The sequence below is a fragment of the Strigops habroptila genome, chromosome 1 (assembly GCF_004027225.2).
Source record: "Strigops habroptila isolate Jane chromosome 1, bStrHab1.2.pri, whole genome shotgun sequence".
Lineage (NCBI taxonomy): Eukaryota > Metazoa > Chordata > Aves > Psittaciformes > Psittacidae > Strigops > Strigops habroptila.
In genome coordinates, this window is record NC_044277.2 from 20490365 (window position 1) to 20557153 (window position 66789).

Genomic DNA, 66789 nt, shown 5'->3' on the forward strand with positions numbered 1-66789 from the left:
GGAAGCCTGCCACAGCCAGCACTGCATAGCCGGCCTGCACCCCGTTTATGTACCCTCATTGGGTCTTGCACCCCATTTCATAAAGCCATCTCCCCTTCCCTTGATTTCACCAGGAGATCCTGGCTTCCACCTTTCTCCTTAGGTGATTTGCTGCTGTATAATTGGGAATTCAAGATGCAATACCGGGTGCTCAACTCCAGAGAAACTTCCATTCTTCCCTCTTGGATATACACTTTGGGAAGCAACTGCAAACATGAGATTCCTGCAGAACAGACTAAAATTTACGCTGATGCAGGTAATCTAAATGACAGATGCAGAGGTTTGACACTGTTTTGAGTCATATTGATGATGGCTGCAGTTTGTATTGCAACAGCTGCTTCTCAAGGTCCCTGCCAGGGTTGACGCAAGCCCCATAAACGCTAGGCACTGTGAGATCATATCACAAGAGGGAGACTTTATCCCAAATAAATGTTTTTCTCCTGTCATCATTTTGTAGTGAAGCAGCAGGTATGACACTCTCCCCTAAGACAGCTTACAGAGCAATACAGAGGTCATGTGTACCACACTTCATGACATCACGCATACAGCTGTTGGCCAGAAAGGATGTCCCCAGTGAAATTGGGAGAAACTCAGGCTGTCCTGTGCTAATAGAGTTGCAAGTAGAAGCACAAACCGCCTGGAGGTAAAAGCTCTTGTTCCTAAAGGCTGGTACAAGATCTTCAGAGGATTCAACAGGCCTTAGCTTTGTATCCCAGCCGGTAGATCCTGCATGCTGGCTCCAAAGTGATTCAGGCCGGGTTGCTGAATCACCCATTATGCTTCCTGAAGCAGATGACTACCCAAAAGGTTTCTAAGCAGCTTTCCAGCCAAATACTGACTCACAACGATCCTACTTTCCTACTGAGACCTGCTGAGTTCCCTTGCAACACGGGAGTGCTGCTGACATTTATTGCCCACGTAACTGTGCTACCAACGTCCCAGGATCAGCAGGACAGCGATCTGAGAGGAAGCAGCTACTTTTTCACAGAATCACAGAGCAGTCATAGAATGGTTTGGGTTGGAAGGGACCTTAAAGGTCACCTGGTTCCAACCCCCCCTTGCTAGAGGCAGGGACACTTTCCACTAGACCAGGTTGCTCCAAGCCCCATCCAACCTGGCCTTGAACACTGCCAGGGATGGAGCAGCCACAACTTTTCTGGGCAACTTGTTCCAGTGTCTTACCATTTTTCATCGTCATAGTAATGTTTTTGTGGATTAAGAAGACTTTTTTTAAAAAAAGAAGAGGGTTCCAACAGAGGTTTTATTTCAGTCAGACTGCCCACCAGCAGATAGTCCCCAGGGCAATGCAATATAGTGGTGTCTGAAGCCAACAAAGAGGTCTAACACACATCCCGCTTCCCAGGAGTTGTGTGTGCTTGAGGTGGGCACACAGCTGGTGTCATTTTTGATTGGTTTATTAAATCAGTTGGAGAACAGTAAGACCTGATCATTTTCATTCTCAAATGCTTAGGTTTTTCAAGGTTCAAATGAACTTTAAAAATACCTCAAAATGAAAATGTTTGCATGACTATTACAAACAAACAAACAATGAATTCTTTTGTATCCCAATGACCATGTTACCTTTTATATTTGCTTTCAGTATTACAAGCAGAAGAAGCAATAGGAGGTTTAGGCAAAAGATGTTCTGCCTCTCTTCATCTTTTTCGGTGGTATCTCAACTTGCTCTGTAAGATGGAGTTTAGCAAGTCCACCAGTTAAATCTGAGTTCAGGCTCCAGCTTTTCTTATAAACCTGTTTGCTTCACATCAGAAAGCAGAGAGGAGGACAGTTTACTCACTTAGGGACCCCTGTGGTTCCAGGGCATCATTAGAGGGAAGACAGGAGTTTGTATTTCAAACTTGCTCTTTCTAGTCAGGTATTTTGTGTATCTGAGGAGAAATAAAATTAATTAACTTGTTAAATCCATTGACATCATCACTCCAACTTGTAGTATGCCTGGAAGCAAGATTGCCTCTGAAGATTTCACACTGTATATTCGAGTCAGCTTTCCTCCTGACAGCAGATATTTAATTCAGTAAATGATAAAGCATTCATCTTTACCATTATGAGTACTTGGAAAATATAATTTTCTTGCCTTGATTGCTCAAATATTTCTTTCAAACCATTTTCAAATGTATACCATATAATTTCCACATTGCTCTGCATTAATTATGCCTTTCTTTCAACAAGGAAACGATAGCATGCATTTATCTCATACAGCCATTGAAACCAAGAAAGTTTTCAATTTAATATTCACAGCTTCCTAAACATGTATAGGTGATACTCAGTATTAGCTATAGCTGAAGTTTTGGTAAGATGTCTCCAAACAGCTCATAAAAATGAAGAAGTTAGTTAACTCACTCTTCTACTGCATCTTTTTCACATTTGAAGAAGACTCTGAAACAGAATCTCGAATCCCAATATCCACATAGCCAGAGAGCAAGGCTTTGAATTCCCCCATCCAAACCTGTCAATTTAGTTTTAAATTGGATTAAAAAACCCAAAAGAAAACTTTCAGATTCCTAATTGTAAATAATCATGCCACATGGAAATTTCCCGCAATGACATACTATCATGAAAATTTCATGGTCATTTAAGCTTTCCAGCTTTCTCAGCCTTTGAACCACAGCTGGACTTTAGTGCTGACTTGTACTTCTCAGTGGTCCAGCCTCCTTCCTCTGTGAATAGCAAATGTTTCCTAGTGAGCCAACTGTAAGTTTTGCATGAGCAGGAGATTTAGGATCAGTACAAGCATATTCACTTGGGCCAGATGTGCATATTTGTGCAGTGTCCATCCTGCTTTTTTGGTGTGCTCTGTGCAAAGATGTCTTCAGTATGGGTATGTGGAAAGACAAAATCTTAGGTTTGCCTCCATCTAACCTCTAAAATGTTGGGAGTTCAAAAGTTTCAAAGTTACACCAGAATATTTGCTTCATTTGTGAAGTGAGAGTCAATAGCTTCTGCTGCACTTGGAGCAGAGCATTATCCTGTTTTCAGTCAAGGATGGAAAATGGATTGCAACTACTCAGAAGAGGCAGAGATGTGGTATTGGGTGATGGTGGATACTGGGTTTTTGGGAAAGTGGGATGCTACAGGGACAGCATACTTGCTAATGGCAAGATGTTTTTGTCCTCAGGGAAAATATCTTCTCAAATACTTCCCTGTGAATTCAGCCAAGCTGAGATCTCCTCCTTCTTAAAGAAGGTAGAAGGTCTCGCCCCACTTCTTCTGGGTGACCCAGACCCATCCAAATAGGCATCTCAGGAAATAGCATTATTTTCTGTGAAAAAACATTGTCAGCTGTGCTGCCCTTTTTTTCAGAGTCTTTAAGTATCTATTTGCTAAGGAGCCTGAGAAGAGCAGATCAAGTATAATATCCAGCAAAGATAGTAAGTGTAAGTGCAGCAAGGATGATATGGAAAGAAGCTTGAAATTGTTTGCACAGGGAATTTGTGGGTGGCACTCCCCAGAGGAAAGAGCTGTTGAGTTTATCACTAAAAGGGTGCAAATCAATGGCTGCCGTGTTGCAGAAGCTGGAAACCTCAGACTGCAAACTCAGTAGTAGCACTGGGTGGTGATGGATTTATTCTCATTTACCCAAGTCTCTGCAGAGCTCCTCCGCATAAAGTCTTTATCTTGTGCTCTGCTCCAAGACTACACTTTGTCCCTGATTAAGAAGGTAAATCATAAAACCCAGTTATGAAATCAGTATTTCATGTAACTAAGTATCATACTGGGTAAACATTTATCACTCAAGATGTTCCTGGAAGAGCGAGTCTGAAATTTTATGGCCCTAATACTTAGATCTTAATTAAAATAGCTTTGACTGTTTCCTTCACATGCATTCTTCTCTCTGAGAGTATTACAAGATTAAGCAGGTACCGATACATTTTAATTGTTTATAGGTAATTCATTTGTTTTGTTATAGGCTAGATACTCTAACAGCCTAAGGCGACAGTGGAGAGAAATCTAAATGCAATTAAAAAGGAAGCAGGCAGACACTCAGTTGGTAGTGTGCTGCATTAGGAAAGCTCTGAAAGTTGAGCAATTGCTAATTCTATGCATAAAGGGTCCATTCAGTCACCTATAAACCTGACAAAATACGGTATTTTGCCCTTTTCTTTTCTTAGGCTTTGTTTCCGTTCCCTACCGTGCCAAGAGACTGGAAAATAAGGAGAGGGAAACTGGCAGGGTTTGATTCCTGTAGTGTTATCAACGTGTTAGGTATGAGTTCAATTAGGAGCAGTCATGCTGAATTTTTAAATTATGTTTAGCCATTTAATAATTAAAATGTTTTAAAATGAGAAATAAAGATGTCCAATAAGCACTTTTGAGTATTTTTAAGCTTCTGCACAACCCTTTGTGTGTTAGTTTTCTTTTGAGCTCCAGTTCTTCAGCTGAGGGGGGTTTTTTAATGAAACTGAAAACTTACCTCACTACCATTGTTCTGAATTCAACCTCATTCTTTATAAATGTTAATTCTGAAAGAGCCTGTCCTCCTGTTTATGTCCTCTTCTATTCTGCCTAAACTCTGCAGAGTCTATAACAACTTCTTCCTAAGACTCCTCCAAAGTTTTGACTCCTCAGTAATGTGATCAGTCCCAGGGGTGACCAAAATAGTGGTACCACACCAGTGCCCACTCCCAATGCCTTTTTACACCAACTGAAATGCAACTGTAAATATTTTGAGGTTTCAGCGCTTTTAGGTTGGTACACAGCATCTGACTCACGAACTGCTGCACAGTGCCTGTGTTTGCTGTTGTGTGTCAGTGCAAGAGGGGAACGCAGATGATATCGTTATTATGCAAAATCATTTCCACCCACCCTAGTGAGTCACCAGCACGTCACTGAGCAGGATTTACATCAGTTTAAAAATATATCTCCGTTATCTATTCCCACCTCAGCAGATTATTTATTTCTTCCTTCCACCCCTTCTCTGAATGACGACAACACGGCTATGCGTTTTCCCCTCAGAAGCAGAGCAGGGCTGGCGGCTGCTCCTGGCCGCTTCAGCTCTGTTTGCCAGAAGCAATAGTTTCTTACTTACAGATGGAGCAGAAATGCTGTGTTGCAAGGGCTGCGTCTTCCCTCTCTGTTGTATAACCAAGTTTTTTTCCTGAGATGGAGGTTTTCTTCTTCAGCTAAGATTTTGTGCCTCTATTAAGAGCAGGTCCATTCACTTGTATCTTAAAGAGTTGACTCATCTGTGAATTAACGTAAGGTAGCACTGATCTCCACTTGCCGTGATATGTGTGTCTGTAAATGATGACAACTCAAAGGCTGCTTAAGACAGACTCCTTTGCCCCACTTTAAATTTGCTACAGCTTTTAACACCTTAGTCAAACAAACTACAGTGGGATGTCAGTCAATCTGGGAGAGGAAAAGGAAGATAATCTCTTTTAGAATAGCTAGTTGTTCTTCGGTGGTGATGTGCTATCTCTGTATTGTGGAAACATTGTAACAGATTTTGACCTGATAATGGTGGTTTTTTTTTTTTTTTTTAGGAATTCTATTAAATTATTAATTTTGTGGTTCTCTGCTTTGCCATACTTTGTGGCTAAATGTGAGTAGATGGTGTTCAGCTGTATTTGAATATTTGGGCTTAATTTAAATTGAGATTGGATGGATTTACAAATCTGAACATTTGGAGGTTTAGCTCTGTGCCTCATTTCTCAAACCTGTGAAAAGGGAATTCCAGTCTTTGGGTTTCTGCCAGAGTAAATATACACATATTGAATGGGATGCCATGCTGATACACAAATTAGGATGTAGTGTATAAAAGCAAAAAGGTCTATCAAGAGGAAGAGCCATCCTCTGAAGGAGCCCAGCGGCTCTCGAGGAGGCAGGGGCACATGGAGCCAAGGGAGCATTGCCCTCCATGGTGGCTGCTGAGCCAGAGCTATCCAGGGACCTTAGGGCTCCCCAGCTGTGTTTAAATTCGCCTTCATCGGTTTTCCCCATCACTGATGGAACTCTCAGGTCTGGCTCAGTCTGAAGGCTCAAATCTAAAAAAAACCCCACCAGAAGCAGCTTCACTCACCTGCCCTAATAATAGCGATAATAACAACAGCAACAACAAAAACAACCACCACCTTTATTGTTCTTATTTCAAGAGCTTCATCACCAGATATTACTATTATGGTTTATGAAAACCCATTTCAATATAACTAACTTTATTTATTAATGAATTGTCCTGAGCTCGAAAACAATGATTTACAACTTTGTTGTCATGGTGTGGTTGAATGATGTGCTGAAGTTTCTGCTTTTCTACACATGGCACCAAAATTGCAACTTAAACAGTTACCAGATTTCACTGTAAGACATTTCTAATAAGCACTCCTTAGAGTACCATGATACTGCTGTTCTCTTTCAAAAGCACAAAGCAGAGGTGCTATACGCTGAATAAAAATCTGTTATTTTTAAACACTGTGGTTTTCCTTTTAGGTTTTCTTCCTATCTATGTTTTGACTTTTTAGTCTGGCAAATCCCATCTGACATATTTTATTTTCGTTCTTAAACAGAGAGGATGGCACTGCAATCACTGAAGTATAACTTGTTACTCTATTTAGATGTTTAAGACTATGTGTTTTACCAGCAAATAAGCTAAAAGTGAGGCATTTCGAGCCAGCTGCAGAAGTTGAAATTCTGTGAGCTTTGCCAAACATGACTGCCCTGTTGGGCTTAAACATATTCTCTCTCCAGTCTTCATTAATAGAAATTCATAGTCATGACTGAATACAACATAAATGTTTTTTAAAATCTTGACAGCTTTGAAAATCACCTTCTCCTAAGAATTATCCTTATCTTCTGTTGCTACTTGCTTTTAAAAGGGAAGCAGCTTGTATTACCTGTGTACAAAATGCTCAGAGAGCTGCCTGGGAACAAATTGTCCCACCACAACATGAGGTTTTCATTAGCTGATTTCCACTTTGGGTCTTCTGCTAGTTGTTTCCCTTGGTTCATGAGATGAACTCGCAGTACTAGAGCTCTTCCCTTGAAAGGGCATGAAGGACTCTAGATTAAAATAACATTATTATGATCTTCTTTTGATTTATTCTATTGTTCTATGACCTCCTTTGTTGCTAGCCTAGTGTGTGAGAGAAATGTAAAAGATTTGGGGAGTCTGGTCAGACCCATACCTCAAGGAGAGGGGAAATTAAGCTCTGGTGATTTCTGTCAGTGAAGACCCTATAGAATCATAGAATGGTTTGGGTTGGGAGGGACCTTAAAAAACATCTAGTTCCAACCCCCCTGCCATTGGCAGGGATACCTTCCACTAGACCAGGTTGCTCAAAACCCTGTCCAACCTGGCCTTGAAACTCCTCATGTGAAAGCATGAAAAGTCCTGCTCAAAAATCAGTACAGCTGCTAGAGGAGGTTAGCAAAGCCAATTCTGTCCCTGCTAACGGAATATTTTTATTTTCTCTTCCTTCAGGAAGAGAAGAGTCAGAGGTTTGTGCAAGAATGTATGCAGATATTGCTGTGTGCAAATAGCGTTCCCTTGTTAGAAATGATCCGGAAAAGGCAGCAGAAATTCACACATGACCACAGTGTTAGTCACAACTGAACAAGCTTCGAGGCCTATTTTTAAATATGATCCTATGAGCACTTTGTGTTGGTCAGCTGTATAGCTTTCTGTAACTGCAGCCTGGCTACAACCCTGTACTCACTAATGCCGTTGCAAATCAGAGAATGGGAGAAGCCTAATTTCAGATAAAATCAGTAGGTTTCTTCATCTTCATGTGGAAGGAGAAAGATGGGGGTAAAGAGAGGACAGAGAACAATAGCTGTCATCCCAGTATACTTACAGAATACATCTCAGCCCGAATTGTGAGGTTACTCAGAGTGCAGCAAGGAGACAGAGATTAAACAGTTATTTTAGTGAAAGATCAGACTTCTCCAGATGTCACTGAACACAAGCAGGGTCCGCTTGTTCATGCTGAGAACGTTCCCTGAATTTTGGATTTACTCAGCTGTAGTTTCCAGAAGGAGCTGTGCTACAGACCACGACACGTCCGTTAAATCTATGTGTGGCCGTTAAATCTATCCACAACATCACTTGAGTGCACAGATAGTTTAATCCCAGATAGTTTATTCCCAGTTTCACTCTGCACCTGAGAGCCCTCACTGTGTGCCACAGTGTTATTATACTACATCTGTGCAAGCAGAGCAGCCCGAGTCAGCTGGCCTCAGGACTGGGGGCCAATAGCAAGTGGGGCATCAGTTGTTGTTTGCTCTTTGTGTTCCTGATGGTTGAGATACAGTCATGAGCCCAAATCTGCTGTTACTGACCACAGCTGTATCACGGACACCATACCAGTGCATTCAACATTTGGTTGAGTTCGCACACAACAGGACAGCAGCACCTTTGTTTCATGCTCTGTGCAATTCATCACAAGGATAGGGAGTAAAAACACAGGTGTAAAATACTTCAAGAACATCTAAAAAGCAACAGCAAAATAGAAAGCTTGAAGCAGCCTGGTATAACACTGTGATTTGCAGAAAGCTCTGTGTAAGGACTGCAGCTCGCAATGAGGGGTTGGAGACATTGTAGTATGGGAATGAAGCCCTTGGTATGCAGTTAGAGATGAAGACATGTAACCCTATCTATGGCCTGTTACAGTTGGTGGGGATCTAAGGAACAGCTTGAAAAACAGTTCAGCTGCCCAGCCAGAGAGGGGTCAAATCAGGTAGATAAGCAAAGCACCTAATGATTCAGGTAGGATCCAGAAGGATATGGGCCTCCCATTGGCCCCATGCCTTACCTGCCAGTCCTGTGGCTGCACTCGATGAACTTAAAGGTCTTTTCCAACCTAAATGATTCTAGGATTCTTCCAGGATATCTCAGCTGCCTTGTGTTGTGTGAAATAGCACTGGACACCTCTGTTTACACAGCTGTAACAAACTGCATCTCAGGCTGTCTATGGTGAGAGCTTAGACATCCAGCTAACATGCAGACAACATGATTTTTGCTGTCTAGAGCTGAATCTCACACCTCATCTTGCTTGCTGCCTTCTGTCTGCTAACTCCGCTCCTTCAGTTCTTTCACAGGAGATTCTCACACATCCTGAATTGTTTGCCATCAAAAAAGGTTGGGTAGTTAAAAATTTATTGCTTTGAGATATTATCATTTGCAAAGATTTACTGAAGATATGGCAATTTGTTGGTAATTACATGAAAAAAAGAATATAGTACTGTAAAATAGCTGACCTGCTTCTAAAGGTTGTTTTGAAATTCACAATTTTCTTCTTCTAAAACTCAAATTTCACAGTTGTGGGGATTTTCTTGTGTGTTTTTGTTTGTTTGTTTTTAATTAGGAAATAGTTCAAGAGGAACAAGGTTCTTGCATAGTTATTTTTAAACATAAATGGATTTCATATTATTGTTCAGGTTTGAGTATTAAATTCCTTGGGGTCAGTTGTGTGAGAGCTGATGAGAGATACGAAAGCCTCAATGAGGAACCTGAACTGTCTTCCAGCAAAGGAGACCAACAAGAAAATTACAGGTTTGATTCAGCATTTTGACTGTAATTGTAATTCTAGCCTGATGGAAACAAGTAGCAAGACCATCATTAACTGAAATGCAGACAGTATTTAACCCCTTCATTTTAGCTTTCTCAGTTTCGAAGCTCTAAGGGTTGAAGTGCTTGTATATTTATGAGAAATGTACTTTTATTATTACAACAGCTTTTTTCACCCAAGCACAAGAGAATCCTTTTCTACCTGTCTTAAGTAATACCTTTTCAGAAGGTCAGCCAAAGTATATAATGAATCTAAAGCTGCTTTTTAAGAGTTTAAATGGGCTTTTTTTTTAAGAATGTAAAGTTATTTTTACCCAATTGTCTTAATATATTTTTCCATTAGAAAAAAATAATGAAATTATTCAAAACCACAACTTTACTAACCATAGTAACCATAGTAATTATTAGAAAAATGCCAATACACATGTTTCCATCAGGCTAAGAAATAGTCCAAGAAATAGTTTTACTAAAGTCTACAAACTTTCACATGGATGAATTTGGCATGTTAGGCTGTTGTTTAGCTATGGGAGATAAAGACGAGGATGCATCTGAATTCAGAGCAAGCAAGTGGGGATTGCAGATAGATACAGAATACTTCTAAGAAAACCAGACTGCTGAGAAGAGAGAAAGAATATTGCTTAGCAACATGACGACATTCAAAACTGCAGCCTCTGGTACAGTCGGCTTGTAAATCCAAGAGGAAAAAAAGAAGGGAGCAGTGGAAGACCATAAAAGAGTGAGAGCCAGGGAAAGACGGGAAAGTCAGAGTAGCAGCAGGACAAAAAACTGAAGGATTCAGTAAGGAGCGTGCAATGACCTGTGACAGTGATGCAACTAAGGGATATGACAGAGCAGAACAAGACAGGGGAACAAGCAGGGCTGAGCAATTGCCCTTGACTGCTCTGGTGTGGGAAGCAGGTCCTTACCAAGTGAGATTGCTCTGTGTATCCCACATTAATGTTTGTTCTTGCTTTGTCCCTCATGTTTACAGGTGCAGTTAAGCTGAACACAGTTTTTCTGTTTTCTGTTAGCCGAAGGAGGTAACTGATACCTGGGAAAACAGGTCCTTTTCAGCTGGACCAGTTGGCAGATGTGCCTTGGACTGACACTGTTACTGAGACAAGATAGAGAGTGAGAACGGCAAAACAGATGTGTGCAAGAATAAAGTAAACATGTAATGATGTCCACAGTGTCTCTGTCCACAGAGACCAGGAATTTCTCCTGAAGAGTCTGGAAAGAAAAGACAAGCTTCTGCCAGGCTCTATTAGAAGTTATGTAAATCCTAAATTTTGAATAGTTAACTTGAAATCTAGGATATTGTAGAAGGAAAACTTGGTAGCTGAGGAACATTTTCACACATCAAAAAATTCAGAAACCCATTTAAAAAATCAGAAGAGGATTAAAAGGCCTGTGACAGTGTTTTACAGCCTTTAGCTGCAGGATCGCTTTATCTTTTCCCTTTGTTGCCATGGGTATGAAAGCAGGGTTATGTACTGCTAAAGGAGATGGCACAGAAGGTTGAAAGTTGAAGACTCGCTTTGATGGAAAAAGCATGTGATCCCCAATAATCCCTTCATCTAATATTTGTTAAAATCAACTGAAATAGTAAACAGTGTAGTCAAATAATCCACTTTTAAAATATTGAAATCTGATAATGTACCTGAAATTAGACATATACTATTTTAAGCAGCAATTCTGAGCCCACCAGAACTCTGTTCCACTGTCAGGACTTGTCAATCTCTTCAGGCTCTTCAGTGAGAGGTTGAATACATACATGGCACCATATAAATCTCGAGGGAGTATGGGGAAGCAAAGCATAATACACATTAAAAACTTCCTTGGTATCATGCCACCGTGAGATAACATTATTAAAAGATGAAACGCTGTAGTTCAAACGCAAATCATTCAGCAAAGGCTGCGTGAGTTACAAACGGCGGCTTTTTGAAAGTAGCTCGAGATCGCTCTCTGGAGGTGAAAAATAAAGATTTCCTTTCTGAAGACAATTCAATCAAAACAACTCCTTAGAGAGCACACCACAGACATAGTGTAAGAGTGGAGAGGTTCTTCATGAGCCCACATAAGGCAAAAGCTAAAATCACCAAATTTTTCAGAAGAGCAATATGGGGCCGATAAACAGGGAACAGTGCCACAACATTGTGCCTCCTCACGCTTCTTTAACATAAAAGTGCAGCCATCTATTCAAAGCTGGCTCTTCAACATCTACTTTTGCTTAACTTGCCTTCCCCTGTAGTTTTCCCCTTGGCTCTGTCCAGTGCAGGGCTCTCCAAAAGTGTCCACACAACTGCAGCTTCTCAGGTCCCACCAGCATCACCATCTAGCCCCAAAGTCTCAGGGAAATATAACATTGCAATAAGCTGCTTATGGACTCAAATGAACCTCAGGAAAATCAAATTCAATTCAATGAAGCTGCAGGAATTCAAATATTACACTTGTATTTCTCCTGACCCTACAAAATGCAAGCTGCGTGGTGATACAGAAACCCCAGACCTTTGCAAGATGAAGTATTCGTGATTTACTCTATCCATGACTCTCACAGTTAATGCCATTGTACAGAAAGTGACAGAGTTAATCTGTTTATACCAAAGCAACACTAAAAGATCCCAGGCAGAGATCCCATCCCCACAAATTGAAGGGTGACGCCATGTGCTTGTGACACATCTCACATATTGTGCTCTTAAAGATATTTACATCAATATTAGATAAACTATACACTATCTGCCTGGAGACAAACACTAAGCTAGTGGCAAATGTTAGAGTCTTTCACTTTAAGAATCCAGTCCCAGCTGAGCAGAAGACAAACACTGCACCTGTTGACAGAAGCAATGGAGCAGAATTGAAACACACCTTTCGCCGTGGAAATTCTGCCAAAAATCCCCAAATTCACGTACAAAGGTATTTGGGAAGAAGTTATCTTCTAGACGCTTCTGCTCAGGAATCGGTCACTGCAGGCAATGTTTTGCTATATCTAATGGTTCATCAGAACATAGACGCATTTCTCTTCCAGAAAGCTTTCAAAATTATCAGTATCTTTATGAAAATTAAACTAATACAAAGGTTTAAAAGCTGAATGTTTGAAAACAATATTATTAAAATAAAAACAAAAAAACCCCAACAAACAAATAAAAAACAAACAAACAAAAAAAAAAAAAAAACCCAAAACCCCCAAGGATCTCACATCTGGTCACTGCAAATTCTCATGTTTAACAGCCATATTCCTTAAAAGAAAAGCAGCCCCAGCAGCAAGTGCTTGAATACTGCAGGAGCACTGACCACCCTCTGCCCAAGAAAATAAGTCCTCTCAGGAACATCTTATCAACGTTTATGAGCAACTGATGGGAAGGTGGTAGAGGGAGCCTAACTCTTCTCAGTGGTGCCCAATGGGCACAAACAGACACAGCATGCTCTGTCTACACATTAAGCGGTTTTACTGCATGGGTGTTCGAACATCAGAGAAGATTGCTCAAGGAGGTGGTAGAGTCTCCAGCACCTTACTGGCCACAGTCCTCAGCAATCTGTTCTAGCTGACCTTGCTTGAGCAGGGCAGGGATGGACTAGATGATCTTCAGTGGTGCCTGCCAGCCTCAACTACGGTCATTCTGTGATGTGGTCTCATCACTGCTGAGCTGAGGGGTCTTGTCACCCTCCTCGACCCACTGGCAATGTTCTTCCTAAGGCATGCTGTTGGCCTTCTCCACTGCGAGGGCACACTGCTGCCTCATACTCAAGTTCCTTTCCAAAGGAACCCCAGGTCCCTTTACTGCAAAACTGCTTCCCAGCCAGCTGGCCTCCAGTCTGTACTAGTCCATGGGGTTATTCTTCCCTAGATGTGGTACATTTCACCCTGTTGAACTTCATGAAGTTCCCATCTGCCCATTTCTCCAGTGTACCAAGGGCCCTCTGAATGGGAGGGACCATGTGGTGTATGAGCTACTCCTCCTAGTTTTATATTACCAGCAAACTTGGTGAGGGTACACTCTGTCCCATAATCCAGTACATTAATAACAATGTTAATCAATATTGGCCCCAGCATTGACTCCTGGGGTACACCACTAGTAAGTGACCTCTGGGTGGACTTTATGTCACCCAGGTATAACAGGTGGCAAGTCCTGTTTTGAGACCTTCAGTTCACCTGGATTTGAGTAGACCTCACTGTCCACTTACTTCATTTGTACTCCATCAGTTTGTCACTGAGGATGCTATAGGAGACAGCGTCAAGCACATTGCTAAGTCAAGATAAACTCCTCTCACGCACTGAGCTAGTCTCACTGTAGAGGGCTATCAGGTTGGAAAGGCACAAATCCACACTGACTACCCCTAATCACCTTCCTGTCCTTAATATAGCTTCCTCCATCATTTTCCAAGGGATCAAGGTAAGGATGACCAGTTCCCCAAGCTCTCTTCTTACCCTTCTTCAAGATACAGTGGTGATTGTTTTCTTCCAACAAGTTTGTGGTTCATTTTAAGCTCACTGAAATTCTCTCCTGCTCTGTCCTCAGCTATGGTGATGCTTCTCCATATCCCTTCCTGCTCATTAATGAGAGTTACTAGCTCTTTTCTGCATCTGCTTAACTGCCCCTTCTACAATCTCCGAGCTACCACATTTCCTCTTCTACCCTCTGTTCTCCACTCCTCACTTAGTTCCTAGTGATCCTGGAACTCACTGCAGGTATTGCTTTGTCATATGATTTCATTACTAAGTTTTGTCAGTTTTCAAATGGTACCCATCAGCATTTCAAGATCTATGCTAAATTTACTAAAATGTTAGTACACTGCTCTTTTAGATACTTCTGCTGTGCAATAGCTGTCTCCTCTTCTCAGATTTTAACTACAGACATGTAAATTGTGACAATCCACTTATGCTTGTTTTTCCTACTAGGACATAAATCATCTGATGTTAATTATTATAATAAAAATAAATTCCCATACTCCTCCCATTCCAGAGTAGACTAAGCTCTTCATTCCTTCCACAAATTACTTCCTATCTGAATCACCTGGCATGCTTCTCAGAAACAGAGTCAAAATTTTCCATTTCTACAGTTCTAACCCTGTTCCATGTGCCAGAAATCTTTTAAGAACTGTAGAAATATAACCAACTGTAAAAAGAGGGTTTGGTTCTACCCTTTCCTTATAAATCAAATCTAACACAGACTAACTCTCACCCCCTGTATCCAAAATATCTCTCCACCCCCTAGGAAAGCCCAGCAGTATCAGACGTCAGCTATTCCAAGACTGGTCACTAGCATTTAATACTCTGTAATCTTCACTTCCTTGTGAACAGCAGTTCTGAGTCTGTTCAGCCACAGATAACTGCAGTCTAGATACATCACCAAAAGGAAATACACAGCAGGTATCTGCCTGTAGCCCATGGAGAGGTCCATGCTGGAGCAGATATCCACCACACTGTAGCCGCTGGAGGGCCCAAATCGGACAAGGTGGACATGCCCTGAAAGAAGTGTGGCCAACAGAGAACCTCCGCTAGATTAGTTCATCCTGAAGGACTGCAGCCTGTGGAAGGAGCCACGCTGGAACAGGGGAAAAGCGTGACGAGGAAGGTGAAGCTAAGAGGAACTGTTGCAAAGTGACCACATCCCCCCATTCACCATCCCCCTCTACTGCTGGGCAGAAGGAAGGAGGTTGGAATAAAGAAGTGAAGTTGAGTCTCAGAAAAAAGAAGGGGCATAAAGTGGTTTGGTTTTTTTGTCTGCTTCTAACCTTCCAAATCCATTTTAATTGGCAATAAACTTCATCTTCCCCAAGTCAAGTCTGTTTTGCTTGTGACAGTAACTGTTAAGCAATCTCCCTGTCTTTATCTCAACCCAGGAGCTTTCTCATGTTTTCGCCCCCATCCCGTTGAATAGGGGTAGTCAGAGAGCAGTTTGGTGGGTATCTGACAGCCAGCCAAGGTCAACCCACCATGGCCTCTAATGAGAATTTCCCCTCTTGTCCTCTGCTTCTCATTGTACTACCATGTACCTCTGAGAAGCACTCAGGCACATTGGAAGCTCCATCTTCTCCGTATCCTCTGCTCAAGCAGTTGGAAATACCCATAACATCTGTCCTTTGCTTTCTCTCTGTCTCCTCCCCAGTATGAAGAGACAATCCTCCTGGTATGTCATGGTGTCACTTACTCCAGCCCCCTGACAAGCTTGGGTAGCCTCCACTGGACTTCCTCCATTGTGGTACTCCATTTCTTGTACTACAGAGCCTACATGTGACCTCAAAAGCACCAAATGTTGGTGAAAGATGGGTACTATACTCTCCTACTAACAACACTCCAGGAGATGGATGGCCTTTGCCACAAGTGCAACTTGTTTTCTACAAGCAGTCCCAGGTTGTTTTCTGAACAGCTGCTTCCTGGCTAGTCAGCCCCCAGCCTGTACTGGTGCATAAGGGTTACTCCTCTCCAGGTGCTGGACTTTGCAATTCTCTTTGCTGAAGTTCACGTAGGGCCTGTCAGCCCATTCCTCCAGCATGTCCGCATCACTTGGAGCAGCAAACCTGTCTTTCAGCATAATGACTGATTCCCTCACCTTGGGTGGTGGTGTCATTCTATTGTCCAGCTGCCTTTTGCTTCCATTCTTTTGGGGAGAATCTAGTGCTGCTTTAGCAGGCACTAGGTACCTTGACCAGGGCAAAGAACATAGCAAAGCAGTTTGTACAGTACTTACCGGAAACCTAAACCTTTATACAGCACTTGTTTGTAGAAAAGCTTTGAAAACAAAATCCAAAGAGAACTAAGATTAAGAACAAAGATGACAGTTTAGCCCATTTCCTTCCGTGATCAAGGAAGCACAACTAAATGTTTCCAGTGACAAAAAAAAAAAAAAAAAAAAAAAAAAAGAGTCCTCTTTACCCCTTAGTAGTTTATCTCAGTCACAGTGGGCTCAGAACCAAGATGACCATCTTTGTAGTAACAACAAAAGCCAGTGGAAGGGGCAGAGCTGAGTGATAAAAGGGAAAACACCTTCCACTTGCTCACACACTTTAACCACCTGGTCAACAGCTGTTATCTTCTGCATGGAAATGAGAGAGAGCGTGGGAGTGTGAGCACGACTGAACACCTGATCTCACTCTTTCCCTTTTCGCCTATGAAAATAGTAAGAAAAGCAAATATAATTTTACAGAGTTAGTATTTTTTTATAGACTTCAAATCCCATTTCATTATCAGTAGCTAGACATAACTCTTGCACTCAAAAACTAGCCGCCTGTGTTAATAGAGATCTCAATGTTGGCTTAATCAAAGATAGCAAATTCCTCAAAAGTGCTTCTAGTTCATGATTAGAGATTCTACTGTGGGAAGCTCTATACAGCTTAGATGCACAGTGCTGGTATTTTCAGTTAGGGACCAAATTAGAAAAACTTCCAGTGGTTACAGTACTTCGAACACTAAAAAAATAATAATCAAACATCTACTATTAGACCATTCAAAGCCATAAAGTAGTCAGTAGTTCCAAGCTTCAACTGACTGACAAAAACAAAGAATTATCAAAAAAATCCCAGGCCAGCCTAGCATCCCAGGTTACTGCCACCTTTCCAATAATCGTTCCATTTTTTTTCTTTAGAGTCACAAAGTTATAAACCTGGAAAATATTCATACATAGGTTTGGTGGCCAAACATACTTGAGCATTTCTGTACAAATAACTGCATTTCTTAAAAGTATTTGACTGAAGCATTGCTTTTAAGACTTAATACACTGCTTCAGTTTAGACACAGGTATCTACACTTATATGTGATATGAGAAAGTGACACATTTGCACAGGTACATTTATTTTCCCCTGTGTTTACAGTGCTTCAGTTGTAATTTTAAACCATTCAGAAAGCACAATTTCATATCAATTTTACATACTTTACATCACAGTTCAACAACATTAACACAACTGTACCAGCTAAATCAAATGAACATAATGGCCATGAACATTTACACTATTCTGTAAACATTTTTTATAAACAATGGTAAAGGGAATTAACACAGACCACCAAATGAAAGAGGAATGAGCTTTTCCTTAAATAAATCATTCTGTTTATAAATACTTCAATTCTCTCAATATACATTTACAGATATAGTCAATTAAAAGCAGATTACCTACTCTGTTCTTTAAAAAGAAAATGTCTATAGAGATGGACCACTGTGTGTTAAATTCACCTAACATAAGAAGCAAGCATATGATTAGCAGAGTGTTAAAAGTATTACTGTACTTCAACCTCACTTCTGTTTGTTTACACCAACACTGAGAAGATTGTCATGTTAGGGAACTTCTACTTGAATTCCAGCAAATTACAATCAATCTTGTAGTACACATACGGGTAGTACTCCTGCTGACTGAGGTTTAAGCCTGGAATATCCATAGATGCCTGCAAATAAAGTTTTGAAACCAGTTATTCTCTTACAATGCAGACTCCTATTCAGAAGTAGGTGAAACATTCATATGTTTTAGAAGCAAATAGGCCAGGCAAGACTTCAAGCTTAAACTTCCATGTTCAAGTGACCGTTTAAGCAATGAAGTTAGAAGTTTGACAAATGACTAACAGTATTTTTCAAAGTGAAATAAAAGTGCTTTTTTCAAAATCTAAGTAGTTTTGTATCAATATTTCATCTCTATTCCTATAATAAACTCACCACCACTAAATGGAAGGAAAAGTACTGCAATTGTTCTAAACTCTTCTAAACTCAGAGACAGTTTATGGAAAGAAAGATACAAGGTGCTGAACGATCCATAAAGTTACATGAAGTTCAGCATCTTTAATTTCCATGTTAATTGTCTCACATCCCCTTTGCCAAAAAGGGCCTGGAAACACTTTGGAAAATCATTAAATATATGTTAATATATGTTAAATATAACATTATGAAAAATTATTTTTAATCTTTTTAAATTCAGCTAAACTCGTTGTGTGGTCTCTTTTTAGTTAATTTTTAACTATGAAAAGCACTGCTTTTCAATATAAAACAAATTAGTAGATTAAGCCTCCCAGCAATGCAGTTTTAAACACAATGAGACCCCTACAGATGGAAAGGATGAGCCCATCTTGAGATCTATTCAGCCTCTTTCAGCAGAGAAGAGTTGTGCTAACTGAAAATCAAAGACAGCAATGCAACCAATACTGAAGCTTTTTTTTTTTCCTAAGGCTGCTGTTCCCATAGACTATGAACAATTCATGTGTTCCTTCTGGGCTCAAAAGGAAAAAAAAGGAAAAAAATTCACATATGAAAAGTGTCCAAGTTCCTTAGTTCCTTAAGCCTAGTTTCAGATCATCAGATCAAAGTTGACTTTGTTTGAATTCTTTGAGGATATGAATATGTATGGAGAGTCTGTAAGATATCTTTCCATCAGCAGCAGGGAAAAATGCAGTAAGAAGAAATTACATGAGACTTCTATGCACCAGACAGCTCGTCAAATGCATTGGTTGCAACATTAAACACCATCTGCTTTGCAAAAATGTAAAACAGAAGTGGCATTTTTATAAGGAGAGAATTTTCTGTACTGAGAGACAATGATGCAAAGTATGGAGAGGTGTAGCCTTTTAATAAAGCAAATAGAACTTTTCTGTTTAAACACATTAAACCTAATACTGAAGGGGAGCAGCAGTTACAAAAATACTTACATCAATGATAGCTGCTGCACCGCTGTCAAGGTGCTTGTATAAGTCATACAAAACCTCCCTCAGTTTCTTCATTGTTTTCTTATTAGGCTGAAGCAGCATTGCCTGGAAGTTAACTGGCAAACCATACCTGAGGAGGTCAAGCAAAAAACTATGAAAATGCTGAAATAAGCCTTCTTTAGTCTTTCAAAGCAGAATTTTATTTTATTTTGAGACAGAAATCTATTGCTGGAGAGGAAATTCTGCTCATTTTCATTTTTGCAAGACCATTCTGCTCCTACAATTCATAAGGTTTCAATAAAATAGAACTTTTTTTAAACTTTAAAACAACAAAAGAGAAGCCTAAATGCTTTTAAAATAATTTTAAATGCACAATTCTCAAAGTTATCTGAAGTCTCGAACTAATATTTGAACATTCCAACTAGGTTATTTGCAAGGCTTTGCTTATGTCACTTGGTGGAGAATCTAGTCTCTACTCAATCCTCCTTTCTAGATGTGTGGAAACATATGTCAACATACAAATCAAGTTCAGCTTTCTTCCTTACTCAAGTTTGTCTTCAGAATTTAGCCCATAGCAGTTATGAAACAGACTAAAATGCAATTTAATGTGATTTCTTTTTTTTTTTTTTTTTGACTTCTCTGGTTGTCTCCTTTATGACAACTTACTAAAAAAGCTAAAAAAACACCCTTTCCATTTTCTGACTAAAGCATATGTCCTTTCAACTCTAATAATCATCCAGGTTCTCCCTTCTACAGAACAAATACTGCTCTTAAGTCAACTTAGTAACTATATTTCTGGATAGGTATGAAAACAAAAAAAAAGAGAGAGAGATATTTTGTAGTTACAGTATTGAATGGTTTTATACTTAAAAGTTTAGACTACAAAACTCTTCAAAAGGCATGTATTAAAGAAAAAGCATACATTTCAAGATGTCAAGCTATATTACTCAAAGCCCAAATGCTTTTATTCTGAACTATTCCCATTTCCCACTTAAATAGAAGATACGGTAAGCTCTCTACACACGCAGGTCATAAAGCAAGCTAAGAATCAGCAGAAATGCTTTGCTGCAACTTACAGAGTACCTGTAATTCTTAAAGCACTGGTGGAAAGAGGCAAGATACACTATTATCTACTAAAATACTCTACAACTGTCAACAAGAGCTATTGCCATCAGCTATTTTTACTGCCCTACTTCTTGTTTCCTCCTTCCTGGAAGAGTGGCATTCATATACAGTTTGGTAAACCCAAGCTAGATGTAAGTTCTTACAAAGTCTAGGAAGAAACATACTATTCAGGTCTGCCTCATTACCTTAAAACAGATTCAACAAAAACTCGTAGTGCTTTCACATGAATCCATGCAATGAAAGCTTCACTGAAATTAACTTTCAGCCACCGAACCAGAGGCCCCTGTCAAAGGGAAGAGAAAAAAACCTATGTTATCCAAACTCCAGAAAAACATTAAACCCATTAATCATATTTGAGCAGATACTCAATATCTGTACCATGTATTGACAACTTAAAGGCAGAGTTGCCTTTAATATCCATTATGACGTAACGGATCAAGGGTGTTTTGATACTACAAGAAATTTAATGAGACTTCCAGTATCTTTTCAGTACACAATCTCAGCTGCCATGGTCTAACTATATTATGGACCATTTCAGTAATATCTGATTATTTCACTCAAATACTTGTCCATTTTCAAACTTCACATATGATCAGCTGCAATATCAGCACTGGGTTCAACGCAGCAAGGAGCATTTGTGTCACAGGAAACTCAATTATCCCTGGGCAGATTAGCTGGGTGGCAGGCTGACTACGTCATGTCATGTTGAGCAATGCTTTCTCAGAATCTCACGTTCATGAAGTTGTTATGTAGCAATAACAAGTCTTAGATGTCTCATGTTTCTACAATGACCACTTTATAGACTTACAAACTGCTTCTTCTTGTCAGTTGACAGTCTATTCATTTCTTCTTTATCTGCTTTCATCTCTTCTTCATTATACTGGAAGTCACGAACCATAAATCTGCATTTGGAAGTGAATAAAATCAAAAGTGGCTATCTAGAGATCTTCCAAAGCATAAGAGACAGAACACACACAAAATAAGCCTTACTTATATTCTCTGGCTTTATGCTTGAAGTCATCCACTGCCTTCTTGAACAAGGTGACGTTACAAAGGTAACTATCTTGATCTTCAAAAAGTACACTACACAGGAGAAAAAGAAAAAAGGTGTCAGAATTAATAAGATTCAGGTCACCACAGATCTAATATACAGTAGCTTAAGTTGTACTTATTGCTACGAGGCAAGAACATAACTGTAGATAATTACACAGGATTAGTTCCCAAATTAAATACTTATACAGAAAGTAACTGAAACTTTAGCAACCGCTCTTAATTACTCCCTTTGTAAAGAACAGCAGTTTCCTTTTCACGTTCAGAGACTTCACCACTCAAACACTTCATACATGCCTGGATATTTGTTCAAGTTAAAATGATTTTACAGAAAAAGGAACTAAAGCTGGTTTAATACTGAAAAGTTTGAACTACAGAATTCACAGAAATGCATGTTTTAAAGAAAAATGAAATTGATTTAAAATAGAAAAGCACACAAATTAAAGGGACATAGGTTGTTTAAGAAAAAAGGTGTTTCTTAGGCTGTAAAGACAATCCTTAGATTTACTATTTTATGGCTCAAGACTATACTGCCTATTTTGAGAAGAGATTTAGGCTTGAACAGATTTAGGCTCTCCCTCAATGCCATACTGTCTTTAATAAAAAGTTTAACAAGTCATCTCTTTTTAAGCTATCCCTAGGTCATGGTTTCCCAGTAATTAAACAAGAATCATTAGCAGATCTCCCACTAGGCTTAACTTGATCTAACTCAAATGCGAAGTTAGCAAGAGCAAGGTCAGATTTTATAACAAGCATAGAACTGGCAACATCCAATCTGATGATCACCCCAGTGCTGGGGGTGATCAAACCCCCACTCTGTCTGTTAAAATTAACAATGTATTTGTCCTACACGTTGACTTTATTTTCAACGTGGTTACAAGCTTGCTGAAGTGGCTTAACAGTCCTACCAAATCTTGGCCTCAGTCTTGCCCATCAGAGCCAGCAAGCACCAGCTTGGTACCAAGGACCTTTGTTAGCTTGAAAGAGACAAGTTACTTTTCTTCGCACACAAGAAAACCATCCACACTTTCAGTTCTTCATTCTTTAGCAGCTTTCAAAGAGTATATGTAACTTGTTTCAAGTCCTCTGAATACAGGCACAAAGCTTATAGGCTAGTGGCTAGTATTTGTTGCTAGACCCCACCATGCACTAGCTTGAAGCTGAATGTACCTGACCTGAACTAGATTAACTTTTCAATTCTTTTACTCTTCCCACATAAGTTAGTTTGGTAATTTTTTTAACTCTATAGAGTCCCTTTGATTTCTAACTCTACTACAACATAAGAAGCTTGATCAGATAAAGCTACAAAGCTAGACATTTTGTCAAGTTTTTGATTAATTTTAAAAATTCAAAGTCACTACAGTTAAAGATCACCTGTAAAATACAGCACATGCAAATATGAGATTTAGCATTTAACTACTTACTTGCTGGAACGTGGTACAACCATCTCTGCTAGTGTTTCGTATTGCTTAACCCAGTCATTATAATTTGACCTACAGAATACACAGGTTATCATTAGGTTTTTAGTACTGTAGTTAAGAAATCTTAGATTAACGGATCAATTAAAAAAAAAAAATTGAAAACATTTAATCATCACATCTTTCAACACAGGTGTAGGTTGTCAGAAATACACAAGACATCAGGGACAGTCTTCCTCATGCTGTTTTTAAGATCACTGCTAAATAAACTGTAATGATAGCAAAAGTAACACATCTTATCTTCAGTCTTCATGTAAGTTCACAAGTGTAAAATTTTTGAAATTAAAGAACTATTAAATTAGTCATCACTAAGTACAGATCTCAGGGGACCAAACGAACTTAACGGTCAAGGTTTATCAGAAACTCCTTATGTGAGTTCCTAATAGGAATACTTTTTCCACAATTACAAATGGGTTCCCCAGGGTCCTGAATTTGCCTGAAGGACTGAGAATTTTGGAAGTCCTGCCTTTCTGTAGTTGTTGGTGAAGACGTTTCACCCTTTGAACACCAAAGCCAAACCAAAGGCAGAAGAGAGAACAGTCAAGATATACTAACCACGTGTTTTCCTCTAAAGCCACTGCAAAACTGGTTTGCCTTCACCAGAGTTTTACTGGTGACAGAGACTACTGCTTCATGTGGTTAACAGCCTACTGGCTATCTTTACAAGTTAGAAGCTCCCTTTGTTCCCAGCTTCAGAATGACAGTCTAGGGCCATTTTCTCATTTTACAAGAGTCTTAAGGATATCTTTATCACCACTTCCTTTGGTCAGGGTAAAAGGTGAGGCTTTTGTTGTTTAAACATTTCAGACAGGAACAACCTGTTCCCCCCGGCAAACCTTTGTCATGACATAAGCAGTGTTCCACTGGTAGGTAAGTTAAAAAGCAGCACTCTGGCAATCCGAAAAAATTGTAGAGCAAAGCGGTAAAGAGTTCACTTTGCTCACTAAGTGGTGAAAGCCCATAATCCTAACCAGGATAATTCAATCCTTAAACCTTCTAATGTAAAACGAGTCATGTTTTCACTCAGTATTTTTATAAGGTTACCTTCTGCAACATAACTAGTCACAGATAATATCAGGTAAGAGCCATAAGTCTAATCTCCACTTTCTTAAAGAAATTCAATAGCATTCAGCATTCCTCATGATGCGTTCTCATGTAGAGTGGAATGCAGGTACGCAGGCTCATTTGCCTCTACTAAGCATCCAGACATTTGTGTTCGTTCATCCAGGAAAACCCCAAACAAATTCAGATATCCTTTCTTATAGCACTATAGGGTTGTGGGATATATTATTTGACTTAAATATCTTATTTTTTTCTGCTCTTCAGACAAACAACAAACTTACTTCGGTACAATCACTAATAATGTGACCAAATATTCTGAATCGAGTACAAAGTCCTCTTTCTTTACAATATCAGCAAGACTTCTGGTTAGCAAGCTTCCTCTGCAGAGAAACAAAAACAGAGTAAATACATGTCTAAGAATTGAATTTGTGTGAAGAAGTTTCCAGTGCTTGACGGCATAACATTTTCAAAAACATATTTTACCTAAGCATTCACTATTAGCAGAGCAAACAAAATGTCTTTATACATATTTTATATCTTACTGTCTAAAGTCACTGAAAGTTTTTACTAGTAGTTCCACTGTTGTGCATAACATCCATATTCCAAACATCTCACACATTCAGGAAGCCAAGTTATCTTTTAAAAATGTGTTTTAAAAACACTAGAACCATTAAAACCATTATTTGTGAAGTGTAGTATATGAAGCCTTAGAGCTACAACTAGCCCAGTACAGACCTATATACAGAACCTGAATAAAAAGGTAAAGCAGTAATTTACCTCATATTCACAAAAGACTAAGAACATACACTGATTTAATGGGGCTTAACTGACAAATTACCATGCCTTAATGCAGAATTTATGACTCTCTCATAAAATGGCTGTCATTAGTACGATCCATGGTTCTGAATCAGGCAGCAGACTTGTACCATTAACTGTAATGGTAGGGTTGGGTCAAATTAATCAACCATATTTACCCAGAAGTACTGCTGTACCTCAACTGTATTCCAGATAATCATCACATGTACATGACAAGAGTGCATGCAGTCCTTGTTTAATTTATTATCTTCATGTACACAACAGCTGTCACTCTGCTGGTTAATTCTGAGGGAAGAAATCCAGTAATACTGATATGCTTAAAGCACAAAATGGAGTGAAGGGGCAGACTTCCTTGTTTAGATAGACACCCAAGTAGAAGTGCTACACATCAGTTTAACAGCAAGCTTCTCTCAAAAGCTCCAGCAATTTACACTATTTGTATATGCTTTTGTGTATTTCAGAATTGCTTATCAATTGCAAGTGAGCTATTACCAGCGAGTCAGCTGGTAATAAATGTGCTTTTATGACAGCTGCTATTTAAGATTGATAAACATCTCAAAAATACATTAAGCTTAGAGCCTGTACTTCTTCACGCATTATAAGGTTTTCATGGTTAGATAACTTTCCTGTGCTACATTAGCAAAAAACCCAATATGACTTACGCATTCTTTCTTTCCAAATTCTGAAGGTTCCCTTTCAGATTATTGTACGCTGAGGCTCTTGCTTTTAGATCATTGTCAATCTGGTTTACTCCCTAAAAGATAAAAAGAAAAGGAACAGTGTCTAAAGAACTAGAATATTTTAAAAATTATTTCTTAATTTCAAACCTTAGACCTGCCAACAAGAACTTAATAAAAAAAAAAAAAAAAACCAAAAAAAAAGGCAAGTTAAAATGTTTATTTCTCAGTGCTTGAGAAAATTCACTCAAAATTCAGAAAACTCTATGGTAGAATTTCTTTAAAGGAAAATCAGCCAATAATAAAACTTACACATCCTCTTCAGCATCAGCTGGACATGCTACCACACCCAGCTGATCATTACTCTGTCACCTTCAGGCTACCACCCTTCATTTCAGCTGTCAGGAGAGATCAATTGAAATTTACCTTTCTACTGCAATACCAGTACACTTGTGAACACTGGGTACCATTTCCTTCAGCTGTTACTTCGCTTCTTATTATATTTTTCCCTCATTAGAGTTTCAGGGACAAGAATAATGGTAGTTTTATGAGTAGTAAATCCAAAATTAAGTAACTCTAAGCATTATCTACAACTTAAAAGGAAACTGTTGCACTGTATTTCCCTATTGCAGTTGCACCTTTTAAGGTGAGCAGCCTTCGGCACTGAAAGACAGAATATCAACCAAATGCATCATCTGCCCGATTCCAAATGGCTGTTATTATTTACAGTTCTAAATACTATCGCTGTTATTTTATGTCTTTTTTCCCCCCAGAACTATTTCCCGTGGTATGTTTGCAAATGTAAACACAATAAATTGTATCACCATCTCCCTTCACAAAGTCATCTTTTATGCTGCTGTTTTACATTGGCAGTGGCTTACAACTATAAAGAAGAATCTGTTTTATAGAGGCTTTCTTCAATTACTGAAAATGTATGTATTTTGGAATGTCTGAAGTTACACAGGGCCAGTGCCAGGGTAGACAGATGAACAGTATTTCAGACTTGAATCTAACTTCTTTCAGACAAATATATCCGCCTAATCAACTAGAAGCAGCATTCTACATTTAATGTCACTGGTTGCCTACAATCACCTTTAAAACTTTCATATCAAAGCTCCAACTATTTTACTGATTTGACTCAGATTTTCACGTTCAGCTTGCCATTGCTGTTCAAGTAAGCCATTCTTCTCAAATCCACCCTCCAGGATTAATTAGCATGACTGCCAAAATTCATTCATTCCCAGCTAGGTAATTTGGCAGCAAGTGGAATAACAAATTAAGCAATTAGTAGGTTTTCAGCTTCCAATCATGCTCCTATACAAAGAATACTTTAAATTCAACATACTCCATAACAGCTGGGTAACTGAAAGAACATGGTACAGTATTGGTTTGGCGTTGTAATGCTGCCTCTTCCCTCCTTCAGTGCTTCATCACTATGGTATGAAGTACAAGCATGTAAAGATTCCCAGGGACAAGTATCTGAATGTAGTCAAGGGACTCTACCTTTATTTGGACTTTGACCACTGACAGAACATTTTGTTTTGCATACACCACTTCAGCTTGGGGATCCAGATAAAGATTTTGTTTCCACAAAACAAATCTAAGTCAAGTCACTTCATTACATAGTGACCTGGTTTACAGTAACACAAAAGCTCACTTGTCTGTAGCAGGAAGAAGTCATTAAAAACCTGAACATACTGGCAGTTTCATTTGGCAATATGTTAACAGCTTGCACCTTTAAAAGATACAGCAAAGCTTTAGACAAATTACTCTGAAAATAAGACAGTTTACTTTTAACAGATGAGTATTTAAGTTTATTTAAATTCTTCGACTGATGTAAGCTCTAGCAAAGCATGTGGAGCATTTCAAGCGTCACAAAGCACACATCTTCATGAAACTTTTTTGTACTACAAGAAAAAGCACTAAAGCTTTTTTAAAAATTTTGTATGACTAGAAGACAGCATTAGGGGAAAAATCAATCAGAAACTATTAAGCTATTAACTAGTGCATTCAGATTCTTTCCCAGATCAACAACCTTCCCCTCCGCTTTTTCCAAGGACCAAAACTTACAACAACAGTCTAACTATGCAATGTTTAATGAAAAGAAAAAAGCAAACCCCATTGATATTAAACACTACCTTTACGAATCAGTTCCATTCATCACTTCCTAATTGTCGATACTTTAATTGCTCTCAGTTGTAAAGTCAGGAACCTTTTAAAAGATAACTGCATAGACAAAAGCTTGTTACTGCTGCACTGGCTGCAGTTCATTGTAAACAAGAACCAGCTTTGCTTCCTGTGAAGAGGTTAGAGAATGCAGAACTGCAAACCTCATTTTCACAGCAGAGCTCTTGAAAATATACTTGTGTAAAACTGCCAAATGATGCAACAACACAAACTTCCCTTCGGTAGTACAATTGGTGGATAACTCAGAAAAGTCATTGCAAAATGAGGCAGACTCATGATATTGCTAAAGAAAGCATCAATCTAACATAGTGGGCCTATTTCTGCATGTTGTTTATAAAACAAATTACCTTACCTTTGCAATAATTTCTGAAATATTCTTCAAGGATTGCTTGATTGGGTATTTGGCCATATCCCACTGGAACCTTGTTATATAGGTGACCAAGTCAACTAAAATTTTAAAGAATAACTTTGTGAAGATAGACAATAAAAAGACCGATGTATTATATTCCATGTAGGGCTGCTGTAACAGAAGAGTACTGTAACAGACTGTTTGTGGACCTTCACATGTATGGACCCTGTCGCTTAAGAAATTTGAACATAATCAATCAAGTTGTAAGTTATCTGTGAACTCTGCCTTCAGACCTTGTTTTTTCCACCCCTGTAGACCCTAAGTGATATTTACTACTAAGTCAATGATGGCTTGAGAAGTATAGACACAACCAACAATCTTTTGCTTTGTGTGAAAAGCGGGTGAGAGAAGAGAGGGTTACAACAGAAAACAAAAAAAGTTGTAAAGATTATTTATGTTCCACCAGAGACCAGTGATGACAAAATACAGCCCTAAAGGATCATAAGGTTTCTTTAAGTAAATATTTAACATGTAGCTTTAATTTCTTGCTGTTCTGGATTCTGTAATTTGTTTCAGGCAAAACATACTTCCATGTCTAAACTAGGCTTTCAGAATGTCATACAAAGAAACAGCATTCAATATATTTCAGGATCACTGCCTTGCTCCCTAGGCTCTTAGGATGCACATATCATGGTTAACACTTTACCTCCATTAGCCAGAAGATTCTCCTGAACTTTATCTTTACTGTCCTCTAGAACATCAGCCATATACTGGGCCACTTTCTTTACAACACTGAAAAATGAAAGATAGAGATATGATAAAAAGAATGAAAAAAAATGCCATTTTCAGAAATACCATTTGTTAAACTAATCTGAAATTGCCCTAGATTGGATACAAAAAGATAGAGTTGATTGCTTTACATATAAGCTTTCCAAGAGCACAAACTGGGCTCAGTATCTGAAGGCAAGCAACTTCTCAAATACATGCCAGAACTTTATTTAAATCCTTCTCTAGTGTCGCTACTTATCAGTTCTCAACAAGGTAAGCCTAATTCCCTTGCCTCCAGGTAACAGGGGTCAGCTTCAGGTGTTATCTCCCTATATTCCAATATTTTTTTGAAGCCTGTGCTACTTTCAAAATCCTAACCCCTTTCTAAAAACTGGTCAGCAAGATAGAAATCATCAACAATCCAAATTAAACACAAGGCAACCATGACAAAGAAACACCAAAGACAACTGAAGAGCTATAGGGAAACCTCAGCCCTAAGCCCAGCCCTCAAGAGATCTGACACTCAAGACCTGCCTTCCTCACAAGAAAAGTTTTGTGTAATATTGCTCACATGTGCCATATCAAATAGTTTTTATTTAAAAACAACTACTTAACACTTCTCTCCTTGAAGCAGAAGATGGCTCCACAATTCTGATTATGTGAAATTTTGTTACCTTTGCTCAAAATGACTTTCAAAGGACCATTAGTTTTTTCAAATTGAACAGGTTTTGCATTTTAGTATTAAAGCTGCTTAATCATCTCTGTGGATTAGGAAACAATGTGGTTACCTTCTCAGGTCTGTAAATAGTACTCTAACTTAATAAAAGAACAGTTTTTACTCATTTCATCATCACTTCCTGCAGCTGTCAGGCTCAATTTTTACCAGTTATGCAGGACCCAGCAGCACACAGCACTACTATGGGGAGAACCATCCTCCATCGATACATAATGTTCCACTATCCCACAAGGAGTTCAGATATATTTTTTCTTTTCCCCCCAAGCACAGATACTAGGAAAACCAGCAGCTCAGCTTTCTGAAATCTTAGTTTATTGATGGCCTGCAGAGGACCACTATGAAACAAAAAAAGCTAGAAATAATCTGGGTATTATTAGGACTCAGGAAACCATCACATTATTATTATAATATTTTACATGCTAGTATAAATAAACTGTTACCTTTCCACAAATGCATCCAATTTAGCCAGCTCATCAGACAAACCAACCAAAACATCCAGTGTGCCAACCTAGAAGGAAAGATCAAAATGCATTAGCAATTGTATACAAACATAGAAAGATAAAAGCAAATAACAATAAAAGCTAAGTCTCCTGAACAGGTAACTCTGCAGAACTACATGAAATAATGTACTTTAGGATTTCAGGCTTGTTGATTTAACAAAGTCATGCTGTGTTTTATTTGCTCAAAATACCCCTAAAGCACCACTGTATCAGATCTAACTCAGCCTAGTTTGGTATAGCCTCAATCCTGCATTCCAGCAATCCAAAACATGTTAAAACAACTTTTACACTATGAATTGGCTGTGTTTCCCATAAGTCTTCATGGGAAATCAATCAAGCATTTGATTTACTACTTTAGATCAAATCTGAAATTTCTGTGATCAGTTGTCTCAGTGCTAGAGGCAATCAGAACACTGAAAATTTTGAACATACAAAAATACTGCAACACTCAAACTGTTGGCATATCGAGTAATGGAATATCTAGCTTGTCTACAAGCTTTCACTCTTTCTTCACTTCTCCTCCAGAAAGCATTTTATTCCCTAATTTCATGTAATAATCCAGAGCAATCCATATACCAGTCTGTGCCAGGGATGCTACTTATGATTTTAGATTCTGTATAGTTCAAACATGGAAACTACAGCACAGTAAGGTATTCTGTTTTGCTCTTTCATAAGCAAGTCTCAGATGGGCCTAGAGATATCAGAAAGTATAAAAACAATACAGCTATACTTAAGTTAAACAGACAAAGGGTGATTATTTTTAAACAGGTCATATAAGTGTTTCTTTGGTTCTCTCTTCAACTATTTACATATTTGTTCATTCTGTTCAATGAAAGTAGGAGGTACCCCCAAAAAGACAATTCTTTAATATTTTAGCTACTAGTTTATATTTCATGCTGAAATACTATTAGGCATAAAATAATCTTCTGTCTAGTCAAGATGTTGTTAACATTATTTTTAGTCCAGCATCCTTGTTCTATATATTTGACCACTCAACTTCACATTATTCCTGCTCTCTTTAGCCTTAAACAGAAAGGAGCACAATTACTTAAGAAACATCACAACCAAATCACTTTCCATGCCCTACCTTCTGAGCTATATGCAGAAAAAGGAAGCTACTGTTTTGACTAGTCATTTAGAAGTCACAGGACAAGTCAGTCTTTAAGCAATTAGGCTACTGTTCAATGAAGACTAAATCACTGTTTCAGTGAGTTTTAACTAAGGAGTTTAACTCCTTAAATAGTTTTACCAGGTCCACAGAAGCCAGACTATTTCCCATTGTAGATAAAGTATACTCAGCTTCTGCCCCTTTTAGGAAGTAGAGTAGAAAAAACCCCAATCATTTATAACCCTAACAGGCCACATCAGTTTTCAGTGATAACTTTTCTAAATGCTGTAAGCACCCTACAGTTGGAAAGCCATCCTGACGCATGTCCAAGGATCTTCTGGGAGGAGACAGACATTTGTTGTAGTCCCCCTTCTTACCTCTACTAGTGTATCTCTTGAAATAACTCAGGACAATATAAACATAAATTATGGCAGTAGGAAGATCCTCTTCAAAGAGGATACACTGAACCCGTTTGTGCCCTGAGCTCATTCCTTAGCAGAGACAGGAAGAAGGCATTGTGCCACCTGAATTTGACCCATTCTGCAGACAGAGACTGGCAGGTTGGTTTTTTTTTCCTCTTTATTTTGAAAGGTTTTGATGAGCTTTCACTTTCTCTCAGTTAAACTGAGCTCACAACTCTTCTTATTCAAGAAACATTTGGGTGTTGGGATAAACCTTAATGAATACACTGGCTCATAACTTTTCCATACTCTGAAAACTGAACTGTATTAAACCAAGGGAAACTGCTTTCAGATTTTGTTTCTCTTCACTTCTCACAGTAATAGTTCAAACAGATGTTTTCCTATTTTCCATAACACACATCGACAGGCCACACTGGAATGCTCAGCTGGAGACAACCACTATTTGCGAATGTTTCGTCTGGACGGAGAAAAGGCAGTAGCTGTTTGATCAACCCCTATATTTTAAATCAAGCCTTTTCACTGCATCGCAGCCAAAAAAGGAGACAATTCAGAGGTAAGAATGAAACAAAACAAAAAAACAGCTAAGGAAACGGTATCATATGAATACTGAGATCACAAGTCTCCATTTTAATTCTCATTTTCTTCTCCAGCTAACTGCTAGCAGCATGAGGTCAAGACTACTATCCTTGGAAAAACTGCTGTATTTCTGAAAGAACACAGCTTGCTGAATGCTTAAAACTTACAGAGTGAAGCTTTTTTAATTTAGAATTTCAGGAAAAAAGACAGCTGTCTGAATTATTTTTTAGATCCACACATAATCATCAAAAGAAGTCAACCGTTCTCTCTGAAACATCTGCAAGTATTCCCCATCTACAGTTTTAGTCCAAAGAAACAAAGATGATGCAAAACAAACATACTTCTTAGGACATGACATGGGGCTTACATACCTTCAAGTCTGGAATATTGAACTTCGAATTAGTAGAAAGATTGTTATTTTTTGTAGTTGCTGCATGTAATTTCTCCCATGTCTGTTGACAGGTTTTTTCCCCAGGAGCAGAAATCAGCCAAAACTCAGTCATTTTTGTGTCTTTATCTTGATGCTTTCTGCTTCCGAAGATAGAGGCAAGACGCTATCTAGTAGAAGGGAAGTGAGGGGGGAAGAAAGAATATCTGCCATTAGTTCAGGATTCAAAGCTTTGCCTGAAGAAAAACATTTCATTCCATGTTATTAAAAGTGCAGTTCAGTCAGTATAAGATTTTACCAAAAGCATCACATGGTTCTAAATGCAATTTTTCCTATCCTCCAAATCACATCTGCACAGTTGGAAAATCACTACCCATCCTGCAAGTTAAAGTGGGCTGAGTCTGCAACATTAGCATCTTTCAACTGCAATTCCACAGAAAAGATTATAAGCAAACAATCTAACTGAAAATAAATAACAGGGGAGCCAAATTGTATTTTCACAGCTGTATATATCTTCCAGCATCTGTACAAAATACAACCTTTTCTGAACACATAAGAGAAAATAAAATTAAAAAATTCAACTCTGGTGTAATAGCTTTTCCAATCACTTTTCAGATTAGGACAGTGCTTTAAAGTAAGTAAATGCATTAAAAAAAAAAACCAACAAAAACATTTAAATGCAATAAATTTCAGTTTATTCTTTCAAGCAAAGAAAGTTCTCCTGGCAGTTAAAAATTTCTACAAAAAGGAGAACACTTTCTTGGTATCTTGTTGTCATTGGTATCTTGGTATCTCTGTTGTCATTGCAGACCTTCAATAATATTACATATACTGGCATTAGTCAAGAGAGGATCAGTACTAAATACAAATTACGTTGAGCTACTTTGCAAACATGCTCAAGAAGTTTAGAGTAAATACATTATTCTGTTATTAAGAAACAGAGCAAGCTGGTTAAGAGTTACTGGACTTTTTCTAATAAGGAAGTGAAGAACAAAATCAAATATTACCTTGACAGAATCTAAATATATAATGTTGATATTTGAAATGTCTTCTGTATAGCTTTGAAAAAGCAGAGACTAACCTACATTTCATAATGAGCAGACTACAGCACTTTTTTTGAGAGAGAGAATCAAATATTGTATTTGTAAGACTCACTACACAGCAGCAAACTTTGCCAAAAACAGTACACATAGGTCCTTCATCTCTGTAATCATTCTAGGGTCAACAAGTTATCAAGGGTCTTGAAGTCAGAGATGAGCTAAAGAAAGGCCTGATAGCTGATTCTTTTGTTCAGCTACTCAGGAAGCCTAAACCGAAGAAAGTTTGCCAACCGTTAAATTAATATCACGAAGCACACCTTGGAATTGACAGCTAACCTCCGTCAGTTAGGGGCCCTTGTTTATAATGAGAGATGATGACATCTAGTTATCAAGATTCTTGATGCCTACATGTCTGACACTGCAGTACCAGGTAGTAGCACAGCAGTACTATAATTCTAAATACGGACAATGTCAAGGCAGGTACAGATATCTGAGAAATCAGAGTATTACAAGACCAGAGACATGTCCAACTCCACACAAGCTTGTCCAGCCTGACCCAGCCCAGTTCTGGGCACTCTTCTGTGCTAGGGTCACACACCTGAAGAGCTGGTTCTATCCAACAGCAGAAAGTCAAGAGCCTGGAAATTATCTGTGCTCTCCTCACTGGCACTACTCTTCTCCCCTAACAAGTTGCCAAAGCAGGCTGGAAGGATAAGGGAAAAGTTGTTCTTTGCTTCTGGAAACACCATGGGTGAGAAAAGGGGTTCTATCTCTAAGGACAATGGATGAAATGACTGGGTCTACTTCCTCCCTCATGCTTTAGCCTTGACTGTTTGGGTAAAGTCCACGAGAGTGGAATCAGAAAGGAAGGTGAAACCCATGCCAACAGCCCCTCGGGCACCACTGGCCCCTCATGTTCAAAAGGGCTGTAACAATGCTTGGTCATACTGTACTGAAGAATTTGGTATCAGGAGGTATCATGGAAAATTAAAGCAACATCAGTCATTGCCATGTTATAGAGCTTCTTTGCTTAGCACCAACTGGATTATCTCACATAACAGGTCTGCGCAGGAGATCTAATTATCAATGATTTGGACAAAATTTCCTCTTATTCAGACTACTTTGATGCATTATCTTCCTTAACACATGCCAAGCTCAGTGAATCCATTACACATTACATTTTCCCACACTACACAGAACTCTGGCTCTATAAAAGATACAGTCAAGTTTACAGTAAACTTCAGCCATACAGGGAGACGTGACTACAGCTGACACACACACTCTGACGTGTTTAAGCTTTAAACTGTTTTTTGTTTTGATTTGACTAGACTAGGACTGGAAAAGGCTTTGGAATAAATATTGAATAAATAAACTAGTTTAAGTGGTGGCAGCCAACAGCATGCAAATATCCAAGTAAAGAGACACAATGTAGAAATCTAGAATCCTATTCAGTAAGACAGATGGAAAATTACATTCTCATATTTTCCACTAAAACATAAAGAGCCCCTAAAGAATATGTATAAAGTTTCCAGAGATTGTATTAGCTAAGGAAACAGTTACATGTTTGCAATGACACAGTCTCATTCCCTGCATTACAGATTGGGAAAAATCGGCTCACCATTAAAAATCTAAAGGTCTTTTCCCAGGGTGAAAAGAAAATACTAAAGCTTTAATAGACCCATTGTGAAGAATAACTGCTTTCAGAAAATAAAGTTCTCCAATCTTTTAGAGTTAGTTTTCAAAGACCAACTGTCTAAACTTTATGAGATAACTGCAAGTCTACCATAAACAAGCCTGAAGTTACAAACACTTGACTTGCAACAAATCTTTTCTCATGCTTAAAACCCAATGAACTAGAGCACTTCATGATTCCTTAAAACCAGTATAGTTAATCAAGCTAATGCTTTCGAGGTGGTGTTTTTTCCTCAAACATTGTCCATTCAGTATCCTACCACACTATGACATCAAATGAGTAGCAACTATGGACCTAGTTCTGCAGAATGTGGGTAAAGCCACCCATTAAGGAGCAAAAACCACCCATTAAGGAGCAAAACTGCTTCTGAGATGCCACTGTAAGCATTTTCTGGCTAACTTCAGCAAAAATTGTTTGCTATACAACTGGGAGGGGGGGGGCCTCAGGAAAATGAGAAACAAAGTTTATACAAGAATCTCTCTATAAACCATGCTGAACCAAAGTTCAGGACTTAAAGGAACAGGTTCTGGAATTCCAACTTTGTATACAGCACTGAGCTAGCTACCTTGATACTTACAATTCCACAGGTCATGACATTACTATTTTAAAACTGAACAACTGAACCACTCACATCTCAAAAAAAAAAAAAAAAAAAAAAAAAACCAAACCAAAAAACCAAAAAACAAACCAAAAAACCAAACGAACAAAAAAAAAAAAAAAAAAAGCCCACGAAAAAAATTAAAAATTGCAAGACCAGCAGTGCTTCGACCCATCTTTATCTTGTTCAGTACTCATGAAGAAGGCAAGTTCTCATTTATAATGGCTTAATACTAGAAATTCATTAGAACAAATCTTTCTCATTTTAGATTCAACAACTGGGCAGCATCCCAAAGTTTCTCTTGACACTTTCCTCATAAGCATACTCACAGCATAAACTTTAGAAGTACAAGTTTGCCATGTGCTGTTACAAAGAGATTTAAGTAACATAAACATATTGCCAAGATGTTGTGCTGATCAAATATCACAAATTGTATTACATTTCTCTCTTCCTTGAGAACTTGCAAGAACTCACCTATAAAATGCTTTAAATATTTCTTTCTTTGAAGCTTTCGTGTGGAGTAGCTATTTTTGAACCCTGACTAATGCCCAAAATAAGTTTCATTTATTATTTAAAACATATTTCACATTACTACTCATAATTTATACTGCTTAATTTCTATGTTATTAGCAAAAATAGATTTCCAAAGAAAAAACCTTTCATGCAGGATACTATATTATAACCTAAGCAATAAAATCAGTGAACAGCTGTTTCAGCGCTGTACCTGGTAGGACATACAGTGATGTTAAAGCAGAATCTCAGCTAAGACACTTTGCATTGCATTTTTCAAAAACAGCAGCTCTAGGGGGAGGGACAATTGCTTCCTCTTTCCTGTTTAGCTCAACAGGAAAGCCCAATTTACTAACGTGATTTAGAAGTCTCTCAATATCCAGCACGAAGTCCCCAAGACGTTATTTCTTCAAGCCCGCCCTCAGAAATCACTTCTGACACTTGGTGTCTGGCCTTCACGTTCATAAACAGAAGTGGCCACAGTGAGGAAGCGCCCGGGAGATTTCACAACGGGGAGTTCACGGACTCTGTGTAGAGGCAAGGGTGCTGGTGCCCGGGCTGGGGGAGCCGGCCGCAGCCCCACGGAGCCCCTGAGCCGGATCACCGGGATTAGATGGCGGTTCCCACCACCCGGGCCGGCAGCAGCTGCCCCGGCACAGGCTCCCCGAACCGCGCTCCACCTCGCCCTCCTAAAGATAAACCCCACAGCGGTACCTCGGTCCCGGCGCGGGAGCCCGGCAGGGCAGCCCCGACCCCGAGCAGCCCCCGGGGAGGCGCCGAGGCCTGTCAGAGCCCCTGAGAGACGCGGCGGCGGGCGGACCCCCGCGATACCGTCGGGCCCGGCCGGCGCTGCCCTTCAGGCCAGGCCCAGCGCGGCCCGCCGCCGGGGGAGGCCGGAGCGCTGCGCTAGCCGCTCGAGGCGCGGCGCGGCCTGGCCCAGCCACTCCCCCCTCCGCCCCCCGGCGCGGGCCCCGGCGGCGGCTCCCGACGGCGTTTACCGGTCACTGCTCCATCCCCCGCCGGCAGCCGCGGCCGCCCGCACACCCGCCAGCGGGTCACGTGAGGCGCTGGGTCAGCTGACGCCGCCGCAGCGCGGATCACGAGACGGCGGAGCGGCTGGGCGGGGGAGGAAGGGTGACGCAGCGGCGCGGTGACTGACAGGTCCGCTGGGGGCGGTGTAGGGCTGCGGGTTCGAGACCCGGCCGGGCCCGTTCGCGTCTCCCCAGGGCACGGCTGGAGCCCGCCCGCGGCACCACCGCCGGCATGGGCACCGCCAGCCGCCGCGGGACGCAGAGTCGAGCCTACTGTGGGCGCCTCGGGCCGGCGGGCAGCAGCCGCTTCAGGGCCTGGTCAGCAGTGGCCACCACAGGGCCCGGCGGGCTCCCGACACTCCTGATGTATCCTTATTTTGATAGGAAATTTGTGGGAAAACCGCATATGGATCAGAGTGGCCTCGTTCACCGCGAGGAAGCAGATGTTGTTAAGGAGCTTTGTGCGATTTTGCCCTCAGGGCAGAGAAGGGCAGTCGGCGTTGAAGACGTGTGTGTGTGTTCTCGCTGCGGTTGGCTGATTTCCCCCAGATCGGCTCTGAGAATGTTGGCGAATGCTGTGGTAGTTCAGTGGTCAAAACTACCTGTATGTGTGTGCTTAACTGCTCTATACTAGTGCTCTATAGTGCTCTACTGCTATCGATCTGCAGTGAAGGGCTTGAGAAAGAAGACAGTGTGCATGCAGGTGTAGGGTGGGAAAAGATGGGCCTGGAAAGCAACTCGCAGTTTTACTTTGGCACCAAACCCTGTTTTTCTCACTGTGCACAGTAATCGCTAAGTGAAAAATAGCAAGTTATAAATTACTGTATTACTAGCAAAATTCTTTTCTCAATTCCGTTTATTGTGTTAAACTGCTTATCATCTCAATTCACAGTATTATCTGGAGAAAGCCGGAACCATATATGAAAAGTAGTCTATTTTGGTTTGCTGGTTTTGGTGAACCAAGCAATTTGTTCTTATTTTTCTCCTTTTTTTTTTTTTTTACAAGTAGGCAAGAGCTGGAGCCATGCTATAGCCATGGGTGGCTACCGGTGAACTGCAGCACAGAGGAGGCACAAATGCGATCACAGATACCAGAGAGGTGACTTCACATAGTTTCAGCCCAGCAAAGGACGTGGCTTAGTGTCTCTGAGAGCAGCTCCAGGCCTGTGCTCCAGTGGTCTTCTCCCCTTTAAGTACTTGCAGCTCTAGCAGCTCCAAACTGCGTAGTTGAGTTCAAAGTGTGAATGTTGTTAACCACCCCCTAATGTGGCAGGTCAGTCTTCCTTCAGCCATTTATGTTGTTCTTCAACCACCAGAGGCTTCTGAAAATGTTCCCATTAGTGAACTGCCCACAGCCATTTATAATACTCTTGACATGTTCCTACTGGTACAATTTTGCTAGAGAGATGCTTCTCGTATTAGTGCAAAAACACATCCTCCAAAATAACTTAGTAAAATAGAAACTTGTCTACCTTAAAGGTGGGCAGACTTAATTTTAAATACCCACATTAAAAATGCCAGCAAGAATAATTTCTTAGTGGCTGAATTATTAACATTCAGTCAGTTTTCAGTGGAAGTTCTTACAAAACTTCACAATAGACACATATTCTCATTATTATTGCAAGCCATTTCCTCAAAATGTAGCAATAGATGCCATATGCCAACACTAACTAGCAAATGCAAGTCATTATCTGTGTTATTTTTGGAACAAGATAAGATTTTTTTGAGTGATCCGTAGCTCCAAGCTGTCAGACGGAAACTTGGTATTAACCTCTATAAATAAACAGAGTAGTTAGTAAATGATACTATAAAATCAGTACTTAGCAGAAGAATAGCCAGCGTTTCTAACCTGCACGATGACAGCATGCTTGTAAAACCACAGGAGGGGATTCTGAGAACAAGGACGTATGATCTGCCACTGCCTAATGTGGTTGGGTTTATAACAATATTTGGCATTTGGTTGACTAAGATCAACGAGGTACAAAGGAGGCCTGCAGGCAATCTACGACTCTTCACTAGCAAACTAAAAAAGGCAAAAAGGATTAACACAAATTAAATAATCAGGGTATTGACGCCCTCAGAATAAACACACAATAGCAGTGAGCTGCAGCATGGTCTTGAAGTGAGCTGTCAGTGAGAAACCCAAGCCAGGTGTGCAGTAATTATAAATAGTATCAAGCAGTATACTGTGAAGACTAACATTTGAAACCAAAGCTACCACAATATGAGTGGGTATATGGTAGATTAAACAGATATGTTCACTAATACTTTTATAAATGTACTTGCCTGTGACATTGCTCCATCTGGCCTGACTGAGATATTTTTACAAAGACTTGGAGGCCTGAAAAAAATAGTACACTTTATTTATGGCTTGAGAAATGTATTTGTTGAAATTTCTTTTGGAGAGGGGAATACCGTGTCTTTTCAACCTCAATTGTCTCCTGTTGTATTTTTTGAAAAATAAGTCTCTCTTGAAATCACTGCATAGAAATCTCATTCTACAACTCAAATTTATGTCAAAGATGACTTTGGATCAGCTCTCCATGTCAGCCTGTGTTCAGCTTTGAATATCTGAATGACACATTTTGTTAAGGAAAATTCATGCACAGACTAAACACAGATTGACTTGAGTATGCGTTGGGGTTTGTGGAGATATTTGCAGATAAAACTACTTAAGATTGAGACAGCTTACCTTAGGAATTAGGCAAGAGGTGGCAGGGGCATGGTTGCCCTTAGACCTGATCTTATACCAGCTGCGTGAAGGAGTTGCTCTTTTAGATTTGGAGAGTGAAAATAAGAATACATGAGATGGGTTATGGAAGTAGCTGCTGCCGTTTGAAAATCCTGGTGATGAAAGTAACACTACCCAGGGCTAGGAGAGTCCCACAGGGCTTATGTGACCTAGAGCACATGTGATGCACCAGGCAGCAATGGGGAGTCCCCAGCTGGGGAATCCATGTCTGCTACGCAGGGTCCTCAGCCAAAAAGCTTGTTGCAGGCTGCTGTCAGGAGCCATCCAAGGACTCCATCCTGTGAAAGCCTCTTGTTTGTGAGCTAAGGTTGCCATTCCATGAATGTTTCCAAAAAGAACGTGGTGAAAGGATTTTAGCTTTTCATTGTAGTACAGTGACTCTTGACATTTCTGAGGGAAATGCAGATTTTATTTGAATTCTGATTATTCACCGATTCTATTTCTGTTTATTTGTTTTGATTTGTAGCCAGGTTTTCTGCAGTGATCTCTGTAGAGCTACGTGTTCTTCTTTGACATGCAACAGAGATTGGCAGAGATGGTATAGTTTCCCTCTCTTCCTGGCATTCTCTGAGCCCGTGTTACCAGGTATTACACAAGCAAACACTGACAAACTGATTTCCTGAAGACTTTGAGAATATTATCATCAGTTTTAACATGATCAGAATTTTACTCACCATTTTATTAATGTGTCAGTGGGATTTATTAATTTTTTTTATTTTGGTGGTATAGGTGCCAGAATAAAGGTTCTATACAATGTGCAAGGGTAGAGCCCTAAAAATGGAAAGCTCTATTTTCTAAAGCTTGAGAGTATCTGTAGCTCAAAGTTAGAAAAGAATAATATTGCTATACATATAACCGACTATCTAGTTGCACAGGATTCAAATATCTGAAAAATAGGAAATACAATGGGGTAAGATCATGACGTTCTGTGTGACACAGGTAAGCTGCAGTATAAGACCCCAGCCTCCAGCCTCCATCAGTTTGGCTGATGGGAGAACTGAGTAACAATATTACTGTTTTCCCAGAGTTATTCAAAGAAAGTGGAGAGAAAATAAACTTATATTACTTTGTTATTTACTTTTACTTTTCCTGGAGGTGGCTTTTTGAAAGCATTTTAATAAAAGATACCTATCAAAGCACATTGCATTTTAATCTTTCTTGATGTTGCCTGGGAGACACAAGCCTGAAGACTGAAATTTGAAAAAGGATGTTTGTAAACCGGAGCAGAAATTGGGTATGTTCTTTAGCCAGGCTTTGTGAAGCAGACAGAATGTCTCTTCCCTAGCTGCTGCTTTGATTTAAAACTGCCTCCCTGGCTTCCAGCTTCAGATCAAGGACTTGAGGAAGATAAATACAAATTCTACAAAATTTTAAAATTTATATCTATTTATGCATGTGAGCATTTAATTATTCTGTACAGTGTGGCAGTACGTTCAGGACAGATGCAGAAAGACAAACCAGCATGCCTGCAAAGCTGTGGGGCAGGCCACACTCTGATGGACTTGAAAAATTTTTCACAATGAGAACACTTAGCCATTGGAATAACCTCCCCTGGGAAGTGGTGGACTCCCCAACGGCAGACACTGTTAAGATTTGGCTGAACAGGGTGCTGGGACATCTAGTGTAGGCCATGTTTTTGCCAAGAAAGGTTGGATCAGATGCTACTTGAGGTTCCTTCCATCTACTGATGCGGAACTCAGGACCAAAGCATTTGGGAGAGCATCTGATTTATGAAGGGGGCACCAGGAAGCTCAGTGCTGTCGTGAATTTGTGCTTCAGAGCCTCTGATTTAGAGCTCTGTTGTAGAGATAAGCTGACGGGGGCTTCTTGTTGGGCCCTAGCTCCAGGCTTGGACTGATCAGAAGGGGCTGGGAAGGCTGTAGCCCTGTACAGTCAGCAATGCCTGGGGACACAGTCAGCCCTGTACCTGCGCAGCACTTCCATCCACACACTGCTGCATCAGGCTTTGTGTTAGTCCCACTCTCAAATAATGCAAAGTCAGGCAGTGTCCTCTCTGTCCAGCACACCTGTGTGTATGGCAGAGCTCAGCTGGCCTGGCTGTGCCAGCAGAACCTCGCAGAGTGCACAGAATTTCAGACAGTTACGGACTTGTCCAGTGGAAGAAAACTCAGAGCTCATGGGGGGGTCTAGCAGCAGAGTGGTTGGATGCTTGGGGAGCTGTGGGAGCAGCCATGAATAAGCTCTATGGACACCAGTGATGCCAGATGTCACTTCACTGGAGTTGAATGCCTGAACCCCACTGTGAATCTTCACTGAATTAAAATTCCATTTAGGTAATTCCAGTATCATAGAGTGTTCAAATGAATTATATATCCGTATATTCAGAAAAATCGAAGCAATGTATAATTGTAGCAGTAATAGCAGTTACTATTGGCAACTTACATTTTATAAAAGGTTGTGAAGTATGAGTGGAATAAGGGACTAACCATTATAGCTTGGCAGCTCTGCCAACCCTCATTTAGCTAAGCACAGCATCCCTTGTGCCTTTGTAGACAGTGCCTTTGAACACAAAAGTTGCTGCCTAGAGTCAATACAGGCTGCTACCACAGTGGTTTTGACAGGAAAAACGAAAGCCCCATCTTACTCCTATATAATTGTCCTAGAGATTTTTCCTTTAAAAATTATTAAAAAAAAAAATTTTAATAATTTACTGTATTATCCTGAATTCACAGTTTCCTCTCATTCAAATCCTTTGGTTATAATCCTGGCTAAATATTTTCCCCACCACAGCATTCTATTAGAAAAAGATTCAGGGCATAGTTTGGTAAGAAACTATTTGACACCAGAGCCAGCTACCAAAGTCATCATCTCCCTTCTGTGTCCTTGCCTGCTGATCCTGTCCTGCCTTACCTCCCCCTCTGCCAGTGCTGCATCAGCATAAGCATTCTGTGGCCGCACAGTGGACTCATGTGGCTGAAAACGAAACTTTTGTCCACCCCTCCTGTTATTTTTCAGTTGAATGAGTTCTTTAACCTGATCTGCTCAGTAGCTGTAAATGCACCAGCACTTGGTAGGAGAGAGACATTGGGAGAGTGAGAGGCTCTGAAGGTGCAAGAGCACTGAGCCGTACAGCTGATTCATGCAGCACTTCCACTGAATCATATCCTCACATAAATAAAATTGTGTATGTGAACAGTTTATATGGTGTTATATGTTTCTTACGCTAGCTACAACAAAAATATCTGCCAAATACAAACCTCATAAATCATGTAAATTTTATCTTTACTTAAAATTTCTGATAGAGGGCAATGTTAGTACAGCTCATCTTGTGCTTCCTAGTCCTGCCCTCGTTTCTTACAGTCTATAAACGATGGTATGCCTGGCTCTTCACAGATATGCAGCAAAGCTAATATTTCACTTGGAGTTCCTGGGAGCTGAGCTCTCTTTTTGCCTAGCATACCTCCACATGGACTATGGAACACATATTGCTGCCTGTTTATTTTTAGTTTGCCAAAAGGGGAGTGATTTACCTGCTGGTAAATTTAGGTCTTTTGGTATATTCCCCAAGGGGCAGTGGAAATTCTTCCCTCTCTTCTTAGAGTGGGGTTTTTTTACCAATAGGCAAAAATTTCCTTCACCAAGATGGTTGTCAGGCATTGGAACAGGCTGCACAGGGAAGTGGTGGAGTCATCACCCCTGGAGGTATTTAAAAGATGTGTAGATGTGGCACGTGGGGACATGTTTTAGTGGTGGACTTGTGTTAGGTTAATGGTTGGACTCAGTGATGTTAAAGGTCTTTTCCAACCTAAATGATTGTGTGTTTCTATGAAAAAGCCTTGGATTTAATCTAATGTTCAAATAAAAGTGCTGCTTTGTCTAATGTCTTTTCTTAAGTACTTGTATGGCCTTCACCAGTATACATTCAAATTCTAGGAGTTTTTTCATGGCTGTTGAGGTTCCTTTAACTTAGGGATAGAGTTAAGGTGACAAGTGTACTATGAAATGGGCAATAGTTAAGGCTTAGACACGGAAACAAAGCCTACTTTAGAAAATGGTGGTTGAGTCCAGGAGAAGGCTGTTGGCTTTGCTGTGTTTGAAGAAATATGAAGTTAAATCTTGCCAGACTAACTCAGCTTCAAAGCTTCCACTGAATGTATAGAATAGGATGACACCCTGAGGATACAATTTAAGCATATTAAAATTGCAGCCTGTGTATGTGCGAGAGGTGAATTTTAACAGCAAGACCCAGATAAACAAACATTCATACTGTCCAACCTGTTAACGGTTGCCAGCTGTGTCATCTCAGATCTGTTTACTGCTGTGTAGCACTGTATTGATTTTTCCTATGAAAAGAAGACCTGAAATACTGCTATGTTAGAAGTTTAGTATTGTGTATTAGCCAGAGTGAGGTAAAAAAATGTTGTTTTAAAGGTGAGTAACTGCATGTTCATAGCAGAGTTTGGGAGTCTGGATAGGCCATTTGCTTCCAGAAAAACATTGCTTGTTGGAAAGATGCTCAGTTTTTTACCAGAATGAAATGACCTCACAGGAGGCACCAGAGTTTATTGCAGCACTTGCTTCTTGTTTACAAGGATAAGTGATCACCCAGCAGTGGCATTTTGAGTATCTTTGAATCTATTCTACAAGTGTATTCCAAAATTCCAACAGGGAGTACATTTTATTCTCTCTCACACCTGGGATGCAGACACACATCTGACATAAGCATCTTTCAGTAAATTCCATCGCCATCCTTTGCATCATTTTGCTCTTTGTTTATTCTGCAGCTGAAAATACTCAAGATCTCTCTTTTTACTGGGCTCTTCTGGAATTGGGTTAAATAATGTACTAGATTCTTCCATGCCAAATTCCTTTGAATCACATTTATTCTGCTTGGGTGAATTAGCAACTGGATTGACTGTGTTTTAATTAAACAATTAACATAGACATGAACTTGCACTGAATTTCCTGGATTTGGAAAATACAATATGAAACATGAGCTGCTTAAGATAAGGAATGCACTGAGAACAAGAGAGATAGAAGAACTGTTGACACTTGTTACACGAACTTGAGGCAGTTGTAAGATAAGGAGGCTCCTTTTCTTGCCTAAAGCACAACTTGGATGGCAAACAACCAAATTTGGTGGATGCAGTTACGAGTTTCATGTGAGGTAATGCTTAATACATTGCAGGTGAGGAAGGAGATGTAAAAGTGTGAATAATAATAAATTATAACAGCAGCAACAGTATCTCTCTAAATCCACTTTCACTCATGAACCTCAAAGTGCTATGTGTCACTACTATATCTTTGTTTTATGGGTGAGGAGAATGAAGCACTGGGAAAGGACCTGACTTGCTCCTGCTAAAGCAGCGTTAGAGCAAAGATTGAACACAGGCCTTCAGCCACTAGCCCAGGATGAGAATGGTCCCACTGTGGAAATGGCTACCTTCTCCAGGCTATCTTTTCCCATCAACAGCAGAAATCTAGATTTGTGTTTGAAACGCAGCTGTTTTCCACCACACAAAGGCTGGCTGAAAGGATGCACTTCCCAGTAAAGAAAAGGAAGAAAGTGCGCACAGGAGCACTTCAAAAAGCACAGAGATCCCTTCAAAAAGGATGGAAATGGTACAGTTCAATGTGGAATCATATTTGACACCAACTGTCTAAATGTTGTCTTCATACCTGTGGTTCATATTAAAATGTGCTCAGGAAGGGCATAATTGCTAATGGGAAAAAAATTACCTTCTCTTTGGCTATGATAGAGAGGAAGGTCATCTACCTGGACAGTAACTCTATGGGAAGCTTTGGTTCTTCACATTTTTAAAAAAAAAAAAATTTTTGGCAGACAGTACTTCTGGCAATGCAGAGCACGTATTGCTCACAGAAGTGCTTGGTGGATCAATTCCTCTGTAACTGAACAAGGTCCCTGCGCTAACTGCAGCAACTGCTTATAAAACGATTATTAGGAATGTAACTACTTTTTCCTTTCTTTAATGGTGTTTTGTGTGGTTTATTTCTTCTTTGAGCAAGTTAATTGCTCTTGACTTCTCCCCTCTCATCTGCTTTTCTTCTTAGTATGTTTTTCCCATTTGCAGGTTCTTCCCCACATGTTGCTCATTGATCTGCTCCTCTCCTCCATGAGCACTCTAGGGCAATGCTGTCTTACAAGTGAGGGACTGCTCTGGTTGCTGAGCTGTGGTAGCCCTGATCTGGAGATGCCCTTGAGTTTCTTTCACCCCTTCTCTTAAATAACAAAAGCTCCTGGGAGCTTTTGGCCCAGAGGCTCCCAGTCCAGGGTACCAGGAGCAAGAGTTCAGCTTATCCTGACCTGATCCTCTAGTTGCATCACTGAGTTTGGAGGAGTCACAAATATATGGAATTATATTTATATAGCAGCTTGGTGGGAGCTGCTGTGTGCTATGCCCACGAGGACAGAGCACATTGGGAAAGCCTGTATGTGCTTATGGCACATGCCCAGATGAGATGCAGCGGTTGTGCCTTTGCATGTGCAGCAGCACAGTGCTGCAGGGGCCAACCAAACCTACACTGAAACCCCCTGCAGAAAAAGGGCAGCCTCACTGCAAGACCTCCTTAGCCCTGCAAAGCAAAGTGCTCAGCACAGACGTGCCTCCACTCCTTGCTTCTGTGTGTGGCGTTTTGAGAAATGAAAGCTGAAGCCCACTCAGATATCCAGAGAAACACTGAATAATTTAGGTTGGAAGGGACTTCTGTGAGTCCCCGGTCTGTCTCCCTGCTCAAAGCAAGCACAGGGTGAGATGAAACAAAAGTGAGAGGCCTGGGGATCAGGGCTGGAGGTCTGCAACCCAAGGAAGGGAATTGGAGCCCTGTGGCCCTTCAGCTCTCTGCAAACAGCATGGATCAGTTGGAAGGTGCCATAGTAACAAACACAGGAAGAACCCTTGGGGCTCAGTGCATTTCATCCAGGGGCTTCACACACAATTAAGCCTGTTTAATAGAAACAATACTTTTTATAGACACAGCTGAGATAAGGAACATGAGACCTTATCTGAATTACTTAAGTTGCAAAAATCTCACTATTAAAATCTCATGTTTTAAAATTCATCTAGTTTAAGTAGGGCAGATTTTCCCATTATAGGTGTGCCCTGGGGAATGAATGGATTAACATTGCACTCCCAAATGTCTGGAGCATCCACAGCTTCTGTTAATTTCATTTAAGAATAAGAATGCTTAACATTTGTAAAAATCTGGCCTTCAGCAATGAGCCTGAGGAGATGGATATTTTTTGCAACAAACAAGTGGTAGGAATAAAAGCAGAAATTTGGGGTTTACAGCAGGGAAGATGCTGAGGAAAACCATCAAGCAGCTCTGTAGGATGGCTCTGCTCTCCTGCCTTCCCTTTGTTCCACAGCCAGCCACCACTGGTCATATGCATAGGTATAGAGTGGTGGGCCTCTGCTAACCTCATGAAGTTCAACAACACCAAGTGCGAGGTCGGGGTTGGGGCAATCCCAAGCACAAATACAGGCTGGGGGAGAATGAATTGAGACCACCCCTGAGGAAAAGGACTTGGGTGACAAAAAACTCAACGTGAGACGGCAGTGTGTGCTCCCAGCCCAGAAAGCCAACCATATCCTGGGCTGCATCAATAGGAGCATGACCAGCAGGTCAAAGGAGGTGATTCTCCCCCTCTACTCCACTCTTGTGAGACCCCACCTGGAGCACTGCATCCAGCTCTGGGGCCCGTGACACAAGGGGAACGTGGACTTGCTCCAGCAAGTCCAGAGAAAGCCATAAAGGTGACTGGGGAACTGGAGCACCTCTGCAATGGAGACGGGCTGGGAGAGCTGGGCTTGTCCAGCCTGGAGAAGAGAAGGCTCCAGGGAGACCCTAGAGCAGCCTTCCAGTACCTAAAGGGGCCTACAAGAAATCTGGAGAGGGACTTTTTACAAGGGCATGTAGTGATAGGACAAGGGGGAATGGCGTTAACTGAAAGAGGGTAGATTTCAATCAGCTATAAAGAAGAAATTCTTCACCATGAAGGTGGTGAGGCACTACAATAGCTTGCCCAGAGAAGCTGTGGCTGCCCCATCCCTGGAAGTGTGCAAGGACAGGTTGAACAAGGCTTGGAGCAACCTGCTCTATTGGAAGGTGTCCCTGCCTGTGGCAGGGGGTTGGAACTAGATGATCTTTAATGACCCTTCCAACCCAAACTGTTCTATGATTCTATGAGTCTATGATTCTATGACTCTACATCTCTGTGGTGAAGTGGATCTCATGTCTGTGTGAAGAACACATGGCTGAGCAACGGCTGGCCAGGCAGAAAGAGCAGGGTGCGTTTCTGTGCTTCATTGCCCTAAAGCAAAATACTGACAGTATTGTGCAAGCTGCAGTGTTGTCAACTCCAAAAGCTGCAAAAGAAGTAATTTTTACAAATCTTATTATTGCATTTTAGAGATATTTGCTCCTTTCTGATGCCAGTAATGATCCCCACCTTTACGATTTTCTACACAGCCCATTATTTTTTCCCTTAATGAACATGCAGATCCCTCCACTGTGGTAATCGGGCAGAAAAGGCATGTAATATTACAGGCTCTTGCAATTCCTTAGCAAGCATTGCAACGCTGTGGCTTGCTTGCTACGTTTGCAGAGAGACCTTTTGCCTCGGTAGCTTGCAAGTCTTAATATCATGCTGCCGGCCCCATGGATTAATCCAGACATTGTGATCTGATAAGAGGTGGTGCTTGCAGGGAAACCGGGGTATTGGAGTGAGATCTAATGCTTGCTGTGTCCTTTACCGAGCTGGTGGTATGCAGAGACTGCTGGTTAGTTCTGCTTGTGTGATTATTTTTAAAATTGGACTTCTTAATACCCAGAGTCGGCTATTTTTACAGAGAGTTTATATGTATCTTAATAGGTTTCTTAGAAGTGTCCCTTTGTAGAAAGTGTGCAGGGCTAATTGTGGCTGAGAATTAGTGTATATCTAAGGCCGTAATTTACCTGTAATGTAAGACATTTATGTGTCTTTAAAGGGGCAAACACTCCTGGGAACCTCTACCTCCCATCCAGTCACTGGGTAGTTCCTTCACTAGATTTGACATTTTTTTGATTTTCACTTCCAAGTTATTAACAATTTTATACAAGAAGTAAAATACAAAAGTGGGTGAGAAACTGCTTAAAAGGAGTGCCACTGTCACCAATGCTATAACTGTTACAGAGTCATACCATTTTTTAATGTGACATCCATGTCTATGTCATACTAGCTGTTTTGCTGGGTTAGCCACATGGCTCATGTAGTTCTATATCCTTTCCCTGACAGTAGTCAGTAGAGGAAAGGGCATGAAATGTCCTAATCTTGATTAGCTGAGGCTTTGGGTAAACCCCGACTGCTTTCAAAATTTGAAAGTGTTGCAACTCTGAACACTCATGTTAGTGTGTTCATGCCCTTACTGACTCCTACAGAGATTTTGCCGTCGGTAGCATCTAGTAGCTGGGAGTTCCACGGCTGAACTATCCATCATGAGACACAATCTAACTTCACATCCCTCCTAAACATGTCACATTTTAATTTCTCCAACTGCCCATTTCTCCTTGCATTATGAGAGAGAATGGAAGTCTGTACTACACCTTCTCTACATTCTCATTATTTGATGCATTTCTACACTTGTGTTTCTGTGCTTAAGCAGACTTTTCTATCTTCAGGCTTAACCACCCTAGAAATTGCTGTTGTCAAGTAAATGAGAGTGTGAATTCAAAATGCAATGCAATTTTGCACAGGCTTCTTGTGTGGCCACCTCAGCTCCACACTTGGGAGTATGTTCCAAGCATACTTCTACTGCAACATGCATGTTGCAAAAGTCCCAGCTTGCCCCCCACAGCTCCGATCTTTTCCCACCATACCTCAACAAGCAGGGCAGACGTGCCGAGGTGCAAATGCACAGCAATACCATCTGGGCAGGACAACCATGTCCCCTGGCAACCTCCGCTGCTATCCTTGTGCAAGCAGCCTCCCAAGGAGGCCTCCCCAGTGACCACCCCTAAAGCTTCCTTTAAGCTCCTCTGACTCTATAGTTCCTGAAAGAGGGTCAAGTGCTGTCAGTGGTGCATAAGGATGGTCGAGCGCAGTGCAAAAGGAGGGGCAGAGAGGGTTGTAGAGAGATTACTTGGCTGCATTTTCACAAATTCTGGGTAATGTGGAAGATTGGGTTTTAAGCAATCAAAAAAGGAGAAGGTAGGACAGAAGTGTCCCTCCGTTTGTCACCTCTGCATCAGTCGTGCAGCCAAAAACTCTTTGGCATCCTGCCTGAAGGAGAATTTTATCATATGGGCAAGTTTGGAAGGAAGCTGGATATAATTCCCTAGCTTTTAGAGCATTAATATGTCCCAGGCAGGACTCTGCAGAGCTGCCAGCTTTATCTGTTGGTTGATTGGGTTTTGGTTTTTTTTCATTTACAGATTATCTGAACATTTGAGCTATGAGAGCAATGTGAAAACATTCATCCTGTAAGGACTTTCCCCTTAAAGGCAAGCTCACAGCGTAAAAGGTCTCCCAGGCTCTGCAGAGGGCTGGCAGCAGTTTCTGAGTGACAGCCAAAAATATGTTCTTGCAGCAGTGTTTCCACATTGATGGCACTACAACAGAGACAGCTCCGCTAGAGACGGAGCCGGCAAACCCACGCTTTGGCAGAATGCAGAGTTCTGCCTGCTTAGACGTAAGGGTAGCTGTCATCTTTGCAGTTTTATTTGTCTTTGCCTAAGGCAGCGATAGGAATTATGTTCATACAGAAAATAAAAATAGTCCTAGTAAAAATACCCTAGGTCTTTATCCTCTCACTTTTATCCTACCCAAGAGTTAGCCACATCCTTTTGGAAAGCTGATACTCTATGAATGCATCTCAAGCCCTATATAGTGTTAGGTGCTACGACTAATTACTGAGTAGTTACAAGTGCTGAAAAGAGGGAAGGAAAGAGAACCCCCCTGAACTTCCCACCCTTTCAGTCTTGCATTAGCTGCCATGGATCTAGTGCTCTTTTCAGCTGGGGCCAAGAGGTTTCAGATGACTCCTGCAAACAGACTAAAGTTTCAGGGTAGCACATGCCTGGGAGGACATTCTCTTCTACCTAGCTAATTCCCAAAATATAATCAGCAGGCACCGGCTGAGCCGAGGGAGCCTCTCACATGTACAGTGCCTTACCCTGCCGGTTGACCTAGTTGTTGATGCTGGGAGTCACACACAATGCCAAGCCTGTTAAGTGACCGCAGATTTCTTCACACAAACAAGCAAACGAGAAATTAAAGAAAAGCTTCAGCCATGCTGATAAGCTTGTAGGGGCACTTAGGGCTTGTTTGTTTGGTTTGGGGTTTGGTTTGGCCTTTCTTTGAACCTGGTTAAGATGGAAAGTTGTAGTAAGCTTCAGTGCAGCGCACGAGGCTGGAGGAGGCTGACCCACAGCTCCCTGGCCATCTGAGGCTAGCAAAAGCCTACAGCATTAGTCCTGCTCTGTATGTCACATCCTCCAATGCCATGGAAGTGTTTGCTCTTTCATGCTGGTGTTTCAGAGAGATAAAAGGGAAGACTGAAACTGCCTGTGTTATAGCACACCCCAGTCAAAGGCATCACAAGCTTTCCGCAAGATGAGCAGCACCAGTGACGTTTCCATGCCTGCTTACCTGTGATTTCCATATCACTGAACATTAAAGACACTTTGAGGAACAAGAAGGAGACCTGAATTTCAGAGGAAATGTGCGTAGCAGTTTGTGAGCAGGTGCTCTGTAAGGACTACATCATCTTTAAAGGATCAGCTATGAACTTACAAGTGCTGGTCTAAATCCTTTTCACTTCTAAAAGCACACAAATACAAAAATTGTCCTGCGCTTGCAAACGCAGCTTGTACTAGCCATATGTGTTTTAGGACCATGCCATGTAAGTATTTTGGGATGGCATTTAAAACTAATTTCAATAATATTAAAAAAACTCTTTTCAGTAATAAAACTTTATTCTCAGCACCAGGCATGGTCTGCGTAGGAGCTTATGGTAATTTATGGCGATGCTGGAGAAGCAAGGCTTGCCCCTGGAGGAAGCCCTTATTCGTAGCCTACAACATGGATATGCAAAAACTAGTTTTATGTTCTATTTTGAAAGATTATTTGTGAATACTTTAAGAACTGAGGACAGGATTTATGCTCCTCACAGAGTGAGAAGACAGTTCTTTGCTCAGTGCTATTATTGCTCAAAGAGCCAGGAACTTCATTTGTTGCCCGACCTTTTTCAGAATAGTTTTATCATGTTATTTGCTTGTCTAAAATATATCTTCAGGCAGAGGGAAGCAGCCACATCATTTTATTTTATTAAAAAGAAGGCCCATGAATTTTCCTTCTCTTTTGGTTATAGCTATGAGGTGAATGCCCCATGAGATTGGGGAGAAGACTGAAATGCATGGATAACGTTCAGGGCAGTGATGGTTTAGATACATAACTGTGATAAGCTGGAGGCAAATAAAGCTGATCTGCATATAAAATATTCTCTTAATGAAAAGGCAGATGAAGGAAGGCAAATTTGACTCTGTTACAGCTACATTTTTCAGGATCCTAAAGAGAATCACAGGCTCTTTCAGTAACATTTTCTGTGAGACATGAATGCTCTAGAAACCATTCTTTCTATAAAAGATGCCAGCATGGATGGAACTGTGGGAAGAATCTCCTTGTCACCAGCAGGACAAAGGACCCCCACAGAACTGCTTGTATTTGTAATATATTACCACTGCGTAAACATTAATGGGCCACAGGTGCTGGAGCCAAACCTTCAGGACCAGATCCAACGGCTGCAGGCGTTACCGTGATAGTGCCTCCACCAACTTCAAAGCAAAGTCTTCTACTTGAGCAGCTCCACTGTGCTGGATGGGAGAGCCTGGGGCTGCGTCTCAGACCCACAGACCTGCTTTTCCTACACAATTAATTATTATCCTCTCATTCCTTTGCAACACAATTGCACAACCACAGCAAAGGTTTGTGCTTTTCATGTCAGCGCTGTCAACAAAAGGTCTTTTTGCATGGCTTGCGGGTCATATGCTCAGAGATCTCTAATTGAACATGTCTCCAAGCCTACCGGTGGTCAAAAAGCATTTGAACAACACTTTTAGATATATGGTTTAACTTTTAGGTTGCCTTGTATGGAGTCAGGAGTTGAATTCTATGATCCTTGTGGGTCTCTCCCGACTCAGGATATTGTGTGATTCTATGCTTCTAATTTTCCCACTCCCCAATATGTGACTACAGAATATTAGTGCAACAGTTTGGTGAAAACTTCAAGATCATTGGGTGCAGGAAATAAGAAGAGGACTTAGATTATTTTTTTCTTAGCTTTTAATCATTCTCAAAATACCAAATAACATTGCTCTTTTACTATTCAATAGAAGTATCTGTTAGAGAGGAACAGAAAAAGACCCTAATATTCAAACTCAAGCTGTCTTCCTGTGCATGTTACAATGGCTGGTCGGATTCTTTACAATCTGCCTTCTCTGCTCTTGTCACTTCATTCTGCCTTGGAGGTCTCTACTCAATTGTGTTAGTAGCTAATCAATGGCCTGCTAGAGCCTGGATGCAAACCATTTGCAGGATGACCCCCAAAGTGCCAACAGCAGCAGATGGCCAAGGGCCAGCAGTGGGATGAGGTGTTCTTTTGTCTGTAAAGAAAATTGTAAGGCATGAACAGTGAATTAAACCAGAGCTGTTACCATATCTTATGCAATGTTTTTAGAAATATTATTTATTGTAATACGTTGGGAATATAGAGATATCTTTTTCTTCTCCCCTCCTGAGGATGTGCGTTAAAACATATAAAAGTTGTGGCTTTTTGTATTTTTTCATTTGCAAAGTTATTCTCAGAGCAGGGCTTTTTACACATGAGCCTCTTCAGTACAAGATCTAACTAGATCTGCACCTCCAGTAAAGAAGGCACTGTTTGTTTTATAGGAGGACGCAACTGCAAGGTTTAGGTTTCTTCCTAACAACTGCATAGCTGCATTACAAATAAGACCACCACTTACACTGCCCATATTTACATAGTCTAAATATCACCAAAGGATGTAGGCTGCAAGAATCTGGGCATAAAGGTGTCGGAGAAGTTCCTTTATCACACTTTTTGCAACGCATTACAGAAACCCAGTCGTGCTAAAATGTTCTTTGCTGCAAATTACATTTTAAGCACAATTAACATTCAAGGTTTAAATCTGGAAAAGATTCAAAGAAGGATTTCTGTCGTGGGCTTCTTTGAATTAATTCTTTGCGCATCATCTGTAACCATGAAATCCTCAGTATTGGTCTCGTGTATGTACAAAATTGTAATCGCCCCGTTGTGAGCCAAAGCAATGTTTTCATATAACATAATGTACTGAGATGATACTCATTATCACATTAGTACTGATTGTGGATATCACTGAAATACCTTTTATTAAATTAACCACTTCAGGAAGCAATATGTCATCAGACTTGTCAAAATGAGTTATTTCTTTAGGATCTATTTGTAACCTGATGGCTTGCAAGAGATGAAGCTGAAAAACAAGACAATTTTATCTGCAGCTAGCACCACACATCTGAAGTATACCTCGAACTTGGGCTTCTATCATATCTGGATCTGTTATGACAAGTTTAACCGCAGTGTGGCCTTTTGGGCCAAATCCTATTCCAGTAACAGCGATAGTAAAATTAATGTATCTGATAGTAAAATGAATGTATCTGAATTTGGGCACCTAGGATCACCTGTGCTTGGGTATGATTTATCTTTTTTAATGTTTCTCTCTCTTTAGAAGCACAAGTATTCCCACTAACTCTATCTGCAAACTTTTCTGCTTGATGTTTTTCCCCCAGTGAGCTGTAACTTTCACCTAATTGAATGAACACATCCACGTCTGTTTGCAGAGATTTGGACAGCTTATACCCCATGTTTAGGGCTTCTTAACTTAAATCATTGCAAAAGAGGATTTTAAATGTTTCCAGTGTCATCAATCCCAACTGTAATTTCAGGGTCCTTCCTCAAAAGGTTTACAAAGCACAATGTAGCTCCTTAAAACTCAGTGTGCTTCTTTCCAAAGAGCCCACCTGGTGATGAGGGAACATGAATGACTGTTAATATATTTTCTGCTTCATATTTTGTCTCCTGAAATACTGCATGTAACTCGGTTGACTTTGCAGTTATTTTAGTAGATACTAATATTGCGGGGGTTTATTATTATTATTTAAATAGTGTTTTATGTAATAGTGTTCCAGCAAGTCAAATTCTAAGCACATTCCTAGCAAGGAGCCTTTGTAGCTCATAGCTCCTTCTCTCACAGCTTAGTTGCTTCAGTTGACGCTGTGACTGCCATTACAGTGACACTTTCAGAGCATCACTCAAGCACATTAATGCAGCTTTAATTACTGATATGGTTACTCTGCCAACATAAAAGCTTCACTGTACCATCCAGATAAATACTTCACGAGCATTTATGTTTATGTATTCACTCACAGCACAAAATTACCTGACCTTTAGTAAAGTTCATTGCTTTATCTCTCTGTAACACACTCCATATAGTCATCTCAAAATTTATTCCTCACAGGTCTAAAAGCCACCATTTCCACTGCCTCACTATGAAAACCTAAACGTCTGATCTGGGGTTTGGGCTGACTTTATTTTCCCTTGCAGCTTCTTTGGAATATCAGGATTCCGATCTGCCTCCAACCCCCAAGCAGTTAAATACAACTTCAGGCAGTCTTTCTTTTTTTAAGGGCATGATTTCAGGTTGTTGTTCTGAGACTCTTGCAGCATCAGTTGTTATCTGGCATGGGTAGATATAACTTTGTATTTTCATTGGAATCTCACTCATTTATTCTCAATTCTGCAAGTACTGAAAGCTTAACATGTCATTAGTATTCTCTGAGGTCTTCTGAAAAATATCAGCTGAATTATTATAACACAAGGAAAATGGGTACCTCTCAAACTTGTCTCAAGTTTCCCTCCTATTAGGGCATGCAAACTATGTGAAAACTTCATTTTTGGCTTGAGCCAACAGCAGTTGCACACAGAGCTGAACATCAGTGAAAACTAATTACACCATCCTTGGCTTCCCGGCAGTGGAAGAAAAGAGGAGTTATCAGAGGAGGATGAGCCAAGAGAATGACCTGGTTTTCCAACGTTGTGCACAGGGAGAGACATAAGCCACGGCTGATGAGGAATGCTAATGGTGTCGTGCAGCTGGCATCTCGCACTACAGCAAGCAGCCGCAGTGACAGCTTGGAACCGCCATCGGAAGAAATCTGCACCCGTCTAGCGGGAAGCAGAGCTGCGTGCTTTCTCATCAGTGTCCTAAGGGATTTCACTGCAGCACTTTATTACTACCTTTATTTTATACTTCACTCACTGGGTCATTAAGGATGCCATGTGAACACGCAATCTAGGTCTCCCATATGAAACTCTGGCAAGCAGAAATAGTACACTGGCCCCACAGCTTTGTAGTGTCACTGTCCCATAATCTAAGGTGTGGCAGAAAGAGACAGTTTGATCCATGGACAGCAGCAGTAACGACACCTGCTTCGCATGATTTATGCCTTATTTTTTCATACTGCAGAAATTCTAGGTCACCTGATCACATCCCCATCTCCCTCCTTCTCCACAGCCCCAGGTTCTCTTCGTATCCCCTAACACCCTTTGCCCGTGGTAGCCAGCCAAGGGCTGGCCAGGGAGGACGTAGTGCACCCTGCGGCTGCTCCAAGCCATTGCTATCTGGCTAAACAGAGCAGATGATCACTGACCTCCTGCTGACACCTCATCTCAGCGCAAGCAGCCACTCTGCTGCAGAAAATAATGATGAGCAGAATGTGAGTTTTTTCCAGTGCCCTCCCACCAAAGATGACTCTATTTATTTGCTAAATAAATCCTTTTTACTTGGAAGAAAAAGCCTGAAGGCAAGACCTGCTGCAGGTGGGACTTTTAACATGACTCCTGAGAAAAAGACAGGTGCTACTCTGGAGAAATGCAGAGACTTTGGAGTGCTAAAATCACAGAGCTGTATCCGGCCGGAGCCAAGGGGAAGGTATAGCGAGTATGATGGATTGCCTTTGCTGCAAGGATGGACTGCTGCTGTCGGTATCAGTAGCCTTCCCTCAAACTGAAAAATAAGCATCTGCCTGCCACTTTCTGGTGTTGCTGCTGGAAAACTGAAGTTTAGAAGTCATATATCATCTGTCAAAAATATTTATGAATCTTACCGTCATAAATGCAAGGGTGATGAATAAGTACTATGCAGTTTTGCGGCAGAGAAGCAGAGCTTGCTGCTTCAGGCAGCCCTAGCCCAGTCATGCAGAGTTTATTGAGGGCTCTTTTATCTAGATAGAGAACCTCAAGGAAATGTTATCCTAGCTAAAAGATTGGCAGGAGACAGGATGTCATCCGGATGACAGAAATATTCTTCTGATCAGAATTTAGAAACCAGACAGCTTACAGAGACAACAATGAGACAGAGCTTTAGAGTGAAGGGTACCAAACACAGCAGTATCTTAGTTGTGGTCCTGCAAGTGGGATTACCCAGGTCAAATCTCCCTGTCGCAGTTGCTGTTTTTACTCAAGGTGAACCAGTGTATGAACATACTGTTCATAGGACAGCAGAATAGGAAGGACGATTTGAATGTCTAGTCAATTTTTCTCCCCAGGAAAAATGCTAACATGCCCTTACATCCCCATTTCTATATAGTCCTTAGCAGGAAGGATAATCTGTGGTTGCAAATTTTTAAGATTTTACTGAGAACAGTATGTTATTTGGGGTGGTATGTTTTCTGAGTTTGCCTTTATCCCTAGTGATCACCTCTTCTTATCATCTTCAGGGGGATCAAACTGTCGAGAAGAAGAGTCCTCTGCACGACTAGGAGCAAGAAAACATAGAGCTTGGAAAAGGGGGGAAGGTACTAGGATTAGAAAAAATCCATGAAGAAACAGATAAATAGAAGGAAGAAACATTCGGGAAATTGCAGAAGAGTGTAAGACTTAGAGCTGTGCCTGGTGGGGCTGAAGCCAGCTGCAGAGGAGAGGAAAGGGAAGAAGGATTGGGAGAGCAAAAGAGGTTTAGAAGGGGGCAGATGAGTGGTGGGATGTGACTGGGGCAGAGCATGCCTGTGTTGGTGGCCCAGAGCCTGGCTTGTCATTACTAAGGTAACCACAGAAAAGAGAATTGAATGCCTCCTTCTGTAACCCTTCATGTTATGAAAGGAAAGAATTTTCTCTAAATAACCACCAGAATTTGCTGTGTCTGTATTATCTTGAAACCTGGAAAACAATGAAACTAAGGTGGGACAGACCTGTCCCTTGATGATAGCAGGAAGTTCAAATATGAGTGAAAAATATGAAGATACTACTTTTCTAATAAATCTTACAGTTGAATTTTTAAAATCTCTGTGGTAATTTTGTGTTGCTTCTTTTTGTTTTGTTTCTTGAAAGACTTGAGGCTGTTAGGGTAGTGTGGCACATTAAAAAAACCCTCGATGCTCTTTCCACCATAGCAGTTAACTGTACAGGAAGACTGCCCAGAGTCTTGGCAATCTGGTATTTTATGTGTGCCCTGCTTTTGCCACCATGGAATTTCAAAAGACATTGAACTATCAAAGCCTGACATTCACAGCGTAGCTTTAATACCTTGCAGAAATGGTAAAATTTGGTCAAGTCATTTTTAGTTAAGTGCATGCACTTAGGTTTTCAGCCAAAATATGATTTCTGGGATCAGGTGCTCTGCTGCTACCTGCTTTCAACTTTTTATTTTGTAAGGCATTTACATTCCTCAGCTGGATTAGGTCCACGTGAAGAAGGCATATAGTGAAGGAAAGGGGTGGTAATGGAAATTTCAGAGTGCAGAGCAGTTGAGTAAGCTCCATGGCAAGCAACATTGCAGTATAAGGGCTAACAATTCATAAGATCAAATATTTGTATTCTCAAGGACTACCTCTCTTCATTAATTTGCAATTACCATGATAAGCTCATGATAAATTTCGGGGGGGTGGGGGGGGGAGAGAAGTAGTCATTGTCCTGTTAACAATTAGAAGAGGGATTATGTTAAAAATGCCGTAAGAACATTTAAACTCAGACATTTTCCTTAAGATTATATATTCATTAAGTGACTGTAAATTGCTAAGAGGCAGCATAATTAAGATTTATTTACTTATGCAATGATGAGAAATGCATACAAAATTCTTACAGCTTCAGATTTCTTTGTGAAAATGATGACTTAGGCATTGACAAGGATTTAGTAGATGAAAGTCATTCATGGAATTACTTTTTCTAGACTTTAATATCTCCTTTTGAAACATCAGATTGCCGCACTTTAAGATATATTTCACATGTTAAATGCAAGAGTATAACCATTAGCGTTGGATAATAAATGGTATGTTGTAAGAAATAATTTAGTATCTCATCAAAGCAAATAGTAGAACTAATTGCATTCCATTTATCATTGGCCATGTCAAATCTGGTGTGGTATTTAAATGTAAACTGTGTCTGAGAATTAAATGGAAGTCATTGACATTGATTATGCTTATGATTGTGTTTACATGTGGCAAAATCTCAGGAACACAGTCCCTAGATATTATTATAATCATTCATTTAAACTCTGCTTCTATTACAAAAAATGGTAAATATTTCTTAGGCTTCTCAGAGTAAACCTCAGCCCAAAGCCCTGATCCATAACTAGAAAAATACCAGGATGTCCAGAGTAAAGTACCATCTGGGAGGTGGTAACCTTAAGTTCACACTAATTAGGCACTGCTTTCGTGCGATGGGTGACTTGGGCAGCCACCTCTCCCTCCAGCTCCAGCGGCACCTGAGCTGATGTGGGTATCCAGCTCAGCCAGCGGACAGCAGCAGCTTCCCAAATGCTGCACTGGATTCCCGCCCCACATGTCCGGGCAATGGAGAAGGGGAAACAAACTCTAAATTATTCAAGAAAATTATACAAGAAAATTAAAACAAGTCTTATTTGATTGGTTTGTTATTGTTTTGTTGTTTGGTAGGGGGTGTGTGGGGGGGGGTTCTTCTTTGGTTTTGTTTTTGTTTGCTTGTTTTTCGTTTTTAATGAACAGCGATTATCTGCCCCTTTGGAAAACCATCTTTGACCAAAAAATAAAAATCCAAATCCCAGTCTTGGCATGCCAGGCAAAGTTAATGGCCCACGCCTACTTTCAGTGGTGTTTTTCATGAGCAGATGCAGAGTAAGTACGCAGGGAGCAGCCACTGCAGTATGTTTACTGGTACCAGTAACTGCTCCTCAAACCAGACCATCTCTCCTCCTTGCAATGGCTGAGCTTGCAGGGGCTGGGTGGTTTGCTGGTTTCTAGTCCCCTGGCCTGGAAGCTTTCTGCAGGAGCATGGCCCTGGCACAACACTGTAGCTGGGACCCCCAAGGATTGCCTGGGGCTGAAGGCTGAGCTCAGCTCAGTGGCTCTCAGCAGCTCAGTCCTACTGCTCTCTCTGCAGCCCCACACAATGTCTTCCCTGGGATCTTGCCTTGGGGTTTTAGAGATGTTAAACCGAGTTGAGATATTCTGGCTTAGCACTTAAGTCTTCTGGTTGAGCGTGCACACTGGGCTGTACGTTCTTGCTGCTGAAACCAGGCATGACAAAGAGGATCGAGTACTAACCAGAAGACACTGTCCCAGCCTTGCCTAGTGCTCACCTCATGTTCGGCTTTCACTTGCATTTCAAGCTGGTTAGATCTGGAAGGTACTGGCTATTTTGACCCACTGAGAGGAAATGGAGTGTAATAAAAATAACCCAGCCCTGGTTGCTTTGCTTTGCTGACCTTCCTATTGCTCCTGCAAATCTGGCTGGCAATAGCAAAGACAAGCGATAGCACCAGCACAATGTCCTGAGCAGATGATACCTGTAGCTACTGTTTCACCTCCCAACAATGTTATGTCTGATCCGGGACATATCCCCACATTCTTGAGCCAGGGATGGCTAAAGTCCTAAACACGATCAGGGATCTTCATGCCAGCAAAATTAAAAAGGGATTTCCTCCCCTGTTTTTGAGGACCACAGAAAGGCTGAGCCTGGAAAAAGAAATTGTAAGCTACAAGTCTTAGAGTTAAGGGCCAGCCCCAACAGAGAAAGAGCAGCAGGTACATAAACACAGTTTTCCAGAGGTGAAGCTCAAACTTGGTTGCATACAAGTAGGGTCTGAAAAGCATGTTGACAGACAACCTGTTTGAAGGCCCCGAGTACTGACAGCATCACTACTGTAGCGGTCTGATGACCTAATGCAGAGATCCAGAGCCTGTTCATTCTTGTAGGTACATGATATGGATCCTGCAGATCCTTCTGTCTGCCCTCAACTGTGTTACAGGGATAATTATTCCATGCTGGTCACTACTGCCAGCCTATCATCTACGGGGTTTATGGGGGAACAAGAAAAAAGAAAGTTCTTTTTGAAAAGGTCTGTCAAATTCTAAGTGAAAAATGCATGTGTTGTTAGAGAAAATGCAGATGCAGAGGAAAATGAGTAGTGCACATTCTGCTCATCTTCCTCCTGCTAACAGTGGCAACTATTAATGCAAGCAAAGTAAACAGAATTCATCTTAAATGAGTCAAATATTTTATTTCAAATGTGTTGTCACTTGCTTTGAAAATAGTGAGAGTTTGCTGGGGTTTTGTCTAAGAGTCCTGTGCCTTTCACCCTGGTGGGAAAGGCCTCTGCCTGGACTTCTGGTTCTCTCATCCCCAAAATGTGTGAGACAACGTTACCAGTAACACAGAAAATGCAGGCGCACGTTTGGAGGCATCACAGATGGCGCTGGAGTGCAATCTCAAGAGAGCGCTTTCCTTCTCACTGCTCTTGGATGACAAGGGGAGATCACCGCCAACTCTCAGAGCTGGGAGGGTGATGAAAGACATTGACAAGTGGGAAGTGCTTCTTCAGGGGTTAGCTGGAAATCTTCCTCTTGAAGACTGAGAGTCTTTACTCTTAATGAAATGCCCCAGCAGCCAGGGGAAGCTCAGCAAAGCTGGGGGCTGCCGGGGAACACTGTGTCTAGAAATCACGAGAATAACGTGCATGTTCAGAAAACTGGAAGGTGGCTGACAAGAACAGCTATCAAGCCAAGCAGCCTCAAAACACTCTTAATTATTGCATAGAGCTGGGACCATATTTAGGGAGGGCTACTTATGCAAGAACTACAGGGCTGAGAATAAATATCTGGGAACAAAAACTCCTTGAAAATGCAACAAACAACAACCAAGAGAGTATTCATTTGGAAAAGTTAATAAAAAAAGAATCTCCCTGTTTGGTAACCACCAGTAACAGCACACAATATGCTTATTTTTAACCTCCTTGCATGATACACAGACCACTTTATCCCACTTCAGTGTTTGGACTGTTGCGTTTTAAAAGTTGATAGTCTTATCGCTGCTGAGTGGTTCACTCTTCTGGGAACCATCACCTCCTGTTTATCCACAGAGGCAAACCCCATGCCTCTTCTCTGATTCAGAGATACTTGAAATGAGAAATGATAGATTCCGCGGAAGCCTAAGCCTTGGCCTCCAGCTGATCCTTCAGGTTTTAGTGAGGAGCCATGACACATGGGTAGCAGGAACTAGAATGGGTGTGATTAATACACAACTCAACATCTATCATGCAATGAATCCAATTAATTTCTAACATGGGCTGAACTTGGGCACACCTCCTAACAGTAAAAAGTCCGTATCGTGCTGCAGATACTTAAAACTTTCCAGTTTTCTTTACCAGTTAATGTGGAGTAGGCATGCAGGTGGCTAGACTCTCAAGTAATGCTCATACTTGACTATTCTCTTCAGTAGTCTTTATTTAGTAGCTCAGATATTTAGTTCACAGTCATTTTCTTTTAGTCTCTGCCCACCCAGTCTAGATTTTTTGGAGGTGAAAACATTCTAGCATTGGATTTAAAAAAGCTTGTGGTATTTTGCTGGCTACTCCTAAACCAAGACTGAATTTTCTCCTGCTCTTTCCTTCCAGCCTTGATTTTGTAAAACAACCCCAATTTAATTTTTCTCACTTGTGATATCTTTAGTGTTTTGAGCTACTGATTCCACTAACTTTGTGTAAACAACTTAGCGCAAGTATGAGATCTATTCCGTAACTATTCTCCATAGAAATTACACTTAACCTCATTCTTCTGAAACCAAACTAATCCATGCTGGAAAGCTGGGACCTTATTTCTGCCTCACTTGTTTTGATTCAGCAAACTACTCGGTAAATATAGGTGAGAGGCGACTGCTCCATATGAGTTAAGTCAGAGATGGCTCTCCTCCCACCACCTCTGGGCTTTAATAATTATGAATCATTCCTCCAGCTGGTTATCAGCATTTCTGTTAACTGGGGAGCAACCCCAGAGTGTGCAGCAATAAAAAAAGGCTGAAGATCAGAGTATCAACTGATATTACTTCCACAAGGTCCTATTTACACAGATCATTTTACTAAAAATTGGGACTATTGGAGGTCTAGTACTTCTACAGCATTGTGGGCACAAGGGGTCCAGAGCTGTCACAGCCTTCGTTTTCCTTTCCTCGTGCCTCCCTGTGCACAAGTGTTCCTGCCCCGAGCAGCTCATACAGAAATGTAATTTGGACTGATTCTTTCCTCCCACCACAACAGCTGAGTGCTGTGGCTGGATGGCCACACAGTGTTAACTACACCTGGCACCGAGTGCCACTGCATGTAAGAGGAGCCAGAAGAGGGACCAATTTGTCAGGTTCAAGCATTCAGAAATGGAAGCAACCTTTTCCCTACATACAGAGGTGGATCGTTACTTGTATTTGTCTTCTGTTGTGCTGAGTTTTCAGTAGCTAGGGACATTTTATTCTCAATGGAAGATGAAATTCCTGTGTAATCACCTAATTCCTGCACCTGAGGCATTAAGAAAAAATACTGCTGCAGGAGTTGGCAGCAGTGGGGAAAAAGGAAGAGGAGATGGAGGAGGAAATAATCTCATTCTCACACTGCAGGAGCGGAATCCGACCCCGCTGCTGATGCCTGATGATAGAGGGTGCATCAGAGAGGGGGAGGAAATGGAAGAACCAGAGGAGAGAAGAGGTAGCCTGTAGGAAGACATAAAAAGAAGGAAACACTTGGGATTAGCAGGAAAGGTCACTGGGCTATGCAGATTCAGACATCTGTCCAAACCAATCTGAAACTCCTGACTGCTGGGTTGCCTCACCAGTGAGTATTTTTTGCACTCCAAAAGACGAGGCAGGGAAGAGTGTCTTTCCTGTTCTGGTTTATCTGCGTCATAGGGATAACACCTGATTTTGTCTACATCCAACTGTGAACCGTGCTGAAAAGGAAGTGTGGAGGCAAAAAAAGGGAAATGTGGTAGAAGTGCCTCACAGTTGGAAGTAAGGGGAACTCAGGGCTGGACGCGTATTTTGTGGTCTGATGCCTTTTTATCTTTGGAGAACAAAGTGCAGATTGTTACTCTAGTAATCTACGAAATGTGGGTATGGAGCCATACAAGATTAGGAAACCAAGTACTAAACCTGAGGGTAGAGAAATGTTAAAGAGGCAGAAGAAAATTTTATGTTAGCTTTTTTACATTTTGCCTCTCCAGACAAAACAGGACTGTCGTCTTGTGTAGCACTATACTAAAAATATACATATATTGAGCTATGACATCGGTTTTCTAGTTCTGTGTTAATATCACCAGTGGTAGTGAAAATACTGTATAAAGCATTCACCCATCAATTTGTTTTCATTTTGTGTACAGTAATTACACGGTTCAGTCTTGTACTCTCCCAAACAGTATGCCACTCTTTTGGGGGTTTTTTCCGTTAGATTTAAGAGGATAAAGTTTATGTTTCTGTTTTCAAGTGTTGCTTCCTCCATACGAGCAGGAAATCCTCCCTCCCACCATACATTTTAAAATAGCTGACAGTGCCCCCAATTAATCGCCTATCAAACTGAAGTTCTTTTTCCAGTCCTACGTGACTGTCCTCCCCTCTTAAATAGTCCACCTGTTTTCTTACTTCTGGCAAGAATATTAAAAACATCTCCTACCTACCAAAATAAAAACTCCTCTGGGAAGATGAATGTAGATGAGGAGGCAGTAACTGATGTGTCAGTTATATCACTGCTGGGATATCTTCAGATAATACCATCAGGAGATGTCTAAGAACACAGATACAATACATAGTTCATCATAGAACCAGTACTGACTTATTCTTTGCCTCTTCCCTGATGGATCACTTTTTGGCTGCACCTAAATGCCTCCAAACTAGTCAAGTCCTTTTTCTAGTTTAAATCCCCTCCAAAAACATGTTTTAAAAAATCTACCTTCCCAAAGAATGCAGCTTTCTGGATTGCGCCTCTGTGCATACCACTCTAACATCTGTCCTCCCCTCTAACCCTTGTCCTTCTCCAACCCTTCCTCCTTCCATTGCCTGTTAATGATTCACATTTATTGTGCATTGTCCAAATCTCTCTTCCTAACTCTCTATAGCTTTTGCGATTTCGGTTGGGATTTTTTTTGGTTTGGTTTAGTTTGTTTGGTTTTGGGTGTTTGTTCATTGTTGGTTTCTTTTGTTTGTTTGGGGGTTTTGGGTTGGTTTTTTTTGTTAGTATACTCTGATTCTTCCTCCTGCACTTATACTCTGGAATAGGAACCCAAATGAACAGGTGAGTCACCGATAAAGGGTGCGATACAGAACATACCTGAGGAAAGAGCAATGTGAACCACTCTGTTCTTAGTCCTCAGTGCAAGGTTTGTTGCAAGTGTATGTAAGAAGGCTTCTGACTTTCTAGTCAATGTGCCTGCTTTTACTGGCTTCATCCATAACCTACTGGCGCTGTTACCAGGAAAGATGAGACAATGTAATGAGACTGCGTATATTTACCAGTTCACTTCCTCCTCATTTAAAATTATTGACAAAAGGGAAGGTGACAACAGATGAAAAGAGTAAACAAACTCCATCCCTGCATGCTGTGAAACCTCAATCTCATTTTATTTCTGGAGATGACAGGTGTGTATCCATTGACAGTTCTTCTAAATTCTGTCTGATAGAAAATTAAACAAACCCAGCTTTGCTTTGCTAAAAAATAAATACCCAAACTATATTAACACACCTTTTTAAAAAGAAAATTAATGTGCCCTGAGATGAACAATTACTTTCCTGAACAAGTATATCATTTGGTGGGTCTTGGTGAACTACATTACTACATATTTTATTGTCTGGAAAGAACTGTGACTACTGGAATGAGTTCTTAAAGAACAGCCCTGCATGGTTTGGTAAGATTGACATGGCAGAGTGGGACTGGCAGGTCAGGGTGCATCCTCAGCCCCACCATGGGACAGTTCTGTGACCTCTAACCGAGGCTCTCATGTCTGAGTGGCTCTCTTCCACTTGCAGCTGGCACTTCCTCACAAGGGTGTTATGAAAGTACTAAAGGCTTCAGGAAATGCTGAAAGTGTCCCAGTGCTCCAGCAAAACTCTGTGAAATATATGGGTCAGCTAAATCCTTCAGTTCAAGTGTTTATGTAAGTACTCTAAGAGACACGAAATTCACTGAGGCTGCCAGGTATGCAGCATGATTAGAGCCTCCACTGAGCATTATTAACAGATTAGCAATGCTCAGTGAATCAGTGCAAATTATTAGGATGCTGTTAACTCGGGGAACGAGACTTCTAGCTGGCCACTAAGAGCTGGCTTCTCTTCCCACCTGCTCAGCACTGTAGTGACACAGGACGATGGGTCTTGGTTTTGTGGAAGCCATCCCTGAAACACAGATTCAGGTTGACATATGAACTCACAAGCAGGCAACCGCCTGCCC

The 66789-nt window shown here is 40.8% G+C and overlaps 1 protein-coding gene and 1 long non-coding RNA gene across 5 annotated transcripts; one reads left to right on the forward strand and one right to left on the reverse strand.

Annotated features, from left to right (window-relative positions):
- Positions 1 to 17150: 17150 nt before the first annotated feature.
- Positions 17151 to 37356, reverse strand: ATP6V1C1 (ATPase H+ transporting V1 subunit C1). 4 transcript variants are annotated; one of them, XM_030510326.1, is made up of 13 exons: positions 37260 to 37356; positions 32404 to 32590; positions 29867 to 29934; positions 28629 to 28714; positions 27926 to 28020; positions 25372 to 25463; positions 24175 to 24273; positions 22778 to 22846; positions 21294 to 21386; positions 21112 to 21205; positions 20489 to 20586; positions 19182 to 19308; positions 17151 to 17933 (listed from the first exon to the last, which is right to left on the reverse strand). In XM_030510326.1, exons 2-13 carry the CDS (start codon positions 32533 to 32535, stop codon positions 17838 to 17840), a joined length of 1149 nt encoding a protein of 382 aa, XP_030366186.1. In that variant the 5' UTR covers positions 32536 to 32590; positions 37260 to 37356; the 3' UTR covers positions 17151 to 17837. The 4 variants fall into 4 exon arrangements, with proteins under 4 accessions (XP_030366186.1, XP_030366206.1, XP_030366216.1 ...); XM_030510346.1 differs by having other exon boundaries at positions 36976 to 37340; XM_030510356.1 differs by lacking the exon at positions 37260 to 37356 and adding an exon at positions 37116 to 37161.
- A 127-nt stretch (positions 37357 to 37483) lies between these two features.
- On the forward strand, positions 37484 to 41607 carry LOC115618631. Its single transcript, XR_003994836.1, has 2 exons — positions 37484 to 37785; positions 38302 to 41607. It is a non-coding gene; the product is annotated as an uncharacterized LOC115618631 (long non-coding RNA).
- Positions 41608 to 66789: the final 25182 nt, after the last annotated feature.

What these genes read in the sequence shown, in the direction of transcription:
- ATP6V1C1 (XM_030510326.1), bottom strand. Translation starts at nt 32,535, where the DNA reads ATGACTGAGTTTTGGCTGATTTCTGCTCCTGGGGAAAAAACCTGTCAA. An exon ending in AATTTGGAAAGAAAGAATGC is followed by an intron (nt 24,274 to 25,371) that starts GTAAGTCATATT and finishes GTTTCTCTGCAG; the next exon opens with AGGAAGCTTGCTAACCAGAA. An exon ending in GTTGTACCACGTTCCAGCAA is followed by an intron (nt 21,387 to 22,777) that starts GTAAGTAGTTAA and finishes TCTCCTGTGTAG; the next exon opens with TGTACTTTTTGAAGATCAAG.